Below are 72,089 nucleotides of genomic sequence, written 5' to 3'. Positions count from 1 at the left end.
TAGCGTACACAAATTTGGAGCTAGGAAAGGTTAAGGATAATGTGAGTGAGGATTTGATTTAGCTAATTAATTTATATATATAATTAGCTAAATCTGTATATCATGTATTACAGGACTTTGATTCGAGACGGTGTCTCGATGAGGGATTTATTCGGATACGATCCTCTCATTGGAGGCGGGTACCTCTTGACTTATCTTTTATGATATTGTCAATTGGATATGCATAGTATTTTATAGCTACAAGCAATGATCATGTTTTCCTTTGGTATGTCACGGTTTGATACTCATAGCATGTTCTATTTTTTGTCGTTTGTTATGTATCCATGTTTATACCTCGTGATTATTGTCATGGTTACCTTAATTCCTAGAGTAAGTGACATACCATGCTCTACTGATGTAGGACTAGATTCTGGATTTTTATTATCTGGTGTGTGTACTTATATTGTTATATCATATCTGATCTGTATACCTAGACCCTTTTGTTTTGATCCATGTGCATTGTTAGTACATATTTTATGGAGGTGGATATGTTCCGGACCTAGGTTGTTATACCATAGAGGACCTGTATACCCTAGATCTGTGGATTCGACTTACTGGTACTAGGGTACACATTTATATATATATATATATATATATATATATATATATATATATATATATATATATATATATATATATATATATATATATATATATATATATATATATATATGGATTGGTTCAGGATATGGTCATGCTTAGTGTCAGGCACCATTCGCATATTACATGCTGCGTGATAGTCTGCTCCATTATTGTAGAGCATATCGCCAGTTTCATCACTGTTCGGTGCTCCGTTGGTCTGCTCATGGGTAGCGTGATGCAGCGTGGTAGCACGTCAGTTTTGCTCTGTTTGGTGCTCCGTTGGTCCGCTCATTGGTAGTGTGATGCAGCGTGGTAGCACGTCAGGGATCCCTCCCCGTCATGGTGTATCGAGAGATGAGAGCATTGCGCTCCCCCATTTATGATTTGGGGTAGGAGTATGTGTGTACTCCGACAGCATCCCGTCCATTCGGTCACTCATCAGGAGCAGTGACGTCAGAGTGCACGGTTGTCACAACCCACTCAGTCTCACCATTGAGTGTGAGATGACTGACTGGCGTTAGGGGTGACCATGTCATTGGCATCATATGCATTTATTGCATTTATTTGCTTGTGTTTGCTGCACTTATATGCTGCATTTTGGTGGATGCATTTGTTTGACATGCATACATGAGGCATATTGTGTATCTGGTTTGACGACCCTTTTGTTCTGGATAGGAGTTCCTGGTGAGTACAGCTTCCTCAGTTACCTTTCAGTTTTGCATATTTCCTATATATGATTAGGAAGCTGTATTCCATGTTTATTGTTGTTAGATATATCTTACTAGGCATGTCTATTGTTATTCGCTGAGTTGTTGAACTCACCCTCGTGGACACTATCTTTTTCAGGTACCAGGTTGGTTATGATGTCGCTTGGAGTATCCTGTCTGCTGGTCCTCACGACACCTCAGAAGATCTATCGGTTTCATTTTTTTGTTTGTTTTATGTGTCAGTGTGTTTAATTTGTGCTCCGGTTTTGTTTCTGGAGTTTTGAAGTTGTTATGTGATATTTTGTATTATTTTTGGTTGTGTAAGCCTAGCCGGCTAGCAGTTTTGTGTTTAGTTTGTATTTGGTTTCTGTCATTTTCCGTTGTGTTTTGGTTTTGGTACAGCCGAGTGGGCTGCTTTACATATAACTGCGTGGTTGTGTTTTTATTGTATCAGCCGAGTAGGCTGTATCATATAACTGCGTGGTTGTGTGTATATTCCAGCCGCCTGTGGTTGATGTATATTGTGCATGTAGAAATGATTCAGATTGTCAGCCGTACAAGGGAGGTGCTGCCGAAATTTCTTCCGACAGGGACTCCCCCGGGGAGTGACAATTTAGTGGTATCAGAGCAGGTATATGATACTTGCTATGTGTTCTGGATTTTCGAGATTTATCTGATACCAATTTATTTGGTATCAGAGATCGGCTTACGAGTCTTATTTTCCCTGTGTTTCGAATTTCGTGTTTTGGTCTTCTCGATGTGACTTTTCGAGTTTTGGGACCTGGCAGCAACAGGACATCTCCAAGCTATAGGAGGTATGTTGGTATACTGCTATCCTACTATTTTGTTAGGGTATGCATTGTTGACTGTGATAGTTTTGACATGTAATAGCACTTTGTATCTAGTATCTGTCTGATGTTGTAGCCATATTACATATGATGGGTTAGCCACTGATGATGATCAACCGTAATAGAGATTAAGGGTTACAGTTTCTGGTGATTTTTCATATCATACACCAGTAGTTTTTAGCTTCTAGTACTACTAGTAGGAGATGGAGGCACATACCTGCCTCTGCTATTATTAGCTATGTAGTGGATAGTATCTACCTATTTATGTTGACCTAGCCAGTAGTATACCATGTTATCTTAGTTAATTTCATCAGTAAATATTCGTTTACTCTTGTTAGATCGGTCAGTAGGAGTCTGATTTACACCTGTTGATTTGGGTAGTCGTATATTGATATACCTTAGTTGCTTGTGGAGGATTAAGATATTCTTGATTAGTTAGTAGATGACTTATTTAGTTTTGTTGGTTTGATCAGTAGAGGACAGTCATACTCTATTTTTAGAGGTTCAAATCTTTTGATTATTTGTGCTTAGTTAGGTATCTAGAGTACATTTGAGTACATGACTCGTACTGACGTGGAAAAGACTGAATTAGCCGTATACCATTGTCGGCTTGGTCAGTCTATTGAGGATCGATGTATCCTATTCCATGTGGACTTTAATTTTAGGCTGTATGTACCTAGTTGGATTGTCTATGATTGCGTTTTCCTGTATGATCTTTATGTTTGATTTTATTTAGTTATACCCCTAAACCATGAGAGTAGGTAGCATAGGATTTGTGTGGTAGATTGGATTAAATATGCTGATTATACATACCTGTGTAGTTTATACACTTTATTATTATGTGTTGTAGGAGTTCTATGATAGACGGTCAAAATTACATGTAGTGAGTGTATATTTGTCCAGATGATGATTATTGTGGGTTTCTAGTAGATTATACCCGAGTGGTCTGATTGGTTTATTGGAGATATTTTGTCGATTAAATCTATGTTGTGAAATGTACACATGTGTTTGAGTGTTTTATTGGAGGTATCTTATCTACTTAATCTGAGTTATGATATGTGCAGATGTGTTCGGTGTAATATTTGAGGTATCTTGTTTATTATATAATTGTTCTGAGTGTATACTCGTGTCGATTATGATTTGTTGGAAGTATTACGTTGATTATACTCTTGGCATAGGTGTATATATGTCATGTGAGTGTTGTTTGAAGTGTATTATTGATTATACCTATGTTGATATATGCACACGGGTTCGGTATGCATTGTTGGAGGTATCACAATGAATTATATCTATGTTGTGAATATGTGTGGTGTGTACAAATTGGAGGATTATGTCGATCATACATATGTTGTGTGAGCACGTGTGCCAGGTGTATGGCTGGTAACATCATGATAATTCTATCTATGTTGAATGTAGCATGTGGAATGTCTACATTATGTTATTGGTTGTATTACTCTGTCAACTAATTTTCCTATTAGTGGGTGACCAACCCACTAGGATGATGATAGAGTTGACTATGGATTTGATTTGCTTACTAGGTTGTTTATACCCTAGGCTACCCACAGTGATCTGTGGTAGAGAGATCTCGTGCAGTTTCTAGCTGGGTAGTTAGGTGCCTTGGGCACTTATGTATTGTTAGCGGTGGAGCGTTGCTCCCACACATGCTATGGATTGTCTGTGGTGAAGCATTACTCCCACATATTGCGGATTGCTTGTAGCGGAGCATTGCTCCCATATTTATTGCAGATACATATTTCGGATTATTTGTGGTGGAGCGTTGCTCCCACATATAGAGGATTTCTTGTGGTAGAGCGTTGCTCCCACATATGTGGTATTTTGTGTGATGGATCGTTACTCTCACACTGGAGGATCTATTCTTTGGTGATTTATATCGTTGGTGATCAGATTTCCTGACTTGTTGTCGGGGATCTTATGTTTGAGGATGTCTGATTTACGGACATTATATGTTCTTGGTTTTATCATTTAGGCCAATAGTGCCCTAGATGTTATCATGGACTCGATGATTTGGTATTCCTAGGATGTTGGAGCGGTTTCCATTGTCTTTGATGACAATGTTGTGATCTATTTCAGATCTAAGGTGAGTCACGTACACCATCTTCACATAGTTCTAGAGATGTTTCGACGGAAACGTCTATATGTGAAGATCAGTGGTGCGTATTTTGGTTATCTTCTGTGAGATGTTTGAGACATACGGTCACCAATAGGAGTATACCGTGGTTCCACAGGAGATAGAGGTTGTTACCGTTGGGAGTAGACGAAGTCTATAGAGGAGGCACGCAATTTCCTTTGTCTGGCTCGATATTTCCGGAGATACGTTGAGGGTTTCTCTCAGATTGCCAAGCCACTGACACGCCTGAACAGGGAAAGGCGTGAAGTTTAAGTGGTCCGAGGATTACGAGACCAGCTTCCAGGAGCTGAAGCGGAGACTAGTGTCGGCTCCGATTTTTGGTTTTGCTTTCTGGAGAGGACGGATTCGTGCGCTATACCGACGCATCTCCACAGGGTTGAGCACTGTTTTGATGCAGCACGGCAGGGTAGTCTCCTACTTCTCAGCAGTTGAAGGAGCATGAGGAGAACTACCCTATACATGATATGGAGCTGGCCGCCATTATATTTGCTTTGAAGATTTGGCAGCATCACTTGTACGGTATTACATTTGAGATTCTCACTGACCATAAGAGTCTCAAATATATTTTCACCCAGAAAGAACTTAATCTCCAACAGAGGAGATGGATGGAATTCCTGAAAGATTATGACTGTACCATTAGCTATTACCCGAGGAAAGCTAATGTGGTTGCCGAAGCACTCTGCAGGAAGTCCAGAGGGACTTTGGCTTACCAAGTTTCAGTTACAGACTTGGTTCAGGGTTTCTCCGAGTTAGACCTTGAGGAGCAAGGACAGACAGACGAGGGTATTCTGGTTATCATGGTTGCTCAGTCGTCGATCAGGACGAGGATCCGAGAGGCTCAGGCTGGTGATCAGCATTTGTAGTTCATTGGCAGCCAGATAGCTTCCGGGCAGCAGACCGAGTTCACACGAGACAAGGAGGGTATTATATACTTCCGAGGCAGATTGTGCGTACCTCAGTCTCATCTGGTCTTACAGGAGCTACTTCAGGAGGCTCATCGCTCTCGATTTGCGATCCACCCAAGCGTGCGCGATGTATTCCACGTATCTATGTTGAGGAGATACGTACTCGACCCAATACATGTGCTGACAAATATCTCAGTTCCAGTTCAACCTGACGTCACTTATGAGGAGATTCCGGTATGGATTCAAGACTGGAAAGAGCGTCAGTTGCGGAACAAGACTATTCGGCTGGTTAAAGTCGGATGACAACATCATTTGGACGAGGAGGCTACTTGGGAGCTCGAGGATACGATCCGAGCTCGATATCCCCATCTTTTCACTTGAGATATGTGATTTAATTTACCGTTCAGCATTTATAATCTTTGCCTGTTGTTAATATTTGCTGATGGTAGAAAAGGAAATTTGGGGACCAAATTTTTATTAGTGGGGGAGAATGTAAAATATCAAAAAATGGCGAATAACGATAAGGATATTTTCTAAAATTTTTAGAAATTTTCTGAGAATTTTTCGGAGCTCGTATAGACGAGTTTACGGGGATAAAAACGGGGCCGGAAAAACCTGTTTAGGCTACCCCACTGAACGAGGAAAAGTTTTATTTCTTTTCCTATTTCCTTTTTCTTATTTTTCTTTCCCTCGCCAAACCACTCACCCGACGGTTTCCATTTCTTATTCTATTTCTTCCCCGACTCTTCACTGTGCCGTTCCTTCTCCACACCAGCGACGCCGACTCCACAGCCCTAGCGCCGGCCACCGCGAGTCCTATCCATCTTCTCTGTCGTGTGCTCAAGGTCTTCACTCCACTCTCCCCTGCCGACAGCCGCCCCTCGCAGGGCGATCTCGCGAGCCACCGCCAGTCGAGCCGCCCTCCCGATTCTTCCTCCTCGCCAATCGACGACACCGATCGTCACCACAGTCGACGCCGGCCAAGCTTCTGCTTACCCATCACTTCCTCTCTTCTGGTAGAGCATCACCAACCTTCGTGGCCGATCGTTGGACGTTGCCACTGGCCACTGCCACCGGCTGATTCGGTTGTGCCCTAGATCGTTGGGAGCCGGGAGCGTGAGTCGAGCCTCCTCTGTCTTACCTATGCCCAAATCTCCAACCGACGTTTCCTTCTCGCCTACACCCGAGCACCACTGTCGGTGTCTTCACCGTGCCCTAGACCTCCCCATCGCCGGTTCCTTTTCGTCCACCAATTGCCGGCAGAGAGGAAATGAGGGGCTCCGATTCAGGAAAGGCAGATTTTGGGATTTTGATACAATTGTGATGTTTATGCTGAATTGAGGGGCTAATCACTGTGGTTTCTCTTTTCCGCAGCAACTTCTTCGTGATTCATTGAAATTGTGCCCTACCTTCGGCCATTGTTCTAGTAGCAGATAACTTGCTACCACACGTAAGGTAATTTATGGACCCTAGCTTCTAGTCTAGGAGATGTAGTGTTAGATCACTAAGTTCATGCCTATTCATGTTGGACAGCGATATCTCACGGGTTCGTCTACCATTTCGGCAGTGAGCGAGCTCCGACTGTAAACAAGCAAGAAACCACCAGTAGTACCTTCTTCAACGCTTTCTTCGACTGAAAGATGGCAAAGGTGTATCTTGTTGAGGTAAGGAATAGAGGAATTGTTTTATTTCTGGTAGCGTACACAGATTTGGAGCTAGGAAAGGTTAAGGATAATGCAAGTGAGGATTTGATTTAGCTAATTAATTAATATATATAATTAGCTAAATCTGTATATCATGTATTACAGGACTTTGATTCGAGACGGTGTCTCGATGAGGGATTTATTCGGATATGATCCTCTCATTGGAGGCGGGTACCTCTTGACTTATCTTTTATGATATTGTCAATTGGATATGCATAGTATTTTATAGCTACAAGCAATGATCATGTTTGCCTTTGGTATGTCACGGTTTGATACACATAGCATGTTCTGTTTTTGTCATTTGTTATGTATCCATGTTTATGCCTCGTGATTATTGCCATGGTTACCTTAATTCCTAGAGTAAGTGACATACCATGCTTTACTGATGTAGGACTAGATTCTGGATTTTTATTATCTGGTGTGTGTACCTATATTTTTATATCATATCTGATCTGTATACCTAGACCCTTTTGTTTTGATCCATGTACATTGTTAGTACATATTTTATGGAGGTGGATATGTTCCGGACCTAGGTTGTTATACCATAGAGGACCTGTATACCCTAGATCTGTGGATTCGACTTACTGGTACTAGGGTACACATTTTTATATATATATATGGATTGGTTCAGGATATGGTCATGCTTAGTGTCATGCACCATTCGCATATTGCATGCTGCGTGATAGTCTGCTCCATTATTGTAGAGCATATAGCCAGTTAATCACTGTTTGGTGCTCCGTTGGTCCGCTCATGGGTAGCGTGACGCGGCGTGGTAGCATGTCAGTTTTGCTCTGTTCGGTGCTCCGTTGGTCCGCTCATGGGTAGTGTGATGCAGCGTGATAGCACGTCAGGGATCCCTCCCCGTCATGGTGTATCGGGAGATGAGAGCATTACGCTCCCCCATTTATGATTTGGGGTAGGAGTATGTTTGTACTCCGGCAGCATCCCGTCCATTCGGTCACTCATCAGAAGCAGTGACGTCAGAGTGCACGATTGTCACATCCCACTCAGTCTCACCATTGAGTGTGAGATGACTGACTTGCGTTAGGGGTGACCATGTCATTGGCATCATATGCATTTATTGCATTTATTTGCTTGTGTTTGCTGCACTTATATGCTGCATTTTGGTGGATGCATTTGTTTGACATGCATACAAGAGGCATATTGTGTATATGGTTTGACGACCCTTTTGTTCTGGATAGGAGTTCCTGGTGAGTACAGCTTCCTCAGTTACCTTTCAGTTTTGCATATTTCCTATATATGATTAGGAAGCTGTATTCCATGTTTATTGCTGTTAGATATATCTTACTAGGCATGTCTATTGGTATTCGCTGAGTTGTTGAACTCACCCCCGTGGACACTATCTTTTTCAGGTACCAGGTTTGTTATGATGTCGCTTGGAGTATCCTGTCTGCTGGTCCCCACGTCACCTCAGAAGATCTATCGGTTTCATTTATGTTTTGTTTGTTTTATGTGTCAGTGTGTTTAGTTTGTGCTCCGGTTTTGTTTCTGGAGTTTTGAAGTTGTTATGTGATATTTTGTATTATTTTTGGTTGTGTAAGCCTAGCCGGCTAGCAGTTTTGTGTTTAGTTTGTATTTGGTTTCAGTCATTTTCCGTTGTGTTTTGGTTTTGGTACAGCCGAGTGGGTTGCTTTACATATAACTGCGTGGTTGTGTTTTTATTGTATCAGCCGAGTAGGTTGTATCATATAACTGCGTGGTTGTGTGTATATTCCAGCCGCCTGTGGCTGATGTATATTGTGCATGTAGAAATGATTCAGATTGTCAGCCGTACAGGGGAGGCGCTGCCGAAATTTCTTCGGACAGGGACTCCCCCGAGGCGTGACAGACATAACATTATAGCAATAATTGCCCTCAACAGTTATAAAGCTAACATTTTCCCGGTCATCCTTAGTGAGCGGCACTCGATGATATCCTTGATAGACATCCAACATGAAAATTAACTCACATCCGAAAGTTGAATCTACTACCTGGTCAATTCTCGGCAAGGGGTAATAATCCTTGGAGCATGCTTTGTTGAGGTCCTTGAAGTTGATACAAATCCTCCATTTGTTTCTTGTCTTGGACACCAGGACCACGCTAGCTAACCAGCTCAGGAACTGCACCTCTCGAATGTAGTCGACCTCTAATTGCTTGTCCACTTCTGCCCAGATGATCTTATTCTGGTCCACCCTAAATCTCTCTTTCTTTGCTTGACTGGACATGCATCAGGAAAGATGTGAAGTACGTACTCCATGACCGTGGACAAGGTGCTTGTGATATCTTTTGGCTCCCAAGTAAAAATATCATTGTTATATATTAAACACTCAACAAGATCTTCTTTAAATTTTGGGGGTAGGTCGACGATTATTTGAGTCATGACTTCCGGCTGGCCTGGTTGAAGTTGGACCTCCTCCCTTGCTTCATATACCAGGGTGGGCAGTACTTTACATATGGTGTTGAATTCCATTCTCTAGCTCTTCCGGACAGCATTGACCTCTATCTTAACGATTTCTATGTAACACTTGCAGGTTACCAGTTGGTTTCCTTTGGCTAACTCAACTTGGTCATCCATAGGAAATTTTAATGTTTGATAGAAGGTTGAGAAGACTGTCCAGAATTTATTTAGAACCGACTGGCCCAAAATGACATTATAGGCCGAGGGCACGTCCACAACTATTAAAGTCGACCGACGTGTCTTTGTTAGGAGCTCCTCTCCTAAAGATATGACCAACATTATTTAGCCGAGCAGTTAGATCTCATTACCAGTGAAATCGTACAAGGGTGTCACCATGGGTTGAAGCTCGCTCAGCTATATCTGCAATTGCTTGAACGCTTGCTTGAAAATGGTGTTGACCAAGCTACATGTGTCAACAAAGGTGCGATGAATGATATAATTAGCTATAACAGCCTTAATTATCAAAGCGTCATCATGGAGGATTTCCATCCCCTCTAGATCTTTGGGCCCAAAGCTAATTTTGGGTGCTTGTGTCTTTTCCTGGCTGCAGCTGATCGTGTGAATTTCCAACTTGCGGGCGTGTGACTTCCTCGCCAGGTTGGAGTCCCCGTCAGTCGGTCCCCATGCGATCATGCCAATATCACCCCGAGTGGTGTTTTTCTTCTTGCTGGCTCGGGGGTTGTTCCTGCTAAGACTCAAGCGGGAACTTGGGTCCAGTCTCCTTGTCGCGGGGGCGTCCTTTGGTGGCGAGTAATGCCTCGATAGTCCCTCTTGGGTGGAACATCTGGTCGCTAATATTGGTGATGACGAGGAGAAGACCAACGCCGACGGTATTACTGGTTGGTGATTTGATGATTTACTCGATTATAATGATAGCAATCTTGAGTATTATGAGTTGTAAAATAGTGATATATATGCAAAATTGGGGTGGAGCCCATCTAAGGGGTTCAGGATACTCCACCCTCTCAACCCCCTCATGTTGCATAGCTTGAAGTTGGGGCTCTCGATGATGAGGATGGGGACCCATGCGGGCTCCTCTAAGCTGTGAGGTGCTCGGTGCTCTGGAGTAGATGCCTGGACGGGTGCGGAGACTTCCTTTTTTTGGGCCGCGTGTGCTTCCTCCACATCAATATACTCGGTCGCTAGGCTGAGTAAATGATCAAAGTCTATGGGTGGTCGCCTGATGAGAGAGCGAAAGAAATCATTGTCGATGAGCCATTGGGAGAAGGCGCTCACCAGAATCTTCAGGGTGGCTAAGGGCATGTCCGATCCATAGCCTCCTAGTTAAACTTCTTAATATAAGCCCGGGGCATTTTCTTGGGCCCTTGCTTGAGAGAGAAGAGGCTCAAGGGGATCTTGTGATAACATCGACTACTGGTAAAATGATGAAGAAAGGACTTGCAAAAATCCTTGAAACTGTGCATAGACTCGGGCGGCAGTCGATTGAACCACTTCTGTGCCTAGCCTGAGAGTGGTAAGAAATATTCGACACTTTACGCCTCCGTATATTGATAGTGGACGGCGACATTTTCGAACTTCAGAAGGTAGTCATCAGGGTCAGTCATTCCCGAGTACTCTCCTATTACTAGAGTACGATAATATCTTAACAGCCTGTCTTCTAGCACCCTGTGAGACAATGGGGTACTAATCCACTCGGGAGAGCTACAAGTTACTGGATCTTTTCCTTTGCGCTCCTCTTGGATAGGTGCTTCTCCAGAAGATTCTTGAGATAGTCCTTCTTGGCCCATGTACTCGGGCAACATGTGGAAGAGCGTCCGATGGTGCATTATTAGTGAGTGAGGCGCATGAGGTAGATGGGCTGGCGGAATATAAGGAGGGTCCAAGCCAGCTGTCAGGGAATGGGCTGACGTTTCACCGGGTCTCCCTCCCGAGCTCCTCTTTCCCTCTGATGTGCTATTGTCGACATGACAGGAATGGGTGGCAAAGTACCACCAATAACTGTTGCACTAGTTTTTGTGCCCGAGCATTGATCAGCATCTCCAACTCCTCTAGAGTCAACGTGAAGATGGTGAGTCATCCAACTTCTTCCATCTCTAAACTTTAGATTCAAGCAAAGATTCCCATAGATGACACTAAATATGATCTTATTTGAAAGGTAGAGATGACTTACTGGGTAGGTGGCTATGACGTTGATCGGATGAAGACCTCTAGATTGGATTGAAGACTCTTGACTGATGTGCTAAGCTCCCTACACACACTCAAACGAGACAACAGAATATCAATGCCAAAAACTAGAGAAGGGGTTCCTAGTGAAGGCTCTTTGATACTCAAGTCAGTGTATTGCCCCAGTAGGAAATAGAATAGTAGTAATAAACAACAGGATGCACGCTTAGTGTAATGAAGTGTGTGTACCTTGTCATTGGGAAGGGCCCTTGTTTATCTCCATAATCATAAGATGACGGAGAATGTCGGGTGTCAGAAGTTGTTGAGAAATGGAGTATATGTATCCTGGAAGGCGTATAGCTAGTCCGCGGAATCTTCCTCTACCCGTGTGTACCCTTTTTGTAACTGATGCCCTTAATGAGGTAGTTAAAGGAATATACGGTCATAATGTGTCAGCTGAGGGGAAGCATAATTACCTCCGAGGAAGGTTCCCTGAACCTACATCATCTTAGAAGAATATTCTCTAATAGACGGTTGTTATTCTCTGATAAGTTATTAGGATTCTCTGATAATGCTGTTCCCTGAGCATATCTCGGCCGGGTGTTGACTTGCCCAGGTGAGTAATGAATGGAACCTTGAGTTTTATAAGGCTGCCTTGCACTCTGTACTGCTCTGATATACATGTGTGGTAATTCTAGATATATTAGTGAGATACCGCTCTATCCTTAGGGTCACTCGAATATAGTCTAGGAGTCTAGAGATCTGAGTGAAATACTGTCTAGTTCTTAGGGTTGCTCAAATATATGCTCGGAGTTTAGAGATCTGAATGAAATACCATCTGATTCTTAGGATCGCTCAAATGTAGTCTGGAGAACTGAGTGAAATACGGTCTGGTTCTTAGGATCGCTCGAAAATATGCTAGGAGTCTAGAGATCTGAGTGAAATATCGTTCGATTCTTAGTGTTATTTGAATAAATGCTGGGAATTTAGGGGTCTGAGTGAAATACTATTCAATTCTTAGGTCATTCGAATATATGTTGAGAGTCTGGAGATTTGAATGAAATCACAAAAGCGGATCCCTTGAGCCCGGACGGCTTTATAGCCATCCTGCCGTATATCGGGCTACTTGTCTTCTAGAGAAGAGAAAACTAAGTCTCCAAGGACCAGACCAACTCTTCGGTTGGGCATTCTCACAACTAGAGACTGGTCTCTAATCACTAAAGTAATATCTCGGGTTATTCAAATCCACTCGAGTCATTGACTGTATCTAGGACTATGATGCTCATTTCTCAAGTAGGACCAGTCGTCCTTGAATTAGGCGTTTTAGTACTGGATGAGAGGTTGGGCTTTACCCAAGGGTGACCCTTTGACCGCCACTTTTCCTTAACTTGGACCTCCACCTCACCTTGACTTTGCTTTCCACGTCAACTTGAGCTTCTCATTTAACACCCCATATCACTGGTCAACTACGACCTCCAACAAGCATTGATGGTCTCAACGAACTGAGAGGTATCCGAATTCTATCACAGGTATTCTGCTGAGTGAAAGATGCACGACAGAGAGGATGAGAATGAGAGTAATGAAGGTGGAAGAATTATATTGTTTTTTCTACTTTTGCTCTGTTTATGGCCTCCTCCTTTAAAGGAGCTCAACCTTTGGCTATAGTAATGGTCGAATAAAGGTCATTTAATGCCTTTACTTGCCAATCTTGAAATATCAACTATTTTAATTGGTGATTACAAATTACATTAATCTCAATTAATCTATCTGTCATACTTTGAGCAGCAGTAAAAAAAAAAAAATGGCAAAATATTGGTTCATTCACTTGAGCAAATCTTGTCCTGACCGATCCATCATTCGACGTGCGTAAGTCGTACTCACACACGAGTCAACTTAGTTCTCCGCTGTGTCCTGTACATTTTATGAGTATTTTTGGATATTATTTGATTATATTATATTTTTTATAGGAATTGAGAGAGATAACAATTGATAGGAGGAACACCGGGTTGATCTAATAACGGTTTGGTTCAATTTCTACATGTTGAGGGAGATTAAGTGAAGAGTCCAATTTCAAATTCCTTACAAAAATCAAAAGCCCAAATCCAAAGCTTCAAATGAGAAGAAAGCCTAAATCATCTTGGTTCAATCCCGCTCAGTTCGGTTTAAGATGGGATTTCGGTTCATTTGCAAGTTAAAAGGGAGAATTCGATTTAGTAAAACGCGGCTCTCCTTCCTTACTGTTCACGTCTCTTCCTCATAAATTCCTCGATGCCCCAAAACCTCTTCTTCCTAATCTTCTCCAAGCGGTGACAGATGGTAGCGGTGCCGACGATTACGAGCAACGATGATGATACCCTCGGTCAAGCTCAACTCACTAGTGGGGTTCTTTGGCATTTACCTTCTTCCCTCGAACCCTAGAGGTTGGCCAAAGTGGGTTGCAAAAGCTACGTCTTTACGGTAAGGGGCAGCGGCGAGCTTTGATTTTCTTCATCTCACCGGAGTGGTTCTCTAGTGTGCCCTCCACATGGTTTTTCTGAGGCTTTTTGAGGTTCTTTGCCTCCAACGGGTTGCAAGGGAAGAGGATTCCGAAGGTACCAGCGGCTATTCATCTTCTTCTTCGGCAGAAGTCCCTTTCAAATTTCATCACCGAGGGTGGTTGAGAACTCCTTGCGGACATGGGTTGCGAAGGTAGGAGTGTTTCCAACAAGCTCCGGTGGCATCTTCTCCAGTAGAAATCTAGTGTACTGTCCTTTCTCTAGCTTCATCTGACTTGTTCAAGCTGGTGTGGTTCGTGTAGGCAGTGGTTGTGTCAACAAGAACCATCGGAGTGGTTCTTCGGTGGAAGATTCATCCATTGTCATTGTCGAAGCAAGCACCACTGGTATCTTTGTTGTTGTCCACCGACTTTGGTAGTTCTAGATTCGGGCTCTTCGTGTGATGGAAAATAGTAGTCAGGTTGGAGTTGATTATGGAAGAGGGTTTGGTTAACTTAGCTAATTTTCTTATTTGTTTTATTGTGCTATTTCTTTATTCACGTTTGATTGTTGTTATTGCATTTTGTTTAGTTTCGTTCATGCATGATTGTTGATCTTGAATCATAGAATGACAATATGATATAAGTTTAGCTTTTATGCATAATTAAATTTTGTTAATTTCTATTTAGGTTTGTTTAGTTCACTTGCATTGGTTTTACTATTGTTTCTCCCTTATACATGTTTGTGGTACTTGACATGTTTTCATGTATTGCCTATTGATAAATGTGCTTGTGTCGTAGGGTGAGAATGCGGTGCAAGTTTATCTTCGATAGTTAGATATGATTTTAGTTTCATTTTTGCATGTTTATTTTATAGAAGGGATGCTTGTAGCGTAGAGTGACAATGCGCTATGAGTTTATCATTACTGGTTAGATAGGATTTCAATTGTTGCATTAGGTTTAGAAAACCCCAAAACAAACCCCTTGGTTCGATTTGGTCTGAAAACAAACGTCCTGCCATTAGTTCCACGTGAGAGACGACTCGGTCGTCTACTATATTAGCTTAGTGTAGGTTAAGAGGTTCGGTTGATTAGAAATTAATTAATTTGATTTGTGCAAGTGACAGTTATGCACATATCAGGCGTCATGCATTGAGTATGTTGCACCTCAATCCTCTTCGTGGTTATCTCAACAAAAATGAATCTATTTTAAGATTGTTAGACAATCTTGGCTGCTAGAGATATAGGGGAAATACTCTGAATTTACAAAACTAAATTTATACTTATTTGTTGAGTGACATGAATTGTTAATTTCAGGCTGCTAGTGGGGTTGGTTTGACCGAGCTTTCGGTGGTCCGAGCAGAGTGGGAAGCGAAGTTCTAAGTCTGAATTGCCCGACTACCAAGTCGGTTGAGTGAAGACTTGAATCATCTGAGTGTTCTGAGGGCAAGTAGAATGCTCCCAAGTGGACGCTGAGTCTACCAAGTGGATGCCAAGTTGGGGCACAAGTCACTTGAGCGGTCGAGCCAGAAAGGAAAATACCGAGTCGGGACACAGGTCGCCCAAGCAGGTTACCGAGTCGGGAAAGGAAGATGCGAGTACTTGGGAAGTAATCCCGAGTCTGAGTAGGTCTCCGAGTGCTCAAAAATTGAGACGTCAAGGTCTAGGTTCAATGCAAATTTGTTAAAACAGATTCAGCTATGCTTCCCCAACTCCGACTGTGTTTTGAGGCTACCATGGGTCGTTTGTTTCCTAGGATACAATAGTCAACTGCGATCTCCACCAAACACTGGCGGTCACGACGAACTGAGAGGTACTCGAATACTATCACGGGTACTTTATCGAGCGGAAGATGCATGGCAGAGAGGATGAGAATGAGCGGAAACGAAGGTGGAAAAATTATATTACTTTCTCTACTTTTGCTTTGTTTATGGTCTTCTACTTTAAAGGAGCTCAACCTTTGGCTGTAGTAAATGACCGAATAAAAGTCATTCAATGTCTTTACTTGTCCGCCTTCAAACGTCAACTGTTTTAATCAGTGATTATGGATTACATTAATCTCAATTAATCTATCTGTCATACTTTTGAGGAACAAAAAAAAAATGGTGAAACATTGGTTCATTCGCTTGAGCAAATCTTCTCATATCCGGTATGACATTCCACGTGCACAAATTGTTCTCGTACACAAGTAAACTTGGTTCAATTCAAATTTAGGCATTAGATTTATACCCTCCCCTACCCACCTATGTGTGAGAGATCTCTCACCATATAGTTATTCACAACTACAATACATATGCCACAATATAATCAACAATAGAGCCATAAGATTTTCAATGTCAAACTAAAAATCCATAAGGGAGTCTCCATCATCCTTTACACCTCCTTTTTCCATTTAAATTTTCAATGATGGGCACGAGCTACCAAACAATTGTAATCTTTTTATTATAATTATTCTCAAATAAATAAATAAATAAACCTATCTTTTAGTACTACAATATTAAACAACTCAATGAAAGCGGCAAAAAACATAAAGAAGACACAAAACCTCTCGTAAACCACAATCCTTAATCCTAATTAAATCCCCCAAAAGTGATATAATCCATTCTATTATTTTCCTATTAGAACAACAACGTGCAACTCTACACTTCACTACCTTCAAGTCTTGTTTCAATTTCAATTATTTGATATGAACCATTCAATACAAATAAACAATTGTGAAATTAAAAGATGCATATATTTATGTCATACGTTGAGACAAACATTGTTCATATTTTTTTTTACTTCCATTTTGTATTTTTCTTGTTTTTCAAATATTATCTTCCAAACCAATACAAGCAACTAATTATCTCCCTTTTTTTTCTTCTCACCTAACTGTGTTTCTTTTTTCTTGGGAAAGAATAGAGATGCTCTTCTAAATCATTGATTTCATTATTCGCACAAACCAAATCCAAGATTTCATTCTTGTTGATGATTTTCTAAAGCAATGTACAAAATGCATTTTCCACGAGAAAAATACATGAAACACACACACACAAAAAGAAGGAGAATGCAAATTAAAAACGAGGGTTTTGAGCCCCATTGCAAAATTAGGGTCGAGAGAGGGATTTGGGGTTTAGCAGTCCCACAAAAGAGTTCCGAACCCGGTCGAGTCATAAGCGTTCGAAGTCGCCCATATCTCGTCCGGTCCGAAACCGAACCCGGTCTCCGCCCACGGCAACCACGACTCCGCCGGCGCCGGGTCGTGGTACAGGAACTCGCTCCCTGAGTCGGCCGAGTCGAGGAGGCACTCGCTCAGCCGCGGCAATTCCACGATCTCGCCGAGCTCTTCGGAGGCGTTCGGGTCCTTGGGTGACTCGGGAAGAGGAGCGGGGTTCATGGCCGCGGCCTTGGCGGCCGCCACCTGGACATCGCGCGGGGAGAGGGTAGCCGGGCGGGGGAGCGAGGCGGCGAGGTCCGGGAAGTTAAGCACCGCGGAGGCGCCCTTGATGCTGAGAGCGGCCACGTCGTGCGCCCTCGCAGCCATCTCCGCCGTCTGGAACGTCCCCAGCCAGATGCGCGATTTCTTCCTCGGCTCACGGATCTCCGACACCCACTTCCCCCACGCCCGCATCCGGACGCCGCGGTACGAAGGACTATTGCTCCCGTCAAGCCCCCGCTTCCTGCCGCCGCCGCCACTACTCATCCCCGCCGCGGTGGAGGCGGCCGCCGTCCGGTTCGAAGGCGAGGAGAGGGAAGAGGAGGAAATTGAGTTGGCGCTGCTCTCCGGCTCAGAGGACACTAGTGCGTCCGCCATTGCTGTCAAAATCTGGCCTTTACGGTCGGAACCCGTGCGATGTCCTTCTCGGTCACTGTTGGTGCAAAAAAGCAAGCTTTTTGATGGCGTTTTCTCGTTGTCCCCGTGAGACAGGAACTCAGGAAGCAGAGAACAGTAAAATAGCGCAGCAGAGAGAGAGAGAGAGAGAGAGAGAGAGAGAGAGTTTTTTCTCCCCCAAACTTCTGGTTACAAAACCAGAAACTTGTGCGATTCAGTTAGAAACATGTTTGAGCAAACTTGCTTCGGAAGAAGAGGATTCGGCATTGACACTGGAGGTTTGAGTGCACCGTGGAGCAAGCAAGTGGCTTGAACGAGAAGAAGATGGAGATGATTCTAACCATCAATTTACAATTAGCATAGCCATGGGAGCAAACTCTTTGGGAGGAGCTAGGGGTTTTTAGTAGAGGGGAGATATGGAAACGTGATTTCTTAAAGCGACCTTCCACCGTCCTCTCTTTATTTTCCCATCATTTGGCAATGAGGCACTCACTTTCTTCCTTCTTCCTCTGCCCCCTCCATGCTCACATTAATTACCACAGGAGACCAAATTATTTGCTTCCCCAATCATGCAGCTACCTAGTCTGAAGCTTTCGATCGAGAGCTAGCTCCCAATAGAGGAATAGACGATAGGCTAGCTGATGAATTTTATTTTCAGCAAGGAATGTACGATAGATAATCGTCCTTCTCACAATCATCTTCACCAAGGTTGGTGGGCATGCATGGCGTGTAAGGGACCGAGAAAGGAAGGAAAAAGAGGCAACTACTGAGGTGACTGGATTCTGTAAAATTTCCCTTACTCAGCATAAAGTAATCTTCCCCCATTTTTTTTTTTTAAGAAAGGGGGAAAATAAACGAGGAGCGATAAACGTGTTAGATTGTATATGCGAATTGTTTCCTTTCCTCTCGACAGACTTACAGTAGTGACGCTGTAAGGGTTGTCTGACAATAAAGGTGTTGTCTTGGCCAGAAATTTTCTTGTCCTCTATCGTAGAGGTGTGGAATGGGGCAAGTGTTTGTAGCCCGTCTGGCCTGACTTACATAATTTGGGCCATGTGCACTGTGGCTTGATTTGACCAAGGTTGATGTTTAATTTGATTGTTTGTTTTTTTGGTTGGTATGTATTTAATTTATATCAATTAATTTTGATAGTGATAAGTTTGATTTTATAAAAAAAATTTATCAACTACTCAGATAGATAAATTAGAAAATACTTGTAACACCTATTCAGTAAAATCAATCTAATATTCTTAAGTGAATCATTGATTCGTTAATTCATAAAGATTCATAACAATGTACATATGATTTATTATTGGTTGTGTTATTGGTTTAGGGTACGAATTTCGATAAAATCAAGGTAAATGTCTCCCTTATGGGTTAGTCATTATTCCAAAGGTTAGTAGTCGTCCGTGATTTACCTTTTTCATATTGACCTTGGTACAAATTGACAAAAATACTAAGAACAAACATATTCATCTTTTATCATCATTATTGGTTGTGTTATTAAGTAAGGAATGTTCTTTGATATAAAATAATCTTCAACTTTTCTTCTCATTTAACCCTATGTTGAAAATAGTGCTTCACACTTAAATAACTATCACAAGGAGAGACTCTAAAAATTAAAGACTCATGAAATATTTAGGGGCTGCTTGGTTTAGTAAAGGGAATAGGAATGAGAATGGGAATGATATTAGTGGGGAATGATAATGGGTATCATTAATTTAATGGCACTGCTTGGTTTAGTAAAGGAATGAGTATCATTATAAAAGATGCTGCTTGGTTATATCTTATTTGGGAATAAGAATGAGCTAATAATTTTTTTAAAATCTCTACATATTATATATATTTGTCATTTTGAAGGTGAGGATTTGGACATTTGCCATTATTTTTTCTCTTTATTTTTTCTATTTTCATTTATTTTATATAATATTATTTTTACGTTCTTATAACACTTTATATAAGAGCATTGCCTTCATTACAACAAATAATATCTACAGAAAAATGATCCAAAATATAATTTTTGGTTATGCCAACTAAACAAACTATTACAAAATATTATGAACTGATGTATAACAACTAGGTTAATATCGCATGCTTTGTTTATAGCATATAAATACAAAATAACAACCTCAAAATATTCCAACATTGCAAAATAACCTAGTTGTGCAATATCAATTCCTCAGTTCATTTTACAAAAGTTTTATAAACCAAAATGATATGTGCCGGCAAGATTTAGGGAGCAACTGATGGATAAAGGAAACCAAGCACAAAGGACCTTCTCAAATGACTTGGCAAAGCAAATATAACTTGAACTTTGGCAGGATCATTATAGCATATTTCAGCAGCTCTACCAACATCCATCGGAGATATGCCAACATTTAGAAGTTCATTAATTACTTCTTGCATCTTCTCATTAGAGAGGGATTCATCAGATTTAGACTCCGCAACCAAAGCATTTGTAACAATAGCATATTGTGATGCCATGTGATCGCATACGGACTCAAACTTAGTAGTAAAGCTATCTAACCTTGCATCAATAGTTTGCTGAAGTGTTCTGGGCTTCTTGCTTTTGCAAAAGGTTTTCCTCCTTGGTGACAGTTTTTTGCGCTTCTTTGTTGCTTGAGTGGTTGATGAACTACTTGGGGATCCCTGTGCATCAGATACTATGACAGGTTCATCTTCACTATCTGAGGAAGAACACACGGTCATATTTTTTGGACAATTGGCATTAGCACTGGCTTCAACAAAATCCTCAGCATGGACTCCTGTTGCTCTATCCCTACCCCAAACCATGTCTAGCTTGCGCAAATAAGGAAATCTAAAATTTAACAACCCAACTGCATTCTTGTGATTCTATACAAAAGAAAAAACAATTGAAAACAAAAATGTGTTAAAACTTAGCCAGAAATAACAATTTAACTAAAAGTACAATAGTGGATAATTATTTAACTTACCAAGCACCATTCATCAAACCATTGTTTCTCACAGTTGATCTTATGCTCAACATCATCCCATTGACAACCACTTTGCATACATATTTCTGAAATGAGATTGTACTTTTTCCTTAGCCATTTGATCTTAGAGTCAATGTGGGGATCAGCTTCCTTATCGAAATTGGGAATCCTGCTCACCAATATTTTGTGCACTTGAAACATGTAATTATTTTTGAATCCCCCATCAACTTTCCACAAAGGATCAGAAGCTAGTTCTTGTAGAACATCAACCAAGGCATCAATCTCCTCATCCTTCCAATATTGCTTGTTCTTTCCCCTCCCACGAACAGCCATAGGTGTAGACCTTCCTAAAAAAAGGGTAAGTGCCACCAAGCAAATAGTATATAATAAAGTTCACTTTCTAGAAAATATAAACTAATACAATAAACTGATGAGAGTTATACGAATATTATGTATTAAAAGATGTTAACAATTTCAATATAGTCACATAATGAAAACAATCACAAGATGAACCTAGAGGGTGCATTAAAAATAATAAAGCAAACTAAAAGTTATACATTGACAATATTACATATAAAAAGATGTTAACAATTCTACTACAGTCACAAAATCAAAACAATCACAAGATGAACATAAAGAGTGCATTCAAAGTAATGTAGTAAACTGTGAAAGTTATACATTGGAAGATATTAACAAATCTAGTACAATCATAATATCAAAACACCCTCATGTTCTAATCAGCATATAAACAAGCAATATGACAAATTACTAATCCACATCATTGCTATTGATTCCAGTAGTCCACATGTTCCACATGTTGGTTGTCATATTATTTCTAAATTGCAACCACTCATTAGTTGGAGTAATATTTGTAACATATTCTACTTCATCATCTTCATCACTTTCCTCATCCTCACTCTCCTCTTCTTCTTCCATAATTAATTCTTGAGGGTCAAAACTCATAAACTTGCGGATTAAGTTGTGTAGAAGGCAACACGCAATTATAATGCGAACTTGGGTTTGAATTGCGAAAAAGGAAGGCAATGCAAGGATCTTCCATCTTCCTTTCAGCAGTCCAAAGCATCTTTCAATTACATTTCTTGCTTTAGAATGCTTCATGTTGAAGTATTCCTCCGCTGTCTCAGGTTGATGGCCATCAAATTCCTTGAGGTGATACCGTTGTCCTCTATATGGTGTAAGAAAACCATTTGCATTGCAGTATCCAGAGTCCACCAAATAATAATAACCTTTCAAATTGAAAGTTAACTTTTGGTTAAGTTGCACAGGAGTAAGATTAATGGAATTTTTTCACAAACGGGAAACTACAACATAATGTACCTCGCGGGACTCTTAGACCATGAGGCCTTGAGATTGCATTTCGAAGCACACGACCATCGTGTGCTGAGCCCTCCCATCCAGGCAATACATATATGAATTCCATGTTTGGGCAGCAAACACCTAAGACATTTGTTGAAATACATCCCTTTCTTGTGCGATATCGAGACTTCTCTTCACTAGGTGGTGTAACTTTAATCAATGTTCCATCTAAAGCTCCTAGGCATCCCTACCAATTCCAAAAAGAGATTTTTAGCAACATTTAGAATTTGGTTTGATTACAAGACAAAAATTTTATATTAATGTGATATATATTTTAATTATATTGTTAAAGTACCTGAAAACACTTCCATCTCTCATCTTGACAATCTTGAGTAATAGGCTCCGGCTTCTTAAGCAAAATATCATGTAATCTCATAATTGCATAAAGAACTTGATGGAATCGCCTACTCACAGTTTCTCTACTCCGTGAAAAAAGTAGACTAATTGTTCTACTTTTTTTATGGTGAGCCAAGGTGTAAATAAACATTGCCACAACCTCCTCTATGGATGCATTCTTACTAGGTTTTAACCCCCCAACATCTTTTACCATATCACACAATATTCTAAAAGTATCTCTGTTCATTCGAAGCTCACTAATACAAGCAGCATCACAGTCCATAGTCAAACTAAACATCCACCTCATTCGACTAATAATTTTCTCTTCCTTAGTTTTGATCTCATAAACTTTATTTCGAAGATACAAAGATAGGACTACATAATAGATGGAAAATAAGAAAACCAACATATTATTGGTTGTTTGTTGAAGCAACAACATTTTCTTTAGTTTGTGCCTTCGGTTGATCATAGGCGAGCGAGCCATTTTAATCTACACACAAAATAAACTGATAGAGTAATTGTAAAATTAATATCATGCACCTAGTTACCATAGCTAGGTATCCACTGAAAATGTTATTAGTAATTCATAAATTGGTAACCACATTGAAACATCATTTCCAAAAGTTTTTATTTTTTTTGTTTGTAAGCCTGCAAACAAGATGTCATGGGTCACTAGATTACTACATTTCATATCAAAAGCCAAAAATCAATACAAGAATTGAAGAAAGAATTCCAAAAGCTTTTGGAGTTCTAACTGATCTAAGAAAACATAAGTCCAAGCAATTCTGGAAATGATTCTTTAAAAGAGGACCCAAGAAAAAAATGACGAGAAGGAATTCTTTGCTTGATAAAGCTATTCTTCACCCCTATGACAACATAAATGAAAAATCCTTCTTTCTATCACCGAGTGATTTTGAGTTCAAATTCGGTACTGCAACAGTAATCGCAACCCTCTTGAAGAACGAAAAGCTACCATCGAGATCTTGGCGAACAAAATCATAAAATACCATCAATTTTCCAAAAAAAATTTGATGCCAGGCAAGATAAGGAGAAGCGAGAGAAAAAACAACAAAAAAAAAAAGGAATACTCACGGAGAGAGGAAGTGGGTTTTGATAAGTTTGTGGCGGTGAAGGTGATGGCAGCGATGGCGGTGATGATGCCGACGAGCTCGAGGACGGTGGTGGCGTTGAGGGTGATCGAGATTCTCAAGCGGTGGATAGGGTAGAAGCGACAGTAACGTGAATGGGTCGGCGGTGAAGGTGATGGCAACGACGGCAGAGGTGATGGCGACGAGGACGGCGGTGGCGTTGAGAGCGGTGGATAGGGTAGAAGAGACAGTAATGCGAATGGGTTCTGCGCTTTTGTTTGGGGGAAAAAGAAGAGAGAGACTCGGTAGGGAAAAAAAAGGGGAAAAGTGGCTTTGTGCGTTTTTTTGGTCGGCAATGGGTTTCAATAACGTGATTTTAGTAAGGAATGGATGATTACCCATAAATAAGGAATGAAACTAATGTGTAAATATAAAACCCTCAAACCAACCATCTACAATTCATTCCTTTCCCATTCCTTATTTATCAAACCCTCCAAACAAGCAGCCCCTTAGAGTCTATTCAGCTTTGTTGTACATCATAATGATGGAGTGAATGAAAGTCATAAGTTTGTACAATGGCATATCAATATTTATCGTCAACTTAATTACAGAATGTTACACAGATTCTTCTATTATAACTAAAAGAATTATAAAAAAAATATTTTTGAGTTTTATTTTAAAAAAAAATCTCATTCCAATAGGGATTTTTTTAATTTTTAAACTCATGATATTTTCTAACTCCGCCCATAGCGACCGGTCATGTCCGGTCCTAAGCCTGGATAAAGAAAGAGAGTTGCGTTAGGTTGCCAGTTAGTATTAAAATTATAGCAAATATTCACTAAATAGATCCATTAAACTATTGTGCTAATGTTAGGTTGTTCTACGGAAGAAATGTATTACAGGGTCTGACTATAACGTCTCGGCAAGGACCGCTATATCTCTAGAACTCGGGTGTAGTGCTAAATATGCAAGAGTTCGTGTTATAGGGTCCGACTGTAATGTCTCAGCAAGGACTGCTACATCTCTATGAGAACTTAGGTATAGTGTTAAATAGACAAGAGTTCTCACACCATAGGTTGCATAAGAACAAATATGATAGGAAAACTAATAATCTAAGATTTGAAACATGGAACATAGGAACTCTCACTGGTAAATCAATAGAGGTAGTGGATACGATGATTAGGAGAAGAATTAGTATTTTATGTATACAAGAGATAAAATGGATAAGTGAGAAGGCAAAGATGATAGAAAACTCGGATTTTAAGTTATGGTACACTGAAAAGAGTAAAACAAGAAATTGAGTAGGTATTATTGTAGATAGTTTGTTAAAGGATGAAGTTATAGGAGTAGTTAGAAAAGGGAATAGAATTATAGTACTTCAGATAATAGTGGTGAAAGAAACCATGAACATAATTAGCGTATATGCACCGCAAGTAGGATTAGATGAAGTTACCAAATCAAGATTTTGGGACGACTTAGATAAAATATTATAAAATATTCCACCAAATGAAATGATTTTAATAGAAGGTGATCTAAATGGATATGTCTGAGTGAAAAATGAGGAATATGAGAGGGTACATGGGAGTTATGAGTTTGGAATGAGAAATAAGGAAGGAAAAATTATATTATATTTTGTGATAGCATATGACCTTATATTAGCTAATACATTTTTTTAAAAAAAGAGAATAACATTTAGTCACATTCAAAAGTGGGAATAAAAAATCGTAAATTGACTTGCTTATGGTTGGGAAGAAAGATATAAAGATTTGTAAAGATTGCAAAGTCATCCCTGGAGAAAGCTTAACTACCCAACATAGGTTAGTTGTGTTAGATATACGCCTCAAACATAGTATCAATATAAAGAAAATATATACGATTCCTAGAATTAAGTGGTGGAAGTTAAAGGATGGAAAGCAAAATATATTTAAGGAGAAGGTAAAAGTACAAGAATTAGGTGAAATATACGATGACTCTAATGTAGGATCGAAAAGAATTTAGATATCTCCACAATGGCATGATATTGTCCACTTTGGGCCTAAGCCCTCATGGTTTTGTTCTTGGGTTCTACCCAAAAGGCCTCATGCCAATGGAGATATGTTTCTCTTATAAACTCATGACCTTTTCCATATGTTTTCAATGTGGGACTATGTTTGCAACCTTGCAACCCCAACAATCCCCTCCTCAAACAAAGGACCACAGGCTTCCCACGCCCGATCCTCGACCCACCAGGTCTTCCTGTCCCTCGGTCTACCCGACCTACAAGGACTTCCTTGCCTAGCCACAACTAGGACTTCCTGCCCCTCGGTCTACACGACCTACTAGGACTTCCTTGCCTAGCCGCAACTAGGACTTCCTGCCTGGTGTCTGGTCCTCTTGATCCGAACATAGGAGCCCCCACTTTCTTTGTTCGAGGTCAATATTGTACCCACATGGTTCAATCAGACCATTGCTCTTGTGCACAGTCGGTGGTTAAACCTTATGGCAATCCGGGCTCTGATACCAATTGTAGGATCGAAAAGAATTTAGATATCTCCACAATGGCATGATATTGTCCACTTTGGGCCTAAGCCCTCATGGTTTTGCTCTTGGGTTTTACCCAAAAGGTCTCATGCCAATGGAGATATGTTTCTCTTATAAACTCATGACCTTTTCCATGTGTTTTCAATGTGGGACTATTTTGCAACCTTGCAACCCCAACATCTAATACAACATGAGATAAGATAGTATCAAAGTTAAAAATAGTAGCTAAGAGTGTACTCGATGAGTCAAAGGAACATACACCATTAAGTAAGGAATCTTGGTGGTGGAATGAGAAAGTACAAGAGAAAGTGAAGGAAAAATGAATAGCTTATAAGGAATTATATATTTATAAAAATAAGGAAAACTTTAAAAAAAATGTACAATAGCCAAGAAAAAAGCTAAGAAAGTAGCGAGTGAAGTAAAGAATGAAACTGTTGGGACCGATTATGTAGCTAGAGGGGGGTGAATAGCTCGGTGCGCTCGTCGTGCTCTTCGTTGCTTGTTTCTTCAAAGATATGCAGCGGAAAATACAAAGAAAACAAACACAACGCTAACACTAAGGATTTACTTGGTATTCACCTCAAGAAGAGGTGACTAATCCAATGATCCACACACTCACGCACCCTCCATTATGAAAAACACTCCTTTATGGTAACTACCAAAGGCGGAGAAGCCCTACAAGTTCTCACTACAAGAAGAAAGGGAAAGGGAAAAAAATACAAGCAAGAGCTTACAAGTTTGCACAAGAAAACCCTAACCCTAGATTTCTTCTTCTGCTGTAGATCTGCCTCTTGACTTGGACAAACCTCCAAGAACCCTCAAGATCTGGCGGTGAGAACTTTGTGGAGAAGCTTTGGATGCCCTGTGAAGATCTGAGATGAAATAGTGTAAGTTCTTGAAGTTCTACCGAAGGAATCGCATGCCAACGGCTTTATCCTGCGCCAACGGTCTAATCCCGATCGATTGGATTACTCCCAATCGATTGGGGAGGCTTTGGTTCGATCGGCTGATCGATCCAGAGCGCCTCTATGCTCTCGGGAATTGCTTGGATCGATCGGCTGATCGATTTAGGGCTTATCACGCAGAATCGCGACTCCCGATCGATCGCCCGATCGATCGGAGGCTCCCAATCATTCAGCTGATCGATTGGGAGGCTTTCTGTTGGCGCAACTCTTCTTCCCAATCGATCCACTGATCGATTAGGAGAAGGCTTGTCGCGGGGACTCTACCAATCGATCGGCTGATCGATCCAGCCCTTGTTTTTGCCCCAAAACAAGTCCAAAGTCCCCTAAACCAACATCCGGTCAACCATGACCTGTTGGTACATCATGCCTACCATCCGGTTACCCTTGACCTGCCAGAACTCGCTCACCAAGTGTCTGGTCAATCCCTTTGACCCACTTGAACTTTTCATCCTCGTGCCAAGTATCCGGTCAATCCCTTTGACCTACTTGGACTTTCCTCCTCGTGCCAAGTATCCGGTCAATCCCTTTGACCTACTTGGACTTTCCTACACCAGATGTACGATCAGCCTTGATCCATCTGGATTTCCTCGTGCCTGGCTTCACTCACCAGGACTTCCTTCTGCCTAGCTTCACTCACTAGGTCTTCCAACTGCCTGGCTTCACTCACCAGGACTTCCTTCTGCCTAGCTTCACTCACTAGGTCTTCCAACTGCCTGACTTCACTCACCAGTACATTCTTCTGCCTAGCTTCACTCACTGGGTCTTTCACCTGGCTTCACTCACCAGGATTTCCTTCTGTCTAGCTTCACTCACTAGGTCTTTCATCTGGCTTCACTTACCAGGATTTCCTTCTGCCTAGCTTTACTCACTAGATCTTTCCATCTGCCTAGCTTCACTCACCAGGACTTTCACCTAGCTTCACTCACTAGGATTTTCCATTGCCTAACTTCCCAGTTAGAACTTTCACCTGGCTTCACTCCCCAGGATTTTCCCGTCAAGTATCCAGTCAACCTTGACCTACTTGACTCTCCTTCACACATGAACAATTGCACCTGCAATCTTCATGTATTGACTACATGTATTGTCAAACATCGAAACCACAACATCAAGACTCGAGCTTGACTCAATTCAAGCTCAGTCAACACGGTCAACCTTGACCTGGGGAATATTGCACCAACAGAAACTTTTGAACGATTATATCAAAAATTGGATACAAAAGAAGGGGAAAGAGACATTTATAGAATAGCTAAAGTGAGAGAAAGGAAAACAAGAGATTTTATCTAAATAAAATGTATTAAAGATAAATGTAATAGGGTATTAGTAAACGATGGAGAAATAAAAGAGCGATGGAAGAGGTATTTTCATCAACTTTTTAATGAAGGTTTAGGTGACCAACTTAACTTAGGTAATTTAAGTAAGTCAAATGTGTTAGAGTGTATACTAAAAGCCTAGCCTTTTGTAAACATTTTATTTTGAAATAAAGAATCACATTCGTCAAATGTCTATATTTATATGCTAAGTGTAGTTGTTCAATTAATTTATAGATAACATGGTGTGTGGTGTCATACACAGAAGATCATGTTATCAATTTCTTATAAATTATAAACAGTAGCTCACGACTAAGATGGAAAGGAACAAACCATTGGAATAGTCGTAGTGTAATTTGGCATTAGTTTATATTAACTATAAAATTACATTAGTACGCTCTAAGTGTATTGAGCAGGACCATTTAAGGTAAGTTTTTTTTATACTGACTGAATAAAAGAACAAAACCTTTGTTATTATGGAAGTGTGTGCTCTTAATCCTGATATAATAACAAACACATATATCTAATATTTATTTCTTTGACTTATCAATGGGTGAGATTTAGTTCGATAAATCAAGAGGCCCGATAAGTTGGGAAATGATATTATTTATAGTGTGTGTTGTTGATTATAGAAGGAAACTGTGCCCTAGTAATCTAGGTTGATAATGTTCCTAAGAGGAGCTCATAAGGATTGTCATGTAAACCCTGTAGGTGGACTTAGTCCGACATGACGATAAGGTTGAGTGGTACTACTCTTGGAGTTAGATATTAATTAAGTGAGTTGTCAGTAACTCATTTAATTAGTGGGCATTCGATATCTTAAACACAGAGAGATTAACACACTCATGATAAGAAGGAGCTCAAAATGTAATTTGGGATTGGTGCGGTAGTTCAATAATAATTCTTTAGTGGTATGAGTTATTATTGATGAACTCGAGTTGTGTGTTCGGGGCGAACACGGGAAGCTCAAGTTCATCGGGAGACCAAAACAAATCCCTCCTCTCGGTTCCTATCGTAGCCTCTTATTTATAAAGTGTTATACCCACTCATACCCACCTTCTTACCCACCTTAAGGTGGTCGGCCAAGCCTAGCTTGGAGCCCAAGCTAGGGTCAGGCAAACCAAGGTGAGAGGTGGTCGGCCCTAGCTTGAACTCAAGCTTGGTGTGGTTGGCCACATTAAAATAAAAGGATTTTATTTTTAAAATCTTTTGTTATATGGAAGCCATGGTTTTAAAAGAGAGTTTAAAATTTAAATCTTTCCTTTTATAGTTTTCTACAAAAGATTAAGTGAAAGGTTTGATATCTTTCCTTATTTATAGTTAAAAGGAAGATTTTAATTTTTGATAAAACTTTCCTTTTTGTAACCATCCTCATGATTTAAAAGAGAGTTTTAAAATTAAAATTTTCCTTTTATAGTTTCTACAAGAGATTAAGAAATGATTTGATATCTTTCTTTATTTGTAGATTGAAAGAAATATTTTAATTTTAGAGAAAACTTTTCTTTTTGTAAATCATCCACATGTTTTAATAGAGAGATTTTAATTTATAAAAGTTTCCTTTTATGACAAACCATGAAGGGAATTTTTTAATATGAAAATTTTTATTTTAAAATTTTTGGAAACAAATTAGGAAGTTTTAATTGTGTGATTAAAACTTTCCTTGTTTGGAGGGAATAAGGTGGCCGACCATTAGAGGTTTGATAAGAAAATTTTAATTAAATTTTCCTTCTTAAACATTGGCAAGGAATATAAGGAAATTTTATTTATTAAACTTTCCTTATTTGCCAAGACCAAGGAATATAAAAGAGAGGGTAGAGGTGCCTCACCTCACAACACATATTCTAGTATTCCTCTCTTCTATTCCTTGGTGGTGTGGCCGACCCTCTCATCCTTCATCTTCTCCTATTCTTCTTCCTTGGTGGTCGGCGGCATCTCATCTCAAGGAACTTGGTGGTGGCCGGATCTTGTTAGAGGAAGAAGGAGAGATAGGAGGCTTTATTTCTAGCATCCCTTGGAGCTTGAAGGTTGGTGGCCGAAACTTGCAAGGAGGAAGGTGGTGGTGGTTCTCGTCTCGGTAGATCTTTGCCCACACAACGTCTGAGATAAGAAGAGGAATACGATAGAAGATCAAGAGGTTGTTGCTTACAAAGAAAGGTATAAGTAGTAATTCTATTCCGCATCATACTAGTTTTCTTTGTATAAATTTTGAAATACCAAACACAAGAGGCATATGATTCTAGGTTTCGAATTTATGATTTGAGTTTGTGTAAATTTATGATTTGAGTTGTGTTTCTTTATTATTATTTTTTAACTTGTGATTCGATTGTTCTTTTTGGTTAAACCTAGTGTTACTATAAGGAAATTAAATATTAAATTTCATTGAAAGACTTTGTCTAGGAAGTGGTGGATGCTCCCATAACTAAGAAGGTCTAGTGCCTCACCATGTTTAACCTAGAAGCTGATCTTTAAAATTAATATTTAATTGAATTTGTAACATGGGTGGATTTGGATCAATAATGTTAAGCATTGTTTGCGATCTAAGTCTAAACCTCTAAGAACAGATAAGTTAAATTTGGAATCAATAATGTTAAGTTCCGTTTGTGATTCCAAATTTAATTTCTAAAGAACACAATAGGTTGTTAGGAATGATTCAGGACTTGTACAAAATTTTTGTACAGGGGAACCGGTACTATATTCCGAGTAGCAACCAACAAAATGATCATAGAAATTTTAATTTTTATCGTAGAATTCAAATTTCAGAAGTAGAACAAACTTTAAATGAGATGCACAACCGAAAAGTCGTTGGACTAGATGATATTCTGATAGAGGTATGGAAGTGTCTAGGGAAATAAGGTATTGAATGACTTATAAAATTATTTAACATGATATTGAAAATGAAAAAAAATACCTGATCAATTGAGGATAAGTACTCGAGTTCCCTTGTATAAGAATAAGGGAGACGTATAAAATTGTGCAAACTATAGGGGTATTTAACTAATGAGTCATACTATGAAACTTTGGGAAAAAGTAATAGAAAGAAGATTAAGGAAGGAAATCACAGTGACCAAAAATTAATTTAGGTTCATGCCTGGAAGGTTGACAATAGAAGCTATACATTTTCTTAGACAATTAATTGAAAAATATCGGGAGCAAAAACAATATCTACACATGATATTCATTGACTTAAAAAAAAGTTTATGATAGAGTCCCAAGAGAAATTATATGGAGAATTCTAGAAAAGAGATGTGTTAGCGTAACATATATTGAACTAATTAAGGATATGTATAAGGATGTAACGACCAGAGTAAAGACTTCAAGCGGAGTAACTGAAGTATTTCTAATAAAGATAGGGTTACATCAAGGATCAGCTCTAAGTTCCTATCTTTTTACACTAATTATGGATGAACTCATTGCGCACATTCAAGACACAGTACCATGGTGCATATTGTTTGTAGATAATATTATTTTTATAGATGAAACACGTGAAGGAGTAAATGTTAAACTAGAATCTTGGCGGGAAAGACTAGAAGGGAAAAGTTTTAAGCTTAGTAGATTAAAGATAGAATATATGGGGAATTTAAGTTTAGCAATAATAGAAGTAATGAGACAATTGTTAAGATAGGAGAGGGCGCGAGTTGCCCGGAACCGAGAAATTTAAATATTTAGGATCATTTTTGTAAAATGATAGAGGAATTGAGAGAGATGTCTTACATAGAATACAACCAGAATGGTTGACATAGAGGGGAGTGTCGAATGTTTTATGTGACCGTAAAGTACCTCTTAAACTTAAGGGTAAGTTCTATAAAATCGTAGTTAGACCTGCTATGTTATATAGAGCTGAATATTGGGCTATGACTCAAACACATGAGTAGAAGATGAGAGTTGCAGAGATGAGAATGTTAAGGTGGATGTGTGGACATACGAGGATGGACAAAATAAGAAATGAGAGCATTAGGGAGAAAGTCAGAATTGCATCTATTGAGGAAAAACTAGGGCTGTGCAATAAAATCAACAAATTGAAAATCGGACCGGAACCGGTAGCTTACCGGTTCCGTTTTACCGATTAACCGGTAATCAATTTTATCCGGTTCCGGTTAACCGGTTTTTATTGGTTTATCGATTAATGTTGGATCGAGAAGCGCTAGAGGGGGGGGTGAATAGCGCTCGCGGCTATTTCGTTTGATTATCGGAATCGTAAAACGTTAGTCGAGTAATTAAGCAGCGGAATAAAAGAACCCGGATGCGTGTGTGAAGCTGGCTCGCTGTCTCACCTTCCTGCATGTTAATATTATACCATTTATTTAAAATTAAATCACGTTTACTTTCCTTAGCATCGGAGGTGCCCTCGTGCAGTTCGATCAGTTTTCTCCATAGCTCTTTGGCGCTTGCGAAAGGTCCAACTCGGTTGAGTTCTTCTTTTGTAAGCCCACATTGTAGCATGCAGGTTGCTTTGGCATCGACTTCAACCTTCTTCCTTATGCTGGTGTCCCAGTTTGTGCAGGAAATCAGTTCTCCAGCGCCGTCACGTGGTAGCTCGAGACCGGTCTGGATGATGATCCACATCTCAACTTGCGTCTTGAGGTGGAACTCCATCCGGTTCTTCCAATATGCAAAATCGTCTCCGGAGAAGAGCGGGGGGTGAGAAGTGCTAAAACCTTCTTGGAGGGCCATTTAGAGAATATGCAAAAGGAATACAAAAATATGTCCCAAGACTACGTCTTGGATTAGCAGTGCGGGAGTAAAGAATTGAGAAGAGAACTAACTCGAGTGGTGTTGCACCAACCTCGAGTGAAATTGATACGAAAAAAAAACTGGAATATAGTAATAGTACTAATTTCAGTTGACTCCGAAAAAATTTAAAACACCGCGAAAAAAATGCGTGATTGGTGGTTGCACCAGATCAACGCGACCCCGCTCTAATACCAATTGTTGGATCGAGAAGCACTAGAGGGGGAGGTGAATAGCACTCGCGGCTATTTTGTTTGATTATCGGAATCGTAAAACGTTAGTCGAGTAATTAAAGCAGCGGAATAAAAGAAACAAACACACAAGAACATGGTCGTTTACTTCGTTCGGAGCCTAGATCGACTCCTACTCGAAGGCCCACGATCCTTGATCACTTTCCGTGGGCAACAACTAAAATAACATGAATAAGTACAAGTAGAAATAAGTACAACTGAAATTAAAATAATACCGACAACAGAATAATAATAAATGAAGCTTCGGGTCGTCGGCGACTGCAACAGCACTTTAGAATCGACTCTTGAGCAGCACACAGCAGAAGGAAAGCTTGTAAATTATTGTATTAAGCTGGACGTCAAGTGCTGCTTTTATAGTAAGCTCAAGGCGCCTTGAAAGCCTCCAAAGGCGCCTCCACAGCTCCAAGTCCACCGTGCAGATGCTGACCATTCTGCGCTTATCCCATCTGAAGGCGCCTTCATGAACCCGAAGGCGCCTCCATACGCTGGTCTAAGGCGCCTTAAACCTCTTCCAAGGTGCCTTGGACTGTGCTGCGCTGGTTTCTTCTGATTCGCACCCGAGGCGCCTCCAAGCTCCATGGAGGCGCCTCGGCACTGTTCAGCCGAGGCTATTTTTGCACTTTGGTCCCTGCAAGATATGTTAATCATAAAAATACCTGCAGCACAAAGTTAGCACAAAACAATAATATAAATATGAAAAATGGAATGATATGACAGTCTCCGGACTGTCCGGGTCTGACTTCGAATTTCCGACCGAAAACCCTAGGTCAACCCGACGCCTACTGTTCCCTTTGTGGGGAACACGTCCTCACCTACTCCACTCAGGAGATTTACCTTTTGCCAGTTCGGTCCTCCAGACCAACTGGACTTTTGCTCAGCGTCCGTTGCTTCCGGTCTTCATGCTGGACGTCTAGTCCTCGACCCTTCCAGACTTCTACCCGGTTCGCGATATCAGGATTTTAACCTAGGGTTACCACCCCCTAGGATTTTTGCCCGAAGCTTCGACCCGCCAAGACTTTCCGCATAGGGTTTCCATCCCCTATGACCTAGGGTTACCACCCCCTAGGGTTTCCCTTTGCCTAACCGCAGCTAGGACTTTTCTCCACCTAGGGTTACCACCCCCTAGGACCTAGGGTTACCACCCCCTAGGATTTTTCACCTGCCTAACCACAGTTAGGACTTTCCTGCAAGCTCCATGAACTTGTTAGATAACAAACAACTTAACTTTGAATCCTTTGACATAATCAAAACACAGGTTTGATCGTCGGATGCTTCCCGCACCAACAATCTCCCCCTTTTTGATTATGGCAACATGATTCAAAGTTAAGTAAAAATGTAAAAAAAAATATGACAGTGACAATAAGTGCACAACTTAAACAGAAATGAAATAATTTGAAAACAACACCTTATGCTCCCCTTTCATTCATTATGTTTAAGTTCTTAATTCTTAACTTTGATTTTTCTCTCCCCCTTTGACATAAATCAAAAAGAACACTCAAGAAGAGAGGAAAAAAAAATATGTATGCTATTCAATTTTAAGCTCCCCTGAAGGGTAGCACTTAGCAGAAAGAAGTTATAGTTACAGAAAAAATTATTTAGCTAAATTTTAAAGAATTTTTTTTTTTTGGGCCAAATAATTTTTCTTTATTTCAATTGAAATTGATATTGTAACGTAAGTTTGAGTTTAAACATTTAAAGTTTTGAAGGTTTCAATCAATTAAGTTTGAAATCATAATTCGAAATTTGATTATGATTTGAAAAACTATAATTTTGTAGACAGTGATTAAACATTTAATGCTTCGAATATTTGGAAATGATTATTAAGGAATTTTTCAAATAAATTTTGGAAATGATTTAAAGGATTTTTCAAATACATTTTGAAAATGATTTTTAAATAATTTTGAAATTAATTTTCAAAGGATTTTTTAAATAATTTTGAAAATGATTTTTAAAGGATTTTTAAATAATTTTGAAATTAATTTTTAAAGGATTTTTCAAATAATTTTTAAAGGATTTTTCAAATAATTTTTAAAGAATTTTTAAAATAATTTTGAAATTAATTTTCAAAGGATTTTTCAAATAATTTTTAAAGAATTTTTAAAATAATATTGAAATTAATTTTCGAAATTAAGTTTTAAAAGATTTTAAAATGATTTTGAAATTAAGTTTTGAAAAGATTTTTAAAATGATTTTGAAATTAAGTTTTAAAATAATTTTGAAATTAAGTTTTAAAAGATTTTGAAAAGAATTTTGAAATTAAGTTTTAAAATAATTTTGAAATTAAGTTTTAAAATATTTTGAAATTAAGTTTTAAAATAATTTTGAAATTAAATTTTAAATATTTTTAAATAATTTTGAAAATAAGTTTTGAAAATAATATTTTTAAATAATTTCGTGTTCCTGTTGGTTACGACATCCACCTTCGACTACAAGGATGCCCTGTGGAACCAGTTAACTCGACAACCGGCTAACCCACTTCACTAAGTACACTTACCCAAACCCAATAGTCTTTACCGGTTCTCGGTTGGAACCGGTTAACCGACCGGAACCGGTTCAACCGAAACCGGTAGAATCGGTAAGATACCGATCGGTTAACCAGTTTTAAATAAACCATGGTAAACAAGAATTAACCGAAACCGATAAACCGACCGGTTGAACAGGCCTAGGAAAAACTCTGAGAGACACATTTAAGATGGTACGGCCATGCACGTAGATGACCAATAAATGCTCTAGTTAGGCGATGTGAAACTATGATAAACATGCATATCAAACGAAAAAGAGGAAGACAAAAAAAAACTTGGTTAGCAACAATAAAATAAGATAAAATTTATTTAAATATAGATGATGCTATAGTTGGAAATAGAGCTCAATGACGTAAAAGGATTCATACAGCCGACCCCACTTAGTGGGATAAAGCTTGGTTGTTGTTTTTATTGTTGTTGTAAACTCATGATATTTTCTATGTATTTTTAATGTGAGACTTTAATTGTACATATTTCTAATAATCCTCTCCTCAAATTAAGATCACCATTATTCTCATGGTCAGAACCCCCCCCCCCCCCCCCCTCTCAATCATCTAGTCAGTTTCAGACATCCAGTTACTCTTGACCTGATCTGGACCTCTCTACAAGCATCCAGTACTTTTAATTGACTTCGAGTATCCCCACAAGTATCTAGTTACTCTTGACTTGCTTGGATCTCTCCCCGGAACCGAGAGATTTAAATATTTACGATCATTTTTGCAAAATGATGGAGGAATTGAGAGAGATGTCTTACTAGAATACAAGCGAGATGATTGAAATAGAGGGGAGCGTCGAGTGTTTTATGTGACCGTAAAGTACCTCTTAAGCTTAAGGGTAAGTTCTATAAAATCATAGTTAGATCTGCTATGTTATATAGAGCTGAATGTTGGGCTATGACTCGAGCACATGAACAGAAGATGAGAGTTGTAGAGATGAGGATGTTAAGGTGGATGTGTGGACATACGAGGATTGACAAAATAAGAAATGAGAGCATTAGAGAGAAAGTCGGAGTTGCATCTATTGAGGAAAAACTCTGAGCGACGCGTTTAAGATGGTACGACCATATACTTGACGACCAATCAATGCTCCAGTTAGGCGATATAAAACTATGATAAACATGCATATCAAACCAGGAAGAGGAAAATTTAAAAAAGACTTGATTAGTAACAATAATATAAGATAAAATTTATTTAAATATAGATGATGATATAGTAGGAAATAGAGCTCAATGGCGTAAACTCATGATATTTTCTACTTATTTTAATGTGAGACTTTAATTGTATTTCTAATAATCCTCTCCTCAAATTAAGATCACCATTGCTCTGATGGTCAGAACCTCCCCCCCCCCCCCCCCCCCACCCCCTCCTCCCTCCTCTCAATCATCTAGTCAGTTTCAGACATCCAGTTACTCTTGACCTGCTCTGGACCTCTCTACAAGCATCCATTATTTTTAATTGGCTTCGAGTATCCCTGCAAGCATCCAATTACTCTTGACTTGCTTGGACCTTTCCTTAACTTTGTTTAAAGTCACCCCACATGGTATCCGATCTGGACCATGGCTTCGATATCACTTGTTATGATTAAAAGAATTTATATATCTCCACAATAATATGATATTGCTCCCTTTGGACCTAAACTCTCATAGATTTAATTTTAGGCTCTACTTATTTTATGCTTTTTGATGTTTGACAATACCACTTGTAAGTTAGGCTAATCCCATAGCCTCAACCTTCTTCATGCCACTGGGTAATGAAGACGTAAGTTAAACCCTACATTCTCCCCCTAAAAGGGCAAACTCCCTCTTAGATAATGAAGGCCTAACTTAAATCCTTTCATTCTCCCCCTATTGGCATACATCAAAATAAGCAAACTCTCCCCCTGAAGAGTTACCTAACTTTGTTCACAACTTCACTTGTTGCTCATAATCCGATAACGAAGGTCCCATACCCTTCACTTATCATTAAATGCTCATCTTTGAGCATTTTCACGATAGAAGGTTAACCACCTTCCAAGGTGTATGAAAATTAGATTTTCATGTCCTTAAAGAGTAACTCCCCCTAAAGACATGCAGGTAACTTCTGTCATTGCACCAACAATGACTTGGAATCCCTAAAACTTTAGGAAACCCAAATTTAGAAGTTTTGAGGTTCATAAATTCAATATTGAAACCAAACCTCAACCTAAACCTCTATTTAGTCTTCCTTAACCAATCCATTCTTGTTTTCAACATGAAAACTCCCCCTAAATGTATACAAATGTGTTTTGAGGGGTAAGGAAAGGTTACCTAGACTAAAGATGGTTTAGAATGCTGAAATTAGGCTTTACTAGCCAAAATCAACATTCCCAATCGATTAGAGTTGGGTCCCAATCGATTGAACCTGCTTGAATCGATCCACTGATCGATTCAGGAGGGCTGGATCGATCAGTGGATCGATCCAGGAAGCTTCTGTTTGCGAGAAGCTTGCTCTCAATCGATCGCCCGATCGATTGAGACCCTTCAATCGATCGGGTGATCGATTGAAGCTCTGAAATTGCTGAAATTTCATTTCAGTCAATTTCAGAAACCCCTAGAAAAATCTACAAAATTCCAAAAATCATAAAAATCATTGTAGACATTATTTAGGGCATATAGTATCATGGAAAAATAGTTTTCTAAGAAAATACATTCTATTTTCAAAGATGGACACAAACTTGAAAACTTATAAAAACTTTAGTGTTTTCTTCAAGTCTGTGCTTAACTCTTCAATGATGATCACTATCAAAAGATAATCTTCATCAAGGTTTTCCAAAAACATTTTAAAATGATTTTTAAAACCAATATCCAACCATGTTCCTTGGGCTCAATGCACATGACTTGTACATTAGCTTTCCCAATGATTGGAAAACACATAACTATGTGTTTTGATGAATCTAAAACTCAAAAGAATGCACTAAATCAACATCTTGAGTTTTGTTCATCATTCTAACATCTCACTTGTATCTAATGTGTACTAAAACATAGATAAATCACCTTATAGTTCTTAGCGAGATGTAAACTTTGGTTTTGCCCTAATATAGGGATCATGCATATCTATCTAGGTATTTTGAGTTGTAAACATCCACCAAGGATGTTACTTGTTAATAAATGTCATTAGTCCTTAATATACAAGGAAATAAAATAATGCATGATGATGTTATGACATACATCAAAAAGAAATAATTTTCAAAAGGAAATTTCTATAACTACATGATGTATGTATGACATGACATGGTATTTTTATATTTTTCATAATAAAATGTGAATGTAAAAATAAATACGATGTCATGGCATATGATGGGAAAACAAGACATGGCAAGTTTTAGCATAAATAAAATACCTAGATTACCTATCTAAGTATCCTTAATCATTAGCTAACTTAGAGTTTAAACCCTACATTGCCCAAGATGTCCCAAGAAAATGCCAAAACCCGATTTTGACATTTCTTTTGCCTTTCCTAATTTTGTGCCAATTTAAATTAAGCATATTCCCCAAATTTTGGCACAATTTACTCCTTCAAGGAGTAATCAACTGAGTTAAGGCATAAATTGCCTTTAATTTCCTAAGAACATGCCAAAATCCCAACTTAGTAGTTCTTATGATTTTTTCAATTTGTGTCACTTAAAATATCATCCAATTTATCAAAATGTGACACATTTTACTCTTATAAGAGTAAATAAATTTTTTTTTCATTTTCAAAGGTTAACAATAACCTTGAAAATGCTCCCTGAGTGTCAACTTCATCAAAGTTGGGTTAACTACCCTTCTAATTGGAGTTGACACTCTCTAACACATCTAAGGGGTAGAGAAAATGCTCCTAGAAACCCAAAACCTATTGGTGCTCCTTGGGTGCTCTAGGTACTCACTAGGGATAACCTACCTAGATACCTTTCTAGTGACCTTGTTAGGCTTCTTAGAAGTCTTGGTCACTTTTTCTAGGTCAACCCTAGGGATTGCCTCCCTTGTGACCTTGTTAGTGACTTTCTTAGACTTCTTGGAAGTCTTAGTCACGTTTGTTGCAAAAATACTTGTAGGGATAACTTCCCTTGTATTTTTGACTCGATCACTTGACCTAGGGTTGGTTTCATAACTATATGGAACCCTATTGTAAGATATTATATCCTTCTTAGCCTTAGGTTTGTATCCCAAACCTCTATGGCCCTTGGATGACCCTTGTTGTCCTAAACCTAGGTTTTGCTCATTTTGCCCTTTTAGGATATTTTCCATCCTTTTTAGGGTCTTTTCCATTTTATCAAGGCTTGACCTCAAGACTTGATTTTCTATCATTAAATCCTTAGTTTTTGGTTTTTCATTAAATCCATGAGCAATTTTATTTTTAGGCTTGTAACTAAAACTCTTAGTTTTCTTGCCTAGATTTTCATCTACCTTTCTAACCCTAGGTGTGGTAGTCTTAGCATGAAAAGCTACATGATTTTCCTTAAAGCTATCATGCTTTCTATTCTTATGGTAAATAGCATTAAAATGATAAAAGTTAGAACTACCATGCTTTTTACCATTATTTAAAGGGGTAGGCTCAATAAATGATACCTTTCTTTTTACCTTGGAGGCTCCCCCTTGACTTGTGCTTCCTCCAAGAGCCTTGACCGCTTTCTTCCCCTAGGGACATTGGCTCCGGTAATGCCCCTTTTGATTGCAAGAGAAGCACACAATGTGCTCCTTGCTCTTCTTTGTTCCGGGGACGGTCTCCTTGGGCTTTACCTTGCCCTTTAGTGCCACTTGGCTCTTCTCCTTGGCCAATTTGGGGCACTTGTTCTTGTAATGTCCTTTTTCCCTACACTCAAAGCAAATAATGTGATTTTTATTTTTAATTGAAATGTTTATACCTTCATGTGTAGGGATGACACTTTCTCCTTTGGATCCGGAGATAGAAACTTCCTCTTGATCCGAAAATGATTTTCCTCCCATTGATTTTACTTGACTTGTGGAGGATGCATCGTCTTCTTTTCCATTTGACTCGGATGTAGAAGCTTCTCCTTCTTCTTGATCCGGCGTCACCAAAGGTAGCTCCCCCTCAATCCTAGAGGTGGAGACTTCTTCATCTTCATCTTGTACATGGAACAAGGAGTATGCCCTCTCCTTGCCCTCTTCATTGCATTCCTTTGAAGATGAAGCTTCTTGGACTTCTTCGGAAGATGAGCATCTCTCACCTTCGGAATTCTCCTCCTCTTGATCATTCTCCAATGAGTCGTCCTCTTTGGATTTATCTTGAATTGGTACAGTGGAGGGTTCTTCATGAAGCAATGACAATTTGCTCCATAGCTCTTTGGCATCCTTGAATTCTCCAACTTGAGCCAAAATATTGCTTGGCAATAAATTGACCAAAAGCTTGGTCACTTTATCATTTGCTTTGCTCCTTTGAACTTACCCTTGACTCCATTTGCTTTTCTTGAGAGGCTTGCCCTTGGAGTTTGTTGGAGCTTCAAAACCTTCCATAAGAGCAAACCATTGCTCTATCTCCATCATCAAGAAATTCTCGATCTTTGATTTCCAAAGATCGAAGCTTGTTGAAATGAATGATAGAGGCACCCTTGTATCAAATCCAAACATGTCTTGGAATTCCATGTTGAAGTTGAGCTTGAAGAGATCTTTGACTTGTAGAATTTTGCTCCAACTTCTTCACCCTCTAGCTTGTTGACCCTTCCGGCGATGATTCCAGTGACGAGCGACCCGCTCTGATACCACTTGTTGGAACCGATTATGTAGCTAGAGGGGGGTGAATAGCTCGGTGCGCTCGTCGTGCTTTTCATTGCTTGTTTCTTCAAAGATATGCAGCGGAAAATACAAAGAAAACAAACACAACGCTAACACTAAGGATTTACTTGGTATCCACCTCAAGAAGAGGTGACTAATCCAAGGATCCACACACTCACGCACCCTCCACTATGAAAAACACTCCTTTATGGTAACTACCAAAGGCGGAGAAGCCCTACAAGTTCTCACTACAAGAAGAAAGGGAAAGGGAACAAAATACAAGCAAGAGCTTACAAGTTTGCACAAAAAAACCCTAACCCTAGATTTCTTCTTCTGCTATAGATCCGCCTCTTGACTTGGACAAACCTCCAAGAACCCTCAAGATCTGGCGGTGAGAACTTTGTGGAGAAGCTTTGGAAGCCCTGTGAAGATCTGAGATGAAACAGTGTAAGCAATGGCGAAGGAATCGCACGCCAAAGGCTTTATCCAGCGTCAACGGTCGGATCTCGATCGATTGGATTGCTCCCAATTGATCGGGGAGGCTTTGGATCGATCGGCTGATCGATCCAGGGAGCCTCTGTGCTCTCGGGAATTGCCTGGATCGATCGGCTGATCGATCCAGGGCTTATTGCGTAGAATCGCGACTCCCGATCGATCGCCCGATCGATCGGAGGCTCCCAATCGATCGGCTGATCGATTGGGAGGCTTTCTGTTCTTGCGACTCTTCTCCCCAATCGATCCACTGATCGATTGGGAGAAGTCTTGTCGTGGGGACTCTCTGATCGGCTGATCGATCCAGCCCTTGTTTTTGCCCAAAAACAAGTCCAAAGTCCCCTAAACCAACATCCGGTCAACCATGACCTGTTGGTACATCATGCCTAGCATCCGATCACCCTTGACTTGCTAGAACTCGCTCACCAAGTGTCCGGTCAATCCCTTTGACCCACTTGAACTTTTCCTCCTCGTGCCAAGTATCCGGTCAATCCCTTTGACCTACTTGGACTTTCCTCCTCGTGCCAATTATCCGGTCAATCCCTTTGACCTACTTGGACTTTCCTCCTCGTGCCAATTATCCGGTCAATCCCTTTGACCTACTTGGACTTTCCTACACCAGATGTCCGATCAGCCTTGATCCATCTGGATTTCCTCGTGCCTGGCTTCACTCACCAGGACTTCCTTCTGCCTAGCTTCACTCACTAGGTCTTCCAACTGCCTGGCTTCACTCACCAAGACATTCTTCTTCCTAGGTTCACTCACTAGGTCTTTCACCTGGCTTCGCTCACCAGCATTTCCTTCTGCCTAGCTTCACTCACTAAGTCTTTCACCTGGCTTCACTCACCAGGATTTCCTTCTGCCTAGCTTCACTCACTAGGTCTTTCACCTGACTTCACTTACTAGGATTTCCTTCTGCCTAGCTTCACTCACTAGGTCTTTCCATTTGCCTAGCTTCACTCACCAGGACTTTCACCTAGCTTCACTCACTAGGATTTCCCATTGCCTAACTTCCAAGTTAGGACTTTCACCTGGCTTCACTCACCAGGATTTTCCCGTCAAGTATCCAGTCAACCTTGACCTACTTGACTCTCCTTCACACATGAACAATTGCACCTGCAATCTTCATGTATTGACTACATGTATTGTCAAACATCGAAACCACAACATCAAGACTCGAGCTTGACTCAATTCAAGCTCAGTCAACACGATCAACCTTGACCTGGGGATATTGCACCAACAGAAACTTTTGAACGATTGTATCAAAAATTGGATACAAAAGAAGGGGAAAGAGACATTTATAGAATAGCTAAAGTGAGAGAAAGGAAAACAAGAGATCTTATCCAAATAAAATGTATTAAAGATGAATGTAATAGGGTATTAGTAAACGATGGAGAAATAAAAGAGCGGTGGAAGAGGTATTTCCATCAACTTTTTAATGAAGGTTTAGGTGACCAACTTAACTTAGGTAATTTAAGTAAGTCAAATGTGTTAGAGTGTATACTAAAAGCCTAGCCTTTTGTAAACATTTTATTTTGAAATAAAGAATCACATTGGTCAAATGTCTACATTTATATGCTAAGTGTAGTTGTTCAATTAATTTATAGATAACATGGTGTGTGGTGTCATACACAGAAGATCATGTTATCAATTTCTTATAAATTATAAACAGTAGCTCACGACTAAGATGGAAAGGAACAACCATTGGAATAGTCGTAGTATAATTTGGTATTAGTTTATCTTAACTATAAAATTACATTAGTACGCTCTAAGTGTATTGAGCAAGACCATTTAAGGTAAGTTCTTTTTATACTGACTGAATAAAAGAACAAGATCTTTGTTATTATGGAAGTGTGTGTTCTTAATCCTGATATAATAATAAACACATATATCTAATATTTATTTCTTTGACTTATCAATGGGTGAGATTTAGTTCGATAAATCAAGAGGCCCGATAAGTTGGGAAATGATATTATTTATAGTGTGTGTTGTTGATTATAGAAGGAAACTGTGCTCTAGTAATCTAGGTTGATAATGTTCCCAAGAGGAGCTCATAAGGATTGTCATGTAACCCTGTAGGTGGACTTAGTCCGACATGACGATAAGGTTGAGTGGTGCTACTCTTGAGCTAGATATTAATTAAGTGAGTTGTCAGTAACTCATTTAATTAGTGGACATTCGATATCTTAAACACAGAGAGATTAACACACTCATGATAAGAAGGAGCCCAAAATGTAATTTGGGATTGGTGCGGTAGTTCAATAATAATTATTTAGTGGTATGAGTTATTATTGATGAACTCGAGTTGTGTGTTCGGGGCGAACACGGGAAGCTCAAGTTCATCGGGAGACCAAAACCAATCCCTCCTCTCGGTTCCTGTCGTAGCCTCTTATTTATAAAGTGTTATACCCACTCATACCCACCTTCTTACCCACCTTAAGGTGGTCGGCCAAGCCTAGCTTGGAGCCTAAGCTAGGGTCGGCCAAACCAAGGTGAGAGGTGGCCGGCCCTAACTTGAACTCAAGCTTGGTGTGGCTGGCCACATTAAAATAAAAGGATTTTATTTTTAAAATCTTTTTTTATGTGGAAGCCATGGTTTTAAAAGAGAGTTAAAATTTAAATCTTTTCTTTTATGGTTTTCTACAAAAGATTAAGTGAAAGGTTTGATATCTTTTCTTATTTATAGTTAAAAGGAAGATTTTAATTTTTGATAAAACTTTCCTTTTTGTAACCATCCTCATGATTTAAAAGAGAGTTTTAAACTTAAATCTTTCCTTTTATAGTTTCTACAAAAGATTAAGAAATAATTTGATATCTTTCCTTATTTGTAGATTGAAAGGAATATTTTAATTTTAGAGAAAAATTTCCTTTTTGTAAATCATCCACATGTTTTAATAGAGAGATTTTAATTTATAAAAGTTTCCTTTTATGACCAACCATGAAGGGAATTTTTTAATATGGAATTTTTTATTTTAAAATTTCCGGAAACAAATTAGGAAGTTTTAATTTTGTGATTAAAACTTTCCTTTTTTGGAGGGAATAAGGTGGCCGACCATTAGAGGTTTGATAAAGAAATTTTAATTAAATTTTCCTTCTTAAACATTGGCAAGGAATATAAGGAAATTTTATTTATTAAACTTTCCTTATTTGCCAAGACCAAGAAATATAAAAGAGAGGATAGAGGTGCCTAACCTCACAACACATATATTCTAGTATTCCTCTCTTCTATTATTTGGTGGTGTGGCCGGCCCTCTCATCCTTCATCTTCTCCTATTCTTCTTCCTTGGTGGCCGACGACATCTCATCTCAAGGAGCTTGGTGGTGGCCGGATCTTGTTAGAGGAAGAAGGAGAGATAGGAGGCTTTGTTTCTAGCATCCCTTGGAGCTTGAAGGTTGGTGGCCGAAACTTGCAAGGAGGAAGGTGGTGGTGGTTCTCATCTCGGTAGATCGTTGCCCACACAACGTCCGAGATAAAAAGAGGAATACGATAGAAAATCAAGAGGTTGTTGCTTACAAAGAAAGGTATAAGTAGTAATTCTATTCCACATCATACTAGTTTTCTTTGTATAGATTTTGAAATACCAAACACAAGAGGCATATGATTCTAGGTTTCAAATTTATGATTTGAGTTTGTGTGAATTTATGATTTGAGTTTGTGTTTCTTTTATTTATTTTTTTTTGAACTTGTGATTCGATTGTTCTTTTTGGTTAAACCTAGGGTTACTATAAGGAAATTAAATATTAAATTTCGTTGAAAGACTTTGTCTAGGAAGTGGTGGATGCTCCCATAACCAAGAAGGCCTAGTGCTTCACCATGTTTAACCTAGAAGCCGATCTTTGAAATTAATATTTAATTGAATTTGTAACATGGGTGGATTTGGATCAATAATGTTAAGCATTGTTTGCGATCTAAGTCTAAACCTCTAAGAATAGATAAGTTAAATTTGGAATCAATAATGTTAAGTTCCGTTTGTGATTCCAAATTTAATTTCTAAAGAACACAATAGGTTGTTAGGAATGGTTCAAGACTTGTACAAAATTTTTGTACAGGGGAACCGGTACGATATTTCGAGTAGCAACCAACACAATGATCATAGAAATTTTAATTTTTATCGTAGAATTCAAACTTCAGAAGTAGAACAAACTTTAAATGAGATGCACAATCGAAAAGTCGTTGGGCTAGATGATATTCTGATAGAGGTATGGAAGTGTCTAGGGAAATAAGGTATTGAATGACTTATAAAATTATTTAACATGATATTGAAAATGAAAAAAAATACCTGATCAATTGAGGATAAGTACTCGAGTTCCCTTGTATAAGAATAAGGGAGACGTACAAAATTGTGCAAACTATAGGGGTATTTAACTAATGAGTCATACTATGAAACTTTGGGAAAAAGTAATAGAAAGAAGATTAAGGAAGGAAATCACAGTGACCAAAAATCAATTTAGGTTCATGCCTGGAAGGTTGACAATAGAAGCTATACATTTTCTTAGACAATTAATTGAAAAATATCGGGAGCAAAACAATATCTACACATGGTATTCATTGACTTAAAAAAAGCTTATGATAGAGTCCCAAGAGAAATTATATGGAGAATTCTAGAAAAGAGATGTGTTAGCGTAACATATATTGAACTAATTAAGGATATGTATAAGGATGTAACGACTAGAGTAAAGACTTCAAGCGGAGTAACTGAAGTATTTCTAATAAAGATAGGGTTACATCAAGGATCAGCTCTAAGTTCCTATCTTTTTACACTAATTATGGACGAACTCATTGCGCACATTCAAGACACAGTACCATGGTGCATATTGTTTGTAGATAATATTATTTTGGTAGATGAAACACGTGAAGGAGTAAATGTTAAACTAGAATCTTGGCGGGAAACACTAGAAGGGAAAAGTTTTAAGCTTAGTAGATTAAAGATAGAATATATGGAGAATTTAAGTTTAACAATAATAGAAGTAATGAGACAATTGTTAAGATAGGAGAGGGCGCGAGTTGCCCGAAACCGAGAGATTTAAAATTTAGGATCATTTTTGTAAAATGATAGAGGAATTGAGAGAGATGTCTTACATAGAATACAACCATAATGGTTGACATAGAGGGGAGTGTCGAATGTTTTATGTGACCGTAAAGTACCTCTTAAACTTAAGGGTAAGTTCTATAAAATCGTAGTTAGACCTGCTATGCTATATAGAGCTGAATATTGGGCTATGACTCAAACACATGAGTAGAAGATGAGAGTTGCAGAGATGAGAATGTTAAGGTGGATGTGTGGACATATGAGGATGGACAAAATAAGAAATGAGAGCATTAGAGAGAAAGTCAGAATTGCATCTATTGAGGAAAAACTAGGGCTTTGCAAAAAAATCAACAAATCGAAAATCGGACCGGAACCGATAGCTTACCGGTTCCATTTTACCGGTTAACCGGTTAATCAATTTTAACCGGTTCCGGTTAACCGATTTTTATTGGTTTATCGGTTAATTCCCGGTTTTGGATTTTTTTTTATCGGTTTAATCGGTAAACCGGGAAAACTAGGAGCGGGTTGTCTTCAACCTTCCTTCCTTCCTCCCTCCTCTCCATGTCACCTCTTCCAATTCCTCCTATTTCCTCTCTTCGCGTACGCCGCACGATAGTTTCATCGTTAGATGACACCAACTCGCTCACCAACTCCTCCTCCTCGATCTCCGTCGTCGATATATGGCACCTGTTATTTGTTGATCCCGTCAATTATCAACCACCGCACTTTACTTTGATCGCATTAATTTGAATTAGTTGATGTCGACGCCATAAAACACATATTTTCTAATGCTATTTGCTCTCTCAATTAGGTGGATTTCCTTGACCTTTCGATCCCTGTTTACACATATATACCCACTCGTCAGCCATCCATAACAGAGGATTTGGCATTTTCAAGCTCTAAGCGGTGATCTGGCGGTCGACGATCGAAAAATATGAAGTTTAGATGGCGGATTAAAGCGGTTGTCTTCGTGTTCCTGTTGGTTACGGCATCCACCTTCGACTACAAGGATGCCCTGTGGAACCAGTTAACTCGACAACCGGTTAACCCACTTCACCAAGTACACTTACCCAAACCCAATAGTCTTTACCGGTTCTCGGTTGGAACCGGTTAACCGACCGGAACCGGTTCAACCGGAACCAGTAGAATCGGTAAGATACCGGTCGGTTAACCAGTTTTAAATAAACCATGGTAAACCAGAATTAACCGAAACCGATAAACCGACCGGTTGAACAGGCCTACGAAAAACTCTGAGAGACACATTTAAGATGGTACGACCATGCACGTAGATGACCAATAAATGCTCTAGTTAGGCGATGTGAAACTATGATAAACATGCATATCAAACGAAAAAGAGGAAGACAAAAAAAAACTTGGTTAGCAACAATAAAATAAGATAAAATTTATTTAAATATAGATGATGCTATAGTTGGAAATAGAGCTCAATGGCGTAAAAGGATTCATACAGCCGACCCCACTTAGTGGGATAAAGCTTGGTTGTTGTTTTTATTGTTGTTGTAAACTCATGATATTTTCTATGTATTTTTAATGTGAGACTTTAATTGTACATATTTCTAATAATCCTCTCCTCAAATTAAGATCACCATTATTCTCATGGTCAGAACCTCCCCCCCCCCCCTCTCAATCATCTAGTCAGTTTCAAACATCCAGTTACTCTTGACCTGATCTGGACCTCTCTACAAGCATCCAGTAATTTTAATTGACTTCGAGTATCCCCACAAGTATCCAGTTACTCTTGATTTGCTTGGATCTCTCCCCGGAACCGAGAGATTTAAATATTTACGATCATTTTTGCAAAATGATGGAGGAATTGAGAGAGATGTCTTACTAGAATATAAGCGAGATGATTGAAATGGAGGGGAGCGTCGAGTGTTTTATGTGACCGTAAAGTACCTCTTAAGCTTAAGGGTAAGTTCTATAAAATCATAGTTAGATCTGCTATGTTATATAGAGCTGAATGTTGGGCTATGACTCGAGCACATGAACAGAAGATGAGAGTTGTAGAGATGAGGATGTTAAGGTGGATGTGTGGACATACGAGGATGGACAAAATAAGAAATGAGAGCATTAGAGAGAAAGTCGGAGTTGCATCTATTGAGGAAAAACTCTGAGTGACGCGTTTAAGATGGTACGACCATATACTTGATGACCAATCAATGCTCCAGTTAGGCGATGTGAAACTATGATAAACATGCATATCAAACGAGGAAGAGGAAAATAAAAAAAAAACTTGATTAGTAACAATAATATAAGATAAAATTTATTTAAATATAGATGATGATATAGTAGGAAATAGAGCTCAATGGCGTAAACTCATGATATTTTCTACTTATTTTTAATGTGAGACTTTAATTGTATTTCTAATAATCCTCTCCTTAAATTAAGATCACCATTACTCTGATGGTCAGAACCTCCCCCCCCCCCCCCCCCCCCCCTCCTCCCTCCTCTCAATCATCTAGTCAGTTTCAGACATCCAGTTACTCTTGACCTGCTCTGGACCTCTCTACAAGCATCCATTATTTTTAATTGGCTTCGAGTATCCCCGCAAGCATCCAATTACTCTTGACTTGCTTTGACCTCTCCTTAACTTCGTTTAAAGTCACCCCACATAATATCCGATCTGGACCATGGTTTCGATATCACTTGTTATGATTAAAAGAATTTGTATATCTCCACAATAATATGATATTGCTCCCTTTGGACCTAAACTCTCATAGATTTAATTTTAGACTCTACTCAAAATGCTTTATATTTTTTATCTTTCAAAATCATGATTTTTTTTTATGTATTTTCAATTTGAGACTTTGATTGTATTATCAAATAAAGTGGGTCTAAGTTTTAAATTTAAAATTAGTTTTAGATCTTAAACTTGTTAGATTAATAGTGATATTTCATTTAAGGAGAAGATTGTTGTGAATACAATTAAGGTCACACATTATTCTAATTAGATTTTATTGGATTACTGAGTTAATCTAATTTGATCTTAAACTTATTGGATTAATGGTTAATCTAATATTTATTTGAGTTTTTCAAATAAATCCAAATCAAATGAAGCTCACATTATTAGATAATTTCTTAGTAGATAAGATTTGACCACGTTATTAGATAAATTCTTATTAGATAAGACTTGATCATATTTTATTTGTCTTATTATATAAGACTTAGTGAATTATGAACATGTCTTACAAGGTCGTCTCAAGATTCCCCGAGGCCCTAGGAAAAAATAAATTAAAAAAATTCTTTAATATATTTTAAATTTTTTTCTCAAGTTTTTTTCATTTGAATTTGGGATTGAGAATGACCAGTTTAAAAACAAATAGATTTATTTTTTAAAAAATAAAATATTATTTTTATATAAAATTTAGTTTTCTCGCTAATATTCAGATAATTTTTTTTAACACTGTTAAATTATTTAATCTTTTTGAGATATTGAATGTAAATAAAATTTTATTAATTTTAATTTTGATTTTTTTTTTATGAAACATTTTACTTTACGTTGCATGGATAAAAAAAAAATCTTGGATTCATGTTATTATCGAGTAAGGAAAAGAAAGAGTGAGAAAAAAAAATTATCAGTGAGGGAGGAGAAGGGCGTTCTTTGAGGGTATCACCGGCGAGAGAGCATAAACGTACAAAATTATTGATGAGAAAAGAAAAAAGACACTAACGAAAGAATATAAACATACAAAATTAATGAGGAGAAAAGAAATAGGCATGAAACATTGATAAAGGAACAATTAGGGTTTTTTTAGAGATATTGAGAAGAAAGAGTTTATTAGTTTTATAAGACATATAATTAAGAGTAGTGCTAAATGGCTAGAAGCTGACCCGCTAGAATAAATAGAATAATTAAGGGTAGTCATTCTCAAGGATATTTTAGTAATATCATATTTATATATTAATTATATGCATGTATTAAATAGAATAAAATCTTGGCTAAGTGCAATTATGAAGAAATAAGATTAAATAAAATAAAATCTTGGCTAATTTTAATTATTAGGAAATGAGAATAGTGTAATGTGTAAATAAGAATAATGAATTAATTAATAAGATGTCATTAATGGGTTAACATGATATTTATTAATGTGTATGCTATCATTAATTAATATTAATGACTCAATTTAATTTTTTTTAATGTCTTTACTTAATTATTTAATCAATGGGGTAATGGACCTCGATAATATTGGAGCCTTAGCATAGATTTTAATGGCCTATGCCTTGAGCCGGGTGATCTGATGTCTTATCTTATAAGATAATACTAAAAGTTAGAATTTGAATGGTAATTAGTACTACATGTATGATTTTGGGATTCTTCAATTATGCTCATGGGTTGTACACTTGTAGATGGATAATGCTGAGATATACAAAGGAATTTTATACATCAAGGAGTGTCTTTCTACTCTAAATGTGTAATTAGAATTCAGATGGATGTACTTTGTATTATGTACGTTCTATAACCAACTAAGCCTATTAAAGGTACGCGATTAGAAGAATCGCCCTAAAGCGAAGTTGACTTGTAACATGACTCTGTACGATACATAATTTCTGAAACTCTATCCTGCACATTCAATTCCCTCTACAGAATATTGCCATAATAGTTCTCCAGAGATCCAACAACCACCAGTCCAGCGTAATTAAGTGTATTCCAACAACATTCAATCTCTTTCCTTCACACTCTCCATCAATCCGAAACTGTTTGAGCGAGGATGACAGATAGTTAATTAGATCCGACTTACTCAAAGAAATAGCAGCCGATTGAGGGAGGATCTGCATGCAGTTGACGTCGAGCTTTTGGTAGGTGGCATGGATGCCGAGCGCGAGTGAGCATTAATTGGCAGGTGAGACGTCGAAATAGAAGAGTTATCCTCATGTCCTTCCTTCGTACGGCTGCCGACTCCATGCTCACTTGCATGCCTGCATGCATCGATCCATGCATCAAAGGAGTCGTAGAATGTAGGACACAGACACACTGGCCTCGATGTGATCTCAAGGCACAAAAAGTTGTCTTTTTGACAAGTCATTTCTTTTACATAATTTAATTTTTTTTAGGGGTCCGTAGACTGTGAATAGTTTAGTCCAGTCTGTACAGTCGCATGAACAGGTGCCACTTTAGTGAACAGGACAGTTGGCTTCTTGGGTGCCACTTTAGTGAACAGGACAGTTGGCTTCTTGCAATAACTTTTTGATGTAAATGGGTACAGCCGAGTACAGAGCAGCCCATGACACTGGAGACGACAGTTACATGCAGGCAGTACTTCTTTGTTGTAGATGAATATACATACAGGTGAAGCATACCCTGATGTTTCTTGGCTTCTTGCCTACAAGATCCAACTAATATGGGGCCTTGTTTTCAATGAAAATGAGACCGACTCTGAATATAATATGAACAGTGAAGAGAAATGGAATCATTTTGGGAGGTAGACTCTATGGGAAACTTAAATAATTAGAAAAGTAATGAATGACTGTGTTTCTTACACTATTCACGAGTAAGAGTGGGATTGAAGAATAAGGGAAAAGCAAATACAGCTCCAGCTTAATCATTGCTGCAACAAGAGCTACTGTTTGCGACATTGACAATGTATAATGTAATTTGAGAATTGGATATTTGGAAATTGATAATGTCAAATACAGATACTTCTTCCATTCTTCTTGGACAAATGGGCAGCTTTTTGAACTGAAACCAAATTGCTGCAGTGGAAGCAGAGCCTATGTATCATGTATGCTTTTGTATTTAGAAAAATACAACATCTTCTTTCCCATAATGAGAACAGTTGCATCACAAGCCCTTCCTTTGTGAAATTGTTTGTCTTTGTTTTCATGCCAATGGAGTTTCCAATGATATATTGTTCTAATGGCAAGTTGCGGATCATAATCGTGACTGTGATCTTGTCTGTCATGACTACAATCTGTCTTAAAGTTGAGTGCAAATTTTATAATCACTAATAGTCCAAAATCATCCAGCAAGACATGCTCACTGTCTTTTACGAAGGATGCTGTAGAATGACAAAATAATAGCCAATGTCTATGGGTTTACAACAGATCTCTCAACATCAAATGCTAAGCACAAAGAGAATCCAGCAGCACTATCACCTGTTGGGTTCGGAGCGCAACAGAAGACATATAATGAATCATGCATCTTTCATGGTACATATAGTTTTACACAAAATTATATAAAAACCATACCTCGAGTTCTCGATAGGTGTGAATAATATCACAGACAAATAAGACAGATAAGAGCCCCACGTGTGACTCCTCTAGCGGTATCCACGCGCACTAGATCACGAACTTGACACGATCCGTTAGGTGCTAGCCTCTTGGATCAACAAAGCCTTGGAAGCACTACGATCTCTTCCGAACAAAGAAGAAGTTGACGAGAAAAACTCGGAGAGAATGATCCCTTGAATCTTTTCGAGGATGGCTATTTATAGCTTCCTAGGAATACGAAGAGTTAAGCTTTCAATTAATTAATCATTTATGATCTTCATTAATAAGGAAGATGAAGAGTTATAGACTCCATAAATTCTTCATTTATAACCTTCATTATGATAACTTTTCAAATTCTTCATTAATTATCATTATGATGACTCTTCGAATTCTCCATTAATCATCATGATTATGGCTATTCGAATTCTCTCTTCTTTGTATCAAATAAATCCATATTTGATCTTGATCTCAACTAGCTTCCGATACCATTGTTCATGTCTACGTGCTATGTGTGCGACCCTCTAGGTTTTATACACGAATGCAGTGTAAATCCATACACAGACTAAGATAACCGTTTAGTAACAGTTTTTAGCCACCCAATGCGATAAAATTAATATCAGTCATAAACTGTAAACCACTATGAACCGATTACTGTGTAATTCAATCTCTTCATCTAAAGCCTACATCCCAATTAATTCGATACATTATGCATCATTACCAAATTAATTATTTTACATGATTTCCAAGATATAATAGACTCCTCTTGAATGATAAATCATTCCTCCCATGGCCATGGATTTTGAGTCACTAATATCTCTATCAAGCGGTCAGGATGTTAACTCCTAATCCAAAAGAACGATGAATCCTCTATTGACTCAACACTATTCTCTCTACGTTTTGTCATACACCCAACTATCGTATTAATAACAATCCGATTAAAGACTGCTTTTAACGACGTCAAAGCACATAACTCCACGCATAGAATAAATGAAGGTCTTAAGTCAAAAAATCAATTACACTCGTTCATAAGAAGAATAACCAATGATGCTTAATATGTGGTCTCCTCTTGAACGGATCATGTCCAGTGTACCTCTAAACTCAAGGCATCCCCAAGTACAACTTGGATATCCATCCCTCCGATCTATCTCGACCTAGTTATACTCAGCGTTGATCTAGATATCCATGTCCCCTCTAGATATCTATCTGATCAAGGACTGTTTTCAGATTAATATACCGATTAATCTATAAGACTTTATCATTAATCATATACGTACAGAAAAGTAAATAATTAATGATAAATTTTTACCTTTATTAAATAATTATCCACAAAATACATAAGAAGTGTCTTGGCACATAAGTACACACACTAACATCACCAACTAAACATCTAGTATCAAGCACAAGATAATCGTCTATGCTAAATGCCAGAAATTCAAAGAAAAAGTTTGCTTTTATTTAGTTTGGAATATCCAAATAATGGTAGCAGAGAGAGTCGTTCTAGTTTGTAAAAAGACAAGATATATAAACCATTGTCTTTAGCATATTGTGGGACTTCTGTCAGATGAATCCTTTTTGAGTCTCAATGACATTAACCTACATGACTGCTCCTTCAACAAACTATCAACCGAAGGTGTCAGCCCAGGAATGATCCCATAATCATCACTATATTCTTCCATTCCCGGAACCAATAATTGCCATATCATGGCCCCTCCTCCAGCTCCATTTTTCTTTGCAGACTCGTAGATTTTGTCAAAGATGGATCTGTAAAAGGTAACCCTTTGAGAGTTTTCAAAATCCTTTGATTTTTTGGAGAGTCCAAATTCAGTGAACATGACTGGTTTATGCAGTTCCCGATCACCATCTTCAATGTGTGATGTCACCCATTTAGAAATATAATTGGTTTTCTCATTAAAATCTGCTTTCAACAACCTACAAAGAGCAAAAAACTTCCTTCTGAGGCTCTATCAAATTAGATGCAAAAGATATGTCCATTATGCAAGCTCTTCATGCAAGCTATGGGAAATCTTTTCATTTTCCGTTCATGAACAATTTAGTTTAGTTTTCTAGAAGAACTACAAACAAGAGCATGTGTTAAGATAAGTACCATTGATCAGGATATATGTGCACAGAAGCAAAGTCGACATGGGAGATTTTGGAGTTGCTTAGGAAGTCAGATCCCAGAGTGCCATACCACTTCCCTGGATTGATACTTTGCTTCTCTTGCGAACTTACTGGTCCATAGAACCCCTCAAGTCCAATAGTCAAGAGGTGCTTATGGTCAATTGATTTCACAAATTCAGACGTGTCTTCAAACCACTCCTGCATTTGTTTCCGTTAAAGTTACCAATTCAAAGCTTAATTGCTTGAATTAAGCAAAACTAACACTTGCAAAATTATGACAGGAAATATGTAGAGAATTACGTAGTGATGGAAATTTTGGTTGGTTGGTCACAGAGAATAGTGGTATTTGTCATCTGCAAAGCAATTAGTTTAACCTGATTTCGGAATATTTATCTAATTATGCAAAATATGCAAACACCAAGACTACACATTTAATATGCAGATGAGGGTTGACATGACATGATCTTCCTGACTGTCATGTTGTGCTTGATTGTCATTTAGAAGTTAAAAATCAACCCATCTAAAAGTAAATAATTCATCTGAAATTCTACGCATTGAAAACTTAATAATTCATGTGAAATCCTATAGAAATGAATGGACTACTTGTGCCAGAAACAAAAACACACTTATAGATATTTCACCTTCTATGTATACAGAGTGCTAACTTTCTAAATTATCACAATTTTGTCTGGCATTGCATTTCTTCCAAGGCAGATTAAATTGATGGCCACTTGCCTTTAATTTTTTAGCCTAGGAATGACTAATAGATACAAATCTATATGAAAATATTAGGCATTAACTGAAGACAGCACCAAGATTCAATAGCAAATTTTTATGAATATTATAAGTTGTTCTTTTAGCATTTAGTTTTTTGTAATCGAATACTGAGCATTACAAATCCATATCTATAAACATTTTCTTTATAGGTTGTATATCTTCTTCTCTTTTTTTCTTACAGAAAGTAAACCTTTACACTATTCCTTTGTTATATATTGCATAAGATTGAATAAAATTCATATATATCACAGGACATACTTGGAGAGTGTCACCGGAAGAATCAGACGCACATTGTGGTTCATTCATCAATTCCCAAGCAAAGATTGTGGGATCATCTCTGTACTCTATTCCTGTTAAATGGTTCTTCCTTGTCAATATGGTCTGTAGATAAGGCATATCAGATCATAGAATCAGAAACATCACTCTGAACAACACATTTCATAGGAAAACTTTAGAACAAAATAATAAAATATATCCTTTCTCCATATACTCTTGCCCATTTAGTACTTAAGCCTAGCTCAACCAGGAGACTAAAACTACTTTTGATTAAAACTTCGTAGGTGAAAGTAATCACATTAAACTTTAGTGATGCAAATTCAAGGTCAATATGAGGGAACAAAGACGAGGAACAAGGAACGAAGAAGAAAAAAGACAATAGAATTCATTGTTATCGCTATAGCTGAATAGGCTTGTATATATAAATTATTTATATGGATTTATGGTATAAAATCTCATAATTAAAGTAACAACAATTATGGTGTACAATCTAATTATGCTAACAGCGATGGTAAGCACTGAATATGAATGATATGGTACACCCTTATTGATTGGAATCAATTGTGAATTTGATTGTTCAACTGCTACTTTGCATATTGCTAACATTATACCTTACAAATCCAACAAAAGGTGGCAAAAGTGGAGATTGGTTGTCAATAGGCTAAACTAATGGTTTGGTAAAGATATCATCATGTGTGAAATATAAGGGACAAACAGTTGCTGATTCATCACATATTCCTGAACAAAGTGAAATCAATTTCCACATGTTTTATACATGCCTAGATTTGCAGCAAGATATGCCACTAACAATGTCACGCCAAATTTAGGTGCCATAATGGAGGGAAAATGTAGCTCAAAGAGAAAAAATTTGAAGCCAAATGACTTCAAATGTTGTGTCGGCAATAATTTTATTCATCTTCAATATTGGATCAAGACAGGTTGTTTTTAGAGTGTCATGATAGATTTTGTTCAAGAAATATAGCAAACACATACTGGACTGTAAGTCATCAAAAGAACCACCCTAATTATCCATCACTATAAGCATGGATATCACTTGCTAAGTGGCAATATGATAGAAGACCATGCAAAATAATGTCTTTAAGGCAATGACATATTCTTTTAACATCTTCCTAATGTTGGCCAATGGGTGTGCATGCATAAACCAATGAGCACAGTTGACGACAAAAGCAAGATTAGGTTGTGTAATTATGATATATTGTAGTGCTCCAACAATACTTTGATAGGTTTGAGGATTAGTCACAGTAGTAGAAAATGTAGAGAAATGATACTAACACTAATTTGTGTGAGGCATAATGTGTACCATCCATTTTTTTTTTTTAACTCTTTTAAGAATCCCAGAAATATGTTTACTTGAAGAGAGAAATATCCTTTTAAAATGCAAAGGGAGCTCAATGCCAAAAAAAAATACCTGCCAAAGTCCTCAATAAGAAATTTCATAGTTAAGAGAAGTAGTAGAGTGTTGATGCCTTCATTAACATTGTCACTTATTAGAATGCCATTTATATAAATAAGAATATATATTGTAGAGCTAGTGTTATTTGTATAGAAGAGATTAGAATCAGTCTTAACAATAAAATCATGCTCAAATAGCTTGTTGAAGGACATATATGGATTTCTTAAGTTGACATACATGTGTCGACGATGAAGGGCTTAGCATTCCCCTCTTCAATTAGAGGGAAGAGATCCCCAATTAGAGTGAAGCGAGTATTTTGCAACCAAAATAGCATCCAACATGTGTTTGGGAACATGATAGAGTTGCTCCATAATCTAGATACCGTCATGTAGTCGAGAACACAGATGGTGTCATATAATGAGTAATCATGGTAGAGAGTACCCCAAAGTACATTGTAGAGTAGTCTATTGCCTTGAGGAGGAGGTTAGAGTTTGAGGTAACGATGCAAAACCACCAATAAATTTGAGTTAAATCTCTTATAACATTCATTAGGCGGTGTCCAGTGGTGAAGTAGGACTAATGTCTTCTTCAACCTCATCGTCACCCTTGACCTCTTCCACCTTTATTGCTTTGATCGCATTTTATTGGAATTGCTTCAGAAGTCTTGCTACTCACATGTACTCAGGGATTAATCTTCTTAAAGGCTGTCTTGCCTGTCCAAAGAATTTTTTTATTACCTATTGTAAAAAAGTTTTCACTATTAGATTTATTACACATTGGTTCTTTTGTAAAAAAGTGTTTTACTTAGCCCACCCTTCCCACCCTCCTTTTTATGGATCCGTCTCTGCATGTACGCATGTACTAAAGGAAGAAGAGAGTTTGGAGTCCTCTAAAATTGAAGTTGTAAAAGGTGTTCATGAGAGGACAGTTAATGTCAGCCCTAAGAGTCAATCATGAGATGATTGATATAAGACTTTTGTATCATATTTTAATAATAAGTAACATTTTGTAATTATTATATTTACTTTATATCTGTGCAAAGTTGAATAAATATAAAAAAAATAATAAACCTAGTTAACCTCATTAATTAGCCCTGGGAATGACGAGTTTGGTCCCACGAAAATTTTCCACCGACCACCAGCGTAAATCAAGAAGCGCGCGCGGCGGGCAGCCTAGAAGCCCAACATCTTTTGGTTGTGCGCCCCATTTGGAGGAAAAATTTCTTCAAATACACCATACCTGAGGATCGAACTACGGGTACCTGGGTGACAACCTGGATGTCCTACCGCGACACCATAACCCCGGGGACAAAAGTTGAATAAATATAATAATGCCTTAGAGTGGTCGGGTCTGTTTTATAGGATATCAATTATTGGAATTGATTGTGAGAGAGACTACAAATATATAAAACACTATTCTCAATTATTCCTAGTCAAGTATTAATATACAAAGGCAATATTAATGCATTGAGACTAGCATGTAGGTTAACTAATGACTTAATCTCACAAGTTATGGATATGAGATATCAAGTTAACATATGAGTATATATTAGAGAATATGTATTGAATTGACCCGCCATGAGAATGTTTCATGGATTGTTATATGAGTATAATAAATATTCTCACAGTGACTATTAGTATTAACAGTCCTTGGACCTGACGTCACTACAGTTCTTTATATAAGGAGTTGTATATTTTAGTATCAACCAACATCACCAGTAATAATGTCGATTATAAAGTCGTTCACCGGATATGCAATAAGTTATGCGGAGGGATGTGAGTGATGTAGATGGAATTTGGCCCTTCCATATAACAGAAGTGATGTATGTGGGCACCTTGATTAAGAAGGACTACTAAAATGATGGTCATGCTCAAATAAGTGTATGCGATATTGAGCCTATTTGGTTAAATCCACTTAGAGATCAAGAAACATATAGATTGATGAGAGGATAGAACAATCTATACCTCTAGATGCCATAGACAAAAAAACTAAGTCATATAATAAAATAGTCATAGACATGTTATGTCGAATCTACGACATTCTCATCACTAGGTAACCATGATATATTACTAGATGTCACTCATTGCTTGTGTTTTTAAAATGAGATTTTAGATCACTGTCAACGGTACGAGAACCTATTGGGACACAAAGAGCACATCGATTTTGAAGTTTGGTTTATTTTAGTATGATTAAAATAAACTTGCCTAAGTTTTAAGTCTAAAATTTGTTTTGGATCTTAAACTTATTGGATTAATGGTTTAATCTAATATGCATTTCAGTTTTTCAAACAGACCCAAACCCAATGAAGTCCACAGTTTTATGCACACGTTTTAATTTTATGGATATGCATGAGAACGGGGGAAATGCCTAATTAGATATGATTTCGAGGTTGAGTAGGTTACGAATATGATCTCATCTAATAAGATCGTGTTAACTCTAAAAGTTAGGGTTTGATCTGAACTTAAATAGTAGCTAGCACTACGACGTGGATATATGAGACCTACTTGTGCTCGTGAGACGGGTGGAAAAGCGGTTATGCTTGTGTGGATACCATAGAGGCACGGACATATTGATCGCTTAATTCTTCATATTTGCAAAGGTTCTGTGCATCAAGAAGAGGTAATATTCTAAACAAATGATTAATTTAAATTCGCATGGATCATTGGTGAGTTCTTTTTTCGCTATGCTCTCATGTTTAATTTTGCTAAGGAACCCAAGAAGGACAACATTCCAGAAAGTGATCCAAGAGAGACACTTGATTGATGTGAATCGTCATGCTGGGAATAGAGTTGTCATATTGAGGACCTAAACTTGCAAGAATATGCATGAATAAATTGGGTTCAAACATTGAATCGACTATAATAGTAGACAATCTTGACTGATTGCATATTCATTGATGAAACTATTGCCACATTACACAGAAGGTAGTTGCATTTGGAGGTGCTGGATGTAGGCTTGGAAGTGAGATGAAAAGGATGGAGCAAGGGCCCCCCAGACTTCACCATAACTATAGAGCCTAACAACCAAGTATTGGTCTGGTGAGTGTCAAGATTAGCCATGTTGAGACTAGTTGATCTTTTTTAACCCGATCATTATAGGATGACTCATCAACTTGCAAAGTATGATGGAAGATGTTGTTTTGGTCACGCAAAGGACGGTGGTCGAGGCTTCTATCATGCAAAGAAGGCCGGTTGGGACTTCCATCGTGTGGAGGAGGACATCAGAACTTTGGTCACGTAGAGGAGGCCCAAGGCGGTCGTCGATTGTAATTGCTAGAAGAGGGTGATCAACAGTTGGTTGTGGTGAGTGTCAAGATTAGTTGATCCTTCTTTACTGAAACATCATAGGTTGAATCATATCCTTGTAGGATATGATGGAAGATACACTTTAATCGCGTGGAGGACATTGGTCAAGGATGCACAAAGGAGGCCAACTAGGGCTTAAGTTGCATGGAGGACAGTCATAAATTTGGTTACGCAAAGAACACAGCTGTCGATTGTGCCTTCCAGAGGAGGGTGGCTGATAATTGGTTACAGTCAAATGAAGAAGGTTGGTCATGGCTTCATTCACACACAGGAGTGTCGACTGTTGTTGGTTATAACTGTTCTAATGGCTCAATCTCTCTAATACCATGAGCGAACAAAGACAACGAATGAAGAAGAGAATGAGAATAATATTCTTTGTTATTGTCGTAGCCAAATAGGCCTATATATACAAATTGTTTACGCATATTTATTTATGATATACATAATTACGGTAATAACAATTAAGCATTTTTTTTTCATAATTATGGTAACAATAAGGTGGCACTAAATACAAATTAATTGGAATCAATTGTGAATTTGATTCCTAAATGCTACTTTGCATATTGTTGTCATTACAATCTCCACCCCCACCAAAAATTTGTTAATTTAGTACCAAGATTTCTAATATGAGACAAGATAAAATAATTGTATCACTGAACCAATATTTGCAAATAAATGATAAAGATTGCTCTAAGTGAGGAAAATCCATGTATTGAAGGAAAAAAAAATGCAAACACCAGGTTTCTGCTGATATACAAACTTGCTACCATGGACTAATTGAGGACAAAGTTATTACCTTCAAGTAAATCTTGAAGTACTTTCGGATTGCGGGATCAAAGAAGAAAGAATCATTTGAAGAACTCAGTCCGATTCCTTCATCCCATGCCCATTTTACATATTGTGTTTTCCCACCATAATGCTGCAAATTGTTAACCAAGCTAAGAAGCAACCTGATTCCATGTCTTCTTGCTTCCACAATTACCCAATCCAATGCCTGCCACAAACAAAATTTGGACAAATTAAAAATGCGATCTTCCTATCAATCAGAACTGTTAGCAAAAGAAAGATCTGATTCCTTATTTTTGGAATATGATGATACACAGCAAAAGACACTTCCTAGCTCCAGAACCCTAACAACAGAAATAAAGGAGCATAAATCAATATATGATTTGATACCCTGAAGACGCGCTCATCGAAGATGCCAAGGGAAACCTGAAGTGCGTGGTAGGTTCCGTCATTGAACGCCCATGTCCTGCAGACCGTCATCCCCATCTTTGCGCCGATCTGGAACATCTCCGTAACCCTCGACTTGCTGAACTCCTCCGCCGCTTGGTCCAACATCCAGTACGAATTCCAGCCATTGACGTAGAACGCCCTCCCATCCACCACGAACTGGGTTCCCTTCCTCTCAACAAAGCTCATCTCCGCGAGTCCCGGAGAAGGCTTGAAGTCCCCAAAGGAGAAGTAGACGAAGGCCACAAAGAAGGCGACTCCAATAAGGGGATAAGTTAGGACACTCCCTGATCTCATCCTGGAGAGGCCCGGGAAATGCTTAAGCCAGCCGCCACCGCCGCCCTGCCTCCCGGGGCTCATCGTCGCAGCTGGTGGAGCAACCGTCGACTCGCAGTGATCGAGCTCTGCAGAATGAAGAAAAAGACCGTTCTCCTGCATTTCATGCCCAAACTCCCCAGCAGGATTAACTTAAAATACTGTAAAATATTTGAGCCTCAATGAAAAAGGTTAATGCTTTATGTTTTTAAATAATCGAATTGTTTTGTGTGTCAATGAACAATGTTGGTGGTTGTTCTTTCTCATCAAATAAAACCCAAATATTATTAATAGTTGATATACTGAAATATACTGAATAAAGTGGTTGGTGAAAGGTAGGAAACTCGAATACAGCCAAATCATTTAGTGGCGATTTGGTTTAACAAGTGCGCTGTCGCAGTCTTTGCTAATTCAAATTTGATAGGCGAAGTTGGGAGTTTTAGTGGGTTCGGTGCCTAGCTAAGTCTAGCGAAACAACTCAGACAACCGATGTGCGTGTAAGCTTGTCTACAAACTAGGTTCGTGCATGATAACCATGCACTTACAACCAACCAAGTGGATCATTATAAGGCGGGAGAGATTTTCCTTTTATCCAAAAGTTCTCCCTTTCTTTCTTTCATAATATCAATTGTCAAATATTTGATTTTCAAATATCTGATTTTTAAATTTTTTTATTCTTCTTCTCCCTTTTATATTTTATTTTTAATCAAATTACAAGTAGAATATTTCCTCTTGTTTAAATAATAAATAATTTTATTATTTAATAAATTTTATGAGAATAAATAATTAATGAAATTAAGTATTTACAAATATCCAACTTAATTAATTTCAAGCTCCAATAAATTTAGATAAAATTAATTAAAGTTTTTTTAATTAATTATATAATTTATTAACTCTAAGATTATTCCACTAAAATCCAGAATTACACTCTTGAAAATTATGAAATGTGTTTACTCAAAAAATTTGAAATATCCATTGATATAATTATTACTGTTGGATCGAAACGCACGTGAGAGGGGGGAGGGGTGAATCATGTGGTTTTCAAAATTTTTATTTTACTTTTAAAAATAAAGTAAAGTAAGTACGCACAGTGGAAAAAATGAAAATAGAAAAGTACAAGAACGCAAGCAGTTTTACTTGGTTCGGAATCTTTAGTGACTTCTACTCCAAGACTCAGGTCTTGCGAACCTATCGATGGGTAATCCACTAATAGCTTCTTCTAGAACCGTTGAAAGAGGGGATCGAGTACAAAAGAAGAATCGGAAAAGTGTAACATGCTATACTTTCCTTTATGTAACAATTTAAGTACAATATTAAAGTTCATTACCCAACACCTTCGAAGATGATCAGATCAGGCTCAGTGTTTGACGGCTCCTCAGCGATGATTAGGCACAACAGCATCGTAGTAGAGCAGCAGCAAGAAGTCGGAGCAGTCGGAACGCCAAACGAACGCGTAGAAGCTTGTAGAAGAAATGATCTTAAAGCCTTGGTCGAATACCTCTTTTATAAGAAATGGAAGACACTTTCCATAGCACTGAAGGTACCTTCCATAGGCAAACTTTTATCCCGATAAATCTACTCCTTATCGTAGACGAAGCCTTCTGCCTTATCCGACTAAAAACACCTTACAAGCTCCCGAAGGTGCCTTTTATGAACAGTACTCAAGAGGCTTCTGTCGCCTAGAAGGCGCCTTAGGTATTGTTCACCTGCGCCATTTTGTGCTCTTTTGTCCTACAAAATATGTTAGTCCAACACAAACAAAATATACCCTGTAAATTAGTACAATAAAAATAAGCAGTAATAATTAGTTCATATCCTTCCAAGACCGAGAACTAATCAAAGTCGCAATTTAGGTTTTTGAAATAGACCTAAATTGGACCGACGTCTGCTGCCCCCTCAATCGAGACGCGTCCTTATTGAGCCACTCTCCTCTAGTGACTTACTTTAACTTACCAAGTGTCAAGTTACTTTCTTGACATCAATTTGTCCCACCATGTCTTCCTACTGGAATCATACATCCAGACTTTGCCAATCGGGAATTGAACATCTCGACCTCCTACTGAAATTGCACATCCAGACTTTAATCCATCGGGAATCACACATCCCGACCTTCTGTCAGAATCCCACATATGGACTTCGCTAATCAGGAATCGTACATTCTGACTGGACTTCCTGCTTGGTGTGTAATCCTCTTGACCTGTCAAGTTAGTCAACCCTACACACTTGGTAACAACGTTACATCACAAACACATCCAACTTTAATCCACTTGTTATTCATCAAAATTTAAGTTTAATTATTTGTGCTAATTGTACCAACAATTACATGTCGATCAACCCTCCGTTCATGGTTCACAAATAGAGTTGGGTTAAATTACCATTTTACTTCTTTGTTTGTATATAAACCCTTAAGTACCATTGATTTACTAGTGAATAGTTAATTCATAATCTAATTGTGAATTAGAGTGCTCAAACTATTCAGTGCTAGAATCAAAACTCAAGAGAACCATTTTAGCATCCTTTTGGAAGTTACGAATTTCGTATCTATAAATCATATTCCCAGCTGAATGTATAACCGAGTCTCCAAAATATAAGTGTTATGCCTATTATTTAAACAAGTTTTAACAAACAAATCAAGCAACCCATTCATACAAACAAGGAGTCTATGACTACTTAGGATTGAGATTGATCTATCATCATCTTAGCGATGTTGATTCAAGTTTTTGTAATGGTACTTTAAGCAAAGACTCTAAAATCACATCCGATCCTTGTTCTATATAATCATATTATATAAAATGTCTCTGCTTAGTCTCACTACATTGACTGTCATACTCATAATGTCAGCAAATTGCATTAATGATTACTAATTAAATATCCATACTTTAATCAATCATAGACATTTTAAATATATTATCTATGATTTTAATCCTCTTGTATATAACAATCTTATATACTAAGGTTGTGTTTAGTTAGATATAATGTAATCAAACTTATATATAATAAAATTTGTAATATAATGTAATGTAATTAATATTGCATTACTACATTTAGTAAAAAAAGTTGTATACTATGCATATAATCTTCGATTACAAAGGTGATTACATTCTATTGTTTGGTGTCCATTATTTTTTATATGAAATATAATTCATATTATTAGAAAAAGATAAAAATATCCTACGACCTCTATTAGCGGGCGGCAGACGGCGGTGGGCGACGGCGAGCAACGGTGAGCGACCGACGGTGGGCGGTTGTAGACGATGGCAGGTGGCTGGCGGTGGCAGTGATCAATTAGTGCAAGAAATATACTGGGAGTATATTTGACATATTAAATCTGAGGTTGGAATGTAATCCAGATTACATGATATTATCTTTATAATCCAGATTATAAAAGTTTATTATCTTTTGTAATTCAAATTATATTATATTACAGATTTAAAATCATACAAACAAAGTAATCAATCTTGTAATGTAATCTTGATTACATTACAAGATTAATTACCCCTCACCAAATGCAGCCTAAAATCATAGTTATAACAATATTTTATAGATTTTATATAGATATTCATTTTTATACAAGTAAGCATAAAACAATCAAACAATAAAATAAATACTTCTTTTATTTAAATCAGTAATTAAAAATAAATATCTATTTTATGGGCATATTCCCAACAAAGTCCCACTTGTCCTAAAGCAGATGAGACATATCTATAAGACACATTCTCTCTAAGTGACCTATGAATTTTGTTTTGGGAAACATCTTTGTGAATGGATCTACTAGGTTCTCTTTTGATGCTATGTTTATAGCGTTGACATCTCCTTGACGTATAATCTCCCTAAGGAGATGATACTTTATTTCTATGTGCTTGGCTCTTTTATGATTCTATGGTTCTTTCAAATTTGTCATAACCCCACTATTGTCATAGTATAGGGTTAATGGTGTATCCTTATCTGGAACTATGTCCATATTAGAGTGGAACTTTTTGAGGCAAACTGATTCCTTAGTGACTTCACAAATTGCTATATATTCATCCTTTATGGTAGAGTCTGCTATGTTATATTGTCTAATACTTCTCTAAGAAACTACTCCTCCACCAAGAATGAATATTGATCTAGATGTCGACTTTCGAGAGTCCTTATCTGACTGGAAGTTTGAATTAGTATATAGTAAGGGGTTCAAGACTCCTCTTGATATAGTTTCTTGTTCTTTGAAGGTATTTGAGAATATGATTTACTGCAACCCAATGATCTAATCCTGGGTTTAACTGTGTAAGTATATGGTCAGTCAATTTAAGTTAGGTTCTATTGTATTTGATCATTGTGTCTAAGTGTGCAGGAACTTAAAAACACAAGAAGTCTAGCAGAAGACGTAGTGGATGAGAAGAATGACACGAGAGGGCGAGTCGACAAGCTCAATGCATCTGAGAGATGAGAAGCTATGGAAGAGTACACTGGTGGAGTGAGAAGGATGCGTATGATGCTTCCGAGGAACGAGAAGCCGAAGCAGAAGTCTACTCGAGGAGAGAAGGCTGGAGTTGGGTTCAGATGAGCTCAAACTGGACAAGTCAACTAGAAGTTGATTTGTCCAGGTGCCTGGACCAAGTTTAGGTGCTCGGACTTCAAACATTCTGACAGGGTCCAAGCGCCCGGACCACCTTGCACTACAAGAAAATTGAAATTTTACAACACTTAAAAGACAACGTTTCTTTTTTAAAAGTGTTGTCTTTATTTTTTTAACAATGCTTTCAGTGAAAAGCATTGTCTATCTCTTTATTTTCTGACTAATAGATAACATTTTTTTAAAAAAAAATCGTTGTCTATTAGTGATTTTTGTGGGTCAAAGACAATGCTTTTTGAAAGCATTGTCTATTATCAATTTTTTAGTGTCTACAACAATGATTTTTAAAAGCGTTGCCTATTGTCAAGTTATCATCGCAATCTGGGATCTTATGAACCGTTGGATCAAGTAAGGAGTAATAAAACCCTTGGTTTCACTCGGCACTTACCTATCTCCCAAACCCCTTGGTTTCACTCAGATTTACTCTCAGCCGCTCCATCAGATCTGGATTGATCACGACCGTCAGATCAGATTTGGGGAAATAAACTCTTCTCTTCCTCTCTCGTTCGTTCTTCTGCCTTCACGCGGAGAGAAGCCACGCACGCCGCCTTCTCCTCTACTTCCTCTCCTTCACCAATAGTCGGCGGCCACCTCTGCTCATCAATCGCCGCCGGCCGGAACTCCCCCTCACATCCTCATCCTCTCCATCTCACCATATTCTTCATCCACTCTGCCCTTCACGATTTTCTGCCCCGATACAACCGCAAGTATCTCCGCCCACTTCACCGCAATCCGACAACCCCTTCCTCTTCGGGTTAGAGGAGGAAGCTAGGGCACACAACTTCAATTCTGATGCACATCAACCCCGACTCCATCCTGCTCGCCATGGCCGAAGCTACTGCCACTTCCTTCATCCGGACCAGATCTGAGCAAAACAAGTTCCGATTTCACTTCAGATCTAGCCACCATCTACCATCTTCGAGCATCCTTCATCCGGATTAGATCTAGACAGAACAAGATCCAACTTCTGATCAAATCCGATCTTCTTCAAGTATCCAACATCAACTTCTTTGTCACCATTATTGGTCTATTTCTTTGATTGTTGATTACTTTTTTGGTTTTTATGTTTTGAATGATTGTTGATTGTAATTGAATTCAAGTTCCCATGTTCTAGATTCTCTAGATTAGGCTTAAGTTGAATGTTGCTCACAAGTTGTTCGATGTAATGCCCCAAACACCTTTTATAGCTTTATTAATGCATTTTAGTTTCTTAATTTCTTTCAATGCTTTGTTTGGTTAAATGTTAGTAATGCTCTAGATTTCATTCAATGCTTACTTGATGTTACTTTAATTTCCTTGCAATCATAGTTTAAGTTAGACTAGATTTTTTTACTTGCATTGTCTTTCATTTACTAGATTAGGTTTCATTTAATGTTTTGCTATTTCATTCCTTAGTTTAATTCCATCTACAACAGCCATCATCTACAAGATCCGTCCAAAGCTTGGGTTCATCCATAAACACTTGTGGTTTCTTATGTGTTTGATTTCTTTCATGTTGAGTCATGTTTTATGTGAATGTTAAGTGCTTGTATTAATTTGACCTCCTATGTTTCAATTTTCACACATTATGATTTCATTGACTCATGTCCATCAAGTGTTTGTTTAAATGTCTCTTCCATTATATAGGTTTTAGTTGATATAATTTCTTTAGTTTAATTCCATGTAATGCTTGTTAGTTTAGTGATTTATGTTCCCATGATGTTTGTTCTTTATTTGAATGCAATTAGTTTAGGTTTTGTTACATGCTCTAGTTTTTGTTTCACTAGATGTTTACTTGATGTGTTTTTACTTTTCATGCTCTAGGTCAGATTGGATAAAAAATCCAGACTACGAACAAGTGAGTTTCCTACTTTCCCTTGCAAATTGTTGACATGCATATACAGTTTGTCATTGGATGATTATCTTATCTGTAATAATTCTTTTAAGAATTCAGTCTGCTCAAATTCTTATTATCTTGAATCTGTTAGTTCTTTTATTTTTCTAGAAGTTGTGTAAGCATACTGAATTGGCTTATATTTTGAATCTTGTTTTTTCTCCTATTTCATATTTCATGTCTATTATCTAATACTTGAATTTTCTTTGTTCATATATTCTTTTCTTTTCCCACAGAATGGATTTACATCATTGCTGGAGAAAACTTTAATTGAGTTTGTATCTCAACATTGTGAATCTATAAACAACTACATAGAACAGATACTAGATATCCCAGTCGGACCTTGCCATGTGGACTACAGAAACAATCTTACATGTCATCTGCAAGGTATTTACTTTCCCTATATTTGCCTTTATGTTTAGTTGATAGTTTTATTCTAGTTGACTCTGTTATGATGCATTAATTTCTTAACTTTTTTGAAATAAGGTTTTGACTTCTTGGATGATAGAAGTTGAGATTGTGAAAATTTCACATGTCGTTTGCTTATTCCTGTTGACTTTCATTAAATATTGAGATTTTGAAAATTTTACATGCAGTGTCTTTTCAGATATTTTGAATGGTGAATGGAGCTATTCAGAAACTTCGGCTAAACAGCTCAGATATGGATGATTATAGGAGCAGCAACTACATGCTATGTGGCACTGCATCCAAATCTCAAGGGTGTGACTAGAAAGTACTTTGACGAAGAACTATTAAGAAGACTTTGGGATTTAAACGGGAAGATGGTTAAAACCAATGAGTACAGAACATTCAAGTCAAGAGGATAATTAGCATCTATCAAGATTCTTTAAGTTCATGCAATAAGATGTAGTCGAGAGGAGTAGTTTTGAGTGTCTCCTAATTAAAATTTATTTGTATGCAAGTAATTATGTTTGTTATAGAAGTGTAAGGATGATAATTTCTATATTGATCTTAGTTGTTTATTTAATAATATGTTATTGATTAAAATAGATTTATTTTCATTTATATTTTATTTGTCTTTGGTATTAAAAGATAATAGTTTAAAACTTCTTATCTTTTACTAAAAAAACAATGCTTTTTTATGCATTATGAAATTGTTGTCTTTGCTAAAAAAGACAACACTTTTTATGCGTTGTCTTTAACAAAGACAACACTTTTTATGTATTGTCTTTAACAAAGATAACATTTTTTATGCATTGTTTTTGTAAAAAATTACAACGCTTTTAAAGCGTTGTCTTTGCTACAAATGACAACGCTTTTAAAGCATTGTCTTTGAGCAGACTTTTAACAACAGTTCTTTTAACAACGCTTTTTCAGTCATATAGATAACGCTTTTAAAGTGTTGTTTATTAGCTTTTTTCTTGTAGTGCTGGTATAAACAGGGCACCTTACCGAGTCGTTGCTGCGAGGATGACGTTGAAGTCCACATCAGCGACACTCCAGACGCCTGGACCGGTCCAAGCGCCCAGATGAGGATAAACCTTTATCCTAAATCCGTTGAAGAGATATTGCGAAGAAGATAGGATGCACCACTGGGGGCGCTTGGACCTATTCCAGGCACCCGAAGTTGCCACGTCAACTAATGGGCGTATTTAACAAGCAGACTATAAATAGAGTCTTGGTCCTTTTTATTTTCACACAACACTTGTATACGAATTTCTAAAGTATGTTTTCATTTTCTGAGCTGTTAATCATTGTACGAGGATTCTCTACCTTCGACCTTATTGAAGAAGGAGTTTTGATAGTGCGCTTTACTTGTCTTAGATTAGAAACCTCCCCAGTTGCAAACCAAGTAAACCTGGTAGCCTCATTTTCTTTTTATACAATTTATTTCCATTTATTAACAAGTGTATCTTAATTAAAGTTGAAAGAATGAGAAAGGTATAGTTGTAATTTAAGGGTAATTCACCCTCTCTTGTTGGCAGCACCGGGACCAATAATTGATATCAGAACAAGGTTGTTTCAGAAGGACTAACTGTCATCTAAAGCATAAGAAATGACTGGAGCTAGCATTCATCCACCAAGTTTGAGGGGACTTCACCAACTGGAAAAGAAAAATGTAAGTATTTTTTTTAAATATATTTCGATATCTTATTAACAATAAAATATGATTTTATAGTTCAGCGGTGTGATCAAAACAATTGAAGGAAAAATCGATGAAGAAGAGCAAGCAAACTTTGTTGGTCTTTATTCTCGGAGGGGTGAATAGTCCTATAACAAACTTGAGCTTACCCAAATATATAAATTAATTACGCACAAGCAAATAACATTAAATAAATAATAACAACTTAAAAGAAAAGAGGTGCAATAGTTACTTGGTTACAACCTAGGTGGTTGTTAATCCAAGGCGGTTGAAAGCTTAATGAAAATCTCCTTCGTTGAATGCGAAGAAGCCTCTTACATTCTTTGAAAGCTCAGAAATAAATTAAGAATTGATTACAAAAGTTATTGAATTCCTAGGTCCAGGGGCTTTTTTATAGCTCCTGAAAAATATTATCCGTTGCTTGAAGGCGCCTTCAAGGTGGTCTAAGGTACCTTCAATAAGATATGTTTTATCCGCCGAAGATAAAACTTTATCTTCGGCTAATGACTATTGAAGGTGTCTTCAATAGCCTGGAAGGCACCTTTGCATTGTTCATGCGAGGTGTCTTCCAAACCATTGAAGGCACCTTCTATGAGGCAGATCAGCCTCTTAGTTGATCTTTATTCTCGTAGGTGATGCTCCGATTAACGAGAGTTGAGCTCACCCAAATAAATAAGTTAATTACGCACAAGCAATTAACATTAAATAAATAATAACAACTTAAAAGAAAAGAGGTGC

The 72,089-nt window shown here is 38.0% G+C and overlaps 2 protein-coding genes across 2 annotated transcripts; both read right to left on the bottom strand.

The window, feature by feature from the left end:
- Positions 1-16,922: 16,922 nt before the first annotated feature.
- Positions 16,923-18,579, bottom strand: LOC122022542 (ethylene-responsive transcription factor ERF039-like). The gene has a single exon (XM_042580572.1). The coding sequence runs from the start codon at positions 17,778-17,780 to the stop codon at positions 17,100-17,102; it is 681 nt and encodes a 226-aa protein (XP_042436506.1). The 5' UTR covers positions 17,781-18,579; the 3' UTR covers positions 16,923-17,099.
- Positions 18,580-54,609: 36,030 nt separating this feature from the next.
- On the bottom strand, positions 54,610-62,915 carry LOC122024669 (mannan endo-1,4-beta-mannosidase 2-like). Its single transcript, XM_042583337.1, has 5 exons — positions 62,391-62,915; positions 62,011-62,208; positions 56,478-56,600; positions 55,426-55,640; positions 54,610-55,250 (listed from the first exon to the last, which is right to left on the bottom strand). The coding sequence occupies exons 1-5, from the start codon at positions 62,883-62,885 to the stop codon at positions 54,857-54,859; spliced, it is 1,425 nt and encodes a 474-aa protein (XP_042439271.1). The 5' UTR covers positions 62,886-62,915; the 3' UTR covers positions 54,610-54,856.
- Positions 62,916-72,089: the final 9,174 nt, after the last annotated feature.

This window comes from Zingiber officinale, chromosome 9B, assembly GCF_018446385.1.
Source record: "Zingiber officinale cultivar Zhangliang chromosome 9B, Zo_v1.1, whole genome shotgun sequence".
Lineage (NCBI taxonomy): Eukaryota > Viridiplantae > Streptophyta > Magnoliopsida > Zingiberales > Zingiberaceae > Zingiber > Zingiber officinale.
This window is presented reverse-complemented; position numbering and strand designations above follow the sequence as displayed.

Excerpts from the sequence above, each read along its gene's own strand:
- LOC122022542 (XM_042580572.1), bottom strand. The coding sequence starts at position 17,780 with ATGGCGGACGCACTAGTGTCCTCTGAGCCGGAGAGCAGCGCCAACTCA.
- LOC122024669 (XM_042583337.1), bottom strand. The coding sequence starts at position 62,885 with ATGCAGGAGAACGGTCTTTTTCTTCATTCTGCAGAGCTCGATCACTGC. Across the intron at positions 56,601-62,010 it reads ACTTCAAGATTTACTTGAAG|ACCATATTGACAAGGAAGAA; the intron begins GTAATAACTTTG and ends CCTTATCTACAG. Across the intron at positions 55,641-56,477 it reads CTTCCGGTGACACTCTCCAA|GAGTGGTTTGAAGACACGTC; the intron begins GTATGTCCTGTG and ends AAACAAATGCAG.